At 36.1% G+C, this 72,089-nt stretch overlaps 1 protein-coding gene and 1 long non-coding RNA gene across 5 annotated transcripts; one reads left to right on the top strand and one right to left on the bottom strand.

Moving 5' to 3' along the window:
• Nucleotides 1–32,679: 32,679 nt before the first annotated feature.
• LOC145018447 (uncharacterized) lies at nt 32,680–36,480 on the bottom strand. Of its 4 annotated transcripts, none has more exons than XR_013667021.1 (8): nt 35,755–36,480; nt 35,029–35,335; nt 34,747–34,947; nt 34,101–34,451; nt 33,547–33,988; nt 33,323–33,413; nt 33,121–33,214; nt 32,680–33,006 (listed from the first exon to the last, which is right to left on the bottom strand). It is a non-coding gene; the product is annotated as an uncharacterized LOC145018447 (long non-coding RNA). The 4 variants fall into 4 exon arrangements; XR_013667022.1 differs by having other exon boundaries at nt 33,323–33,650; nt 33,764–33,988; XR_013667020.1 differs by having other exon boundaries at nt 33,323–33,988; nt 35,029–35,401.
• Nucleotides 36,481–49,929: 13,449 nt separating this feature from the next.
• Nucleotides 49,930–56,210, top strand: LOC145014731 (leucine-rich repeat receptor protein kinase HPCA1-like). Its single transcript, XM_078973160.1, has 19 exons — nt 49,930–50,120; nt 50,369–50,489; nt 50,584–50,655; nt 50,771–50,845; nt 51,180–51,251; nt 51,347–51,508; nt 51,719–51,793; nt 51,899–51,970; nt 52,059–52,130; nt 52,229–52,297; nt 52,431–52,505; nt 52,580–52,651; nt 52,739–52,873; nt 53,131–53,612; nt 53,872–54,030; nt 54,304–54,440; nt 54,515–54,734; nt 54,983–55,218; nt 55,503–56,210. Exons 1-19 carry the CDS (start codon nt 50,045–50,047, stop codon nt 55,974–55,976), a joined length of 2,856 nt encoding a protein of 951 aa, XP_078829286.1. The 5' UTR covers nt 49,930–50,044; the 3' UTR covers nt 55,977–56,210.
• The last annotated feature ends 15,879 nt before the right edge of the window (nt 56,211–72,089 follow it).

Raw genomic sequence — 72,089 nt, 5'->3', positions numbered from 1 at the left:
TGGAGAACTAGAAGAAACAATCTACGTTGAGCAACCGCCTGGTTTTGTGAATGAAAAATACCCTGATCATTGCTATATACTAGATAAAGCTGTCTATGGTCTAAAGCAAGCACCAAGGGCCTGGTATGAAATACTAACTCGCTTCTTGAAAATGTCAAAATTTAAACAAGGTTCAGTTGACCCAACCTTCTTTCGTAAGAAGGAAGGAGAACATTTGATGATCGTTCAGATTTATCTTGATGATATCATCTCCGGCTCCACGAATCCTAGCTTAACAATTGAATTCAGGAAGTTGATGGAGACTAAATTTGAAATGAGCGCAATGGGTCTAATTAATTTTTTCCTTGGTTTGAATATTAGACAGGGGCCAGAAGGTATATTTATCAACCAGGAGGCCTGTACAAAGAACTTGCTAACGAAATTCGGTATGAAGGGTGATTCAAAAGTGAAGGTTCCTATGGCATTTGGCACTAAGCTAACCTCATCTTTGGATAAACATACTGTGGACATAACACTATATCGTCAAACGATAGGGTCCCTTATGTATATAACAGCTAGTAGACCAAATATTATGTTTTCTGTCTTTTATTGTGCTAGGTTTCAAGCTAATCCAAGAGAACCTCACATGGTTGCTGTAAAGAACATTTTTCGTTATCTGAGGAGAACCTCATCTCTCGGTCTCTGGTATCCTGAAAGATTTGGATTCTTCATTCAAGCCTTTTCTGATGCTGATCTCGGAGGATGTGGACTGGAAAAAAAGAGTACTACAGGTGGATGCTAATTTTTTGACGGGAAGCTTGTTAGCTGGTAGTCCAAGAAACAAACCTATGTTTCGTTATCCACAGCCGAAGCTGAATATATTGTTGAAGCATCTTGCATTTCTCAAGTGGTATGGATTCAAAGTCAACTAAGAGACTGTGGGCTAAGCATGAAGAAGATTCATCTCTATTGCGACTCTGAAAGTGCAATTAGGATCTGTCACAATCCAGTGCAACACTCAAAAACCAAGCACATTGCACTTCGATATCATTTTATCAAGGATAATGTAGAAGATGGGAACGTGGAAGTACACTTTGTTCGATCTGCTAATCAACTGGCTAACATCTTTACTAAAGCCTTACCAGAAGCTACATTTAACAAAATTTTACAAGGTTTGGGCATGATGGAAGGAGAGTCAGTACCGACTCCTCAAATCTCTCACTAAAAATTAGACAGGTGAAATGTAGTGAACGCTCGGTCCATCTCGGCTCCATAATTTTTGGGAACCGAAATGAACCGAATGCTCGGTCGATTTCAGCTCTGGAATTTTAGGGAACTAAAATGAACCAAACGCTCGGTCTATCTCGACTCCGTAATTTTCTGGAACCGAAGTGAACCGAACGCTCAGTCTATTTCGGCTCTAGAATTTTAAGGAACTGAAATGAACCGAACGCTCGGTCTATTTCGCTTCACTCATTTAAGATAAGGTTTTGGTTGTATATCTTGTACATTCTTTTCTCATGTCTTTTATCTGATTTAAAAAAACTTATTTTATCTTTCTGTTTTTATTCTTTTTCAGAAAATTTCAAAAATCCAAAAATATTTTATCTTTTTATTTTTATTCTTTTTCAGAATATTTCAAAAATCAAAAATATTTTATCTTTATGGTTTTATTCTTTTTCAGAAAATTTTAAAAAATCCAAAATTATTTTATCTTTCTGTTTTTATTCTTTTTCAGAAAAATTCAAAAATTCATAAATAATTTTTTTTGTCTCGTTATTTGTTTGTTTGGTCTGTATGGTGTGTCTCTTGTTCTTCTTAGGTGATATGAGTACCAGTACAACATAAAATGGATCTAAGGCAGATATATTTAATTTCCATAATAACTAGTTAAGGGTCCCTAGAAGCATGGTGTTGCATGTTGACCTAAGCCTCTACGACTTTGAGCAAGCCTTAATGATTCGATCTATACCTATCGTTTCTTCCCAATCAGGCTGATCACAACTACTCCGTCTAGAGCTACCTTACTCTTCTCAAATGAGTTAAGAGCTTTTTTTCTTTGTCATATCTATCTAGCAGAAGGTACTTTCTGTTCTTTACCCACCTCCCTTATATTCTCCATTTACTCTCGGTTCACCAATGTAACCCTTGAGACTCTCGATTCTTACCACTGAGGTTTATGGTTACACAACATCTGTGTTTATGATCTTAGATACGTATACCACGTGCTGAGTGAAACCCAAAATCCAACACCAATAATGAATTGATGGTGAATTAATTATTCAAGCACTTACTGAGTACCTAATGAAATCTCTTTTTATTTTTGCATGGTCTTTTATGAAATTGTCTACTACCAAGGCATTTCTTCCCAAAGAGATCCAGTTTATTTTTATTTTTTTTGAGATTTCTGCTTTCTCTTTTGTCACTAAATAATATATCCAACCCACCTGTTCAACAGATCACATCGGTCTCACATGTATTTCTTCCAACGTTCGGTTTTATGTTGAGACTCAAAGTTCGGTTGAAGATAAGCTACCCTAAGCCTATGATTAAAAGAAGCCTTTCAATGTTTATTAACAAACAGTTGATCGTATTTTTCGGGAAAACACACAAGCAATTCAAGTCTCTCTTGCCTTTGAAGGAAGTGATTCTTTCCTGGAATCCTCTGCTTTCTATCTAAAAATGAGACATCACTCACATCCCATACACATTTGTGTTATTTCTTTATCTTTGTCACACTTATGCACGAAAATTTCTATTTTCCCACATTCTGGTTACTGATTGGTTTGAATTTTGGTTTATCTACTGGAGCCAAACAAGGGGTTATCATGGAATTTCAAACGACTATTAAAGATAAGATTAAGGCGCGTGAATTTGAACGGTCTCTAAACCCATGCGTGCTGACGTATCCCTAGCAGTAACCACACTGTCACATCACACTTTTTCAGGCGACATTTTAGTGATCACGTCATTATCATCATGGTTTTCTCTCTCCTGGCAATGGTATATAAAGGGTTTCTCGTTTTATTTGTCTTTTACCAGCACTAAATTCTCTCAAACTTTCACGACATGTTTACACTGTTCATCTTCCTTCTTCATTCATCAATGGCGACTTCTTCTTCAGTACATGATCAAACAGAATCATCATCCTTGCTCACCATTAAACCTAACCAAAATATGATCATCGAACTTAATCCGTTGTTGTATGATTCATATATGTTGCATGTAGTGGAATGTTTGAAGTATTCCCCCTTGGTTTTAGCCCTAACCCAGGTTGAAGCAGTACCAATGTCGCTATTATCACAGGTTTATTCTACGACGACTTATGACAAAAACAAAGAACGCATCTACTTTGTCATCCACGATAAGAAGACATCGGTTTCGAAGGTGAATTTTGTTCGATTTTGAATCTTGCCATCGATTCATCTATAATCTCACCAGACTTTATCACAACGAATCAGCTATTCCCGAGCATGTACGAGATGGGATATACTGATGTGCTCACTACAATTACCAATGTAAAGAAATCTTGTTTACCGTCTCAGTGGAATGGCCTGCTCACTCTACTGATTAAGGGTTCAACAAAACAAAGTGGTGGTTCAGACGGTACCAGCAAGGGTTTCCTCACCATTGTTTACGGACTTTACAACAGAATCAATCTCGATTATGGTTCAATAATCTGGTCTGAGGTGGTGCAGAGCCTCCATACATCTACAAGGCATTCTGAAGTCTCTTGTGGATGATTTTGGACTCTGATTACAAGGAAAGCTATCAATTCTTTAGAGATTCCAGTTATGAAGGATGCTCTACTTGCTTCTATCGCCACATTCCACACGAAGAAGATCATTCTTTCGGATCCACTAAAGTTTCCTCATAATGGATCCATTCCTCAAACTATGTATCGATGTGTTGCATAACAGAGCAATGTTATGGCTGATTATAGGAAACTTCATCCTAAAGGACCGAGAGTACTGTCTCTAGAGCAGAAGGTCGCCCTAGATGCGTTGGATAAACCTAACAACAGAGGGAAGCGGATTTCCAAGAAAGAACCAAAAAAGGAGTGACAATCTAAATCCTCCAAGTCAACTAAATGCAAATCTGATGAGGGGGATTCTTCTAAGAAAAAGAAAAAGAAGATAAAGAAGATGGCTCGTAGGTCTAAGAGTCCCACTCCTCCAAGCTCAGAACATGATGATGAGGAGAATACGAAAGAAGAGGTTCATCATTGTGACAACCCGAAATTTCCATTTCGTACAAACAATATCACTTCAATAGAAGTTATAACAGTCATAGTCAGTTTTCAGACTTTTTCGTATAAGTTGGAGTAATTCAGGGTTTACACTTCAGTAAATATCAGGAGAGTAGATGCACTATGGTTTTGTGCAACACTGTTATTCCAACACTCTGTTATATTAGAAATCATGTCAAGAATAAAAATATTTTCTGTCGAAAATATCACAGGACTATAAATAGATTTCTGAACCAAATTCATTCATTATTCACATTTCCAACTAGAGAAAAGCCATTTTCTCTCTCACGGATCTTCGGGTTTTCGTCCCAAATCGTGATTACACTTCTCTAGTTGTCTTATAATGCTTATTATGTAGTTATAACATGATTTAGGTGGCTAAATCACTAGATTTATGAGTTTACTCCCCAAGGTGTTCTTGGGCGTTAAACTCCCGAAACGAAGCCTAGTCTTTTCCCGATGATAAGTGATGGACTTAGTCTTAATTTTATGTGTATTTAGGCTAGAAATCAATCCAAAAACACCAAGATTAGGGTGTTCACGGCCCAAGAAGTTTTTGGACCGTGAACTCCAAAATCAAGGGCCAAAATGTGTTTTTAACACTCCTAAAGCCTTGGACATTTAACCCTATTTGATCCTAGCTAATTTGTGGACTTTAAAACATCAAAGACACTTCCCCAAAGAGAGTTTACAGCCCTGGTAATGTTCTTGGGCCGTGAACATGAAACAAGGGCACCAAAGTGTGCCTAGGACCTTCATTAGCTTAAAACAAATGCCTAGAACCTATCCTACTTGTGCATGAGACTTGAAAACATCAAAAACACACAACCTTAAGAGTTTACGGCCGTAAACTCGAAGGGAATTGGCCTTTGGGCCGTAAAATCCTCAAAAGAGTGTTTCTAGGTCTTAAAGGCTCCCAAGAACTTAACGACCAAGTTGGAATAATTCTAGGAATTATTTGGAACTTAAAAACACACAATACCCCCATGTTTGGGAGTTTACGGCCGTAAACTCAAGATTTTACAATCGTAAACTCCATGTGTGTTGGTATTTGAAGAGTAAACACTCATACAAGGTCCTTTGGAACTTTAAACCCCTTTAGCCTTGTCCCACAACAACTTAGATGCAACCATTAGGACTTATAACACTTATACAAAGTGTTTACATGTTATAGAGTGTCCCAACTTATTTCATTAGTTATTATTTGGCTAATTAGTGATATATATGCTCATTATATGATAACTAGGCTCGTGCATGTGAACAAGTCTCCGTTTGCCACCTAGCACAGTATCCGACACTTCAATCCAATCCACCCACCACAAGTGAGTTCATACCCCCGTTAATTAACCTTTGAAATACTTTTAAATGTTTTAAATACTTTTATGGGCGGGAATACAAGTTAAATACTTATAGTTGTTACATTAATCACATGTGATTAATAACTATAAAACCAATGATTTGATCATTGTTCAAACTGTTTATCAAACTGCTTTACTTCAAAATGTTTAACAAACTCTTTTCTTACCAAATACTTTTATTTAAACTTGGTTATACTTCTTATAAATTACATGCCCATATATGTATAGATATATAAGAAATTTTTAAAGGGCTTAGGAAGGCCATCCACCCTATTTCCTTTTCGCGCTTGAGATGTGGTCTGGTGGGATTTCGGGTAGCCGTCTGAAGGTCGTTTCAATATTAATTATATATCAAGTGTACATATATAGACATAAAATTACTTCCATATTCATGCGTACTAGTTACATCATTAGTAAGTTACCATCGGGGTAACAAAGTATCATACTACTACAATTTCCTGATCAATGAGTCAGTTCATTCATGAGTCAATACTTAATACTATGAGAACATATACATTACATTACTATGAGCACATATACAACTATACTAGAAAGAGAACATATACAACTATACTAGAAAGAGAACATATACAACGATACTAGAACAAGTAACATTACATTACATATACATGAATACGTTAACAATTGTGAACCACTGTATCGGAGCATGCCTTAAATGTCATGGCTCGAGTTATAGCCAGAATTCTCTTGGCGGGAGAGCATGAGTTTGCGTATAGATCTATACTGGATTGACTATCCTACACCTTGCTGCTAGCTACAGCCGGACCTGCAGGTCTGCGGGTGCCAAACGTCATTCCGTTTTTACGACCATTCGTATGTCGTTGTTACCAGTCAATAGTATGGTGCAATTAATCACAAGATACCTTAATATAAATCCGGTTTAAGGTAGTTAGTACAGCAGTAGTTCCCATAATACAACACTACAATACTACAATAATTTACCCATTACATATACTTAGTGATTATTTCACTTCAACATTAATGTACAAACTATATTTTGTTAATGATAGTTACACTTGGGGAAATTACACACTTTCACAACAAACGATCATACAAAATAGTTAAGCCTTGGTAGAAGGCTACTTTAATAGAAAATATAGGTTTTTCTGAGAGATTCAAACTTTTACAAACACTTACAAACATTTACATACATTTTACAAACTTACACTTGAGACATGTTCAAACGTTTTGATAACAAACACCAACACTAAAATACTTATGAACTCACCAGCTTAATGCTGATAAACTCTTTCAAAATAACTTGTATTCTCAGGTCATCAGTAGACAGGTACCGAGGCCAACTTTTAAGAAGATGGAGCGCATCCAAGACTCATCTTATTATTTTGATTTATGTTATTTTTGGTGTCTATAACTGTACAAAACATGCTTGTATTAAAATTATATATTTAATGCAATGGATGATGTTGTTTGCTTGTTTACTTTTATTGTGTTGTGATACTTTACATGACGTCCTCCGCCCCAGAACGTTTCCGCCATTCTCGGTTTTGGGGTGTGACAGATTGGTATCAAAGCATTGTTTATAGTGAATTAAGTATATCAACCCATAAAAGATATACTAACTATAAACCCATTTGGGATTAAAACACTCTGACCAAGAGTCTATACTTTAAATACTAAGATATTTAATTAAATATACTAGTCTGCATTCATACTAAAATCAGTGTCACAATGACAAGAACAAAAGTATTACGACTGTTAAATATCACAGGTAAGCTCGGGGATGTATGGTCAGTCCTGGGAATGGCATAGCCTGATCAACTATGCTGGTCCGAGGAGTGATTAGCATATGCCCTAGAATGATTGTGATATGTTAACAAGTCTAAAAACTTACCAACAATACCACAAGAAGATCAGTAGAATCTAAACTTAAAATACTATAGGTGTATTTTGTACTACTACCTACATGTATACTATATCATTATACCTCTCTTCTCTCTTAGATTTAAATGGTTGGATTCCATCACGGCGACCCGTACTTTCCCAATGAAGGCAATGTCGGGTGGATCGAAGAGGAGCCCGAAGATGAGCATCCAATCCCTTTGGATGATCACCTCGCAAAAGGCTTTTCTGATGGATCCGACTCCGAGCCTGAAGTCAACAACCTACTGCTAGTAGGTCAAGCCCCAAACAACAATCCCCAACCAGATTTTCCAGGTCCTACACCCTTGTGGGCAACCAACTTGAATTGCTGGAGTGACGAACAGGGTCAACCCTTACCTTACTTTGGGGACCGAAGCTTTTACAACGTCAGCGAAGGTGGTTCTGCTGACGGAGCTCTGCTCGTCATTATTCGCAGAATAGCTCGTAATATTGAGCAAGGTCGAGCAGCCATCGACCGGGTCGTGGAGATTGATGCCAACTCTGGTGTCAACACAGTCCGCATCCGCCGTCTCGAAGAAGAAATGGAAAGGACCAGGAGAACCAATGAGACCCTGCAGCAACATCTGGTTGCCTCTCAAGCCGAAGTCATGGAACTTCGAGCTCGTTAAAGGGCTCATGAACGACACCTTCAAGAGGTGATCCGTCAAATGAGAGACCTCAGGGTTCTCCCGAGGAATACTCATCGCCGTTAGAAGATGTCTAGTACATATTTATCTTTTTAGTTAAGGATTAGTCTTTAGTATCTGCGCTCTAAGTAGCACTTGTTTGTAAAATATTCCTAACTTTCAGTACTCTAATTAGGATTCTAAGAACTGTCAAACTTTTCCGTATGGTATGATGTAAGACCTACTGTTAGGTCGATTTTCTCTGAACTTATTACATCAGTAATACCAGTATTATTGACGTCTATCTAATCTGTGGGAGAAATCTTTACACTTGTGTTTTCCTACTAATCTTCCTTGTTATGATCTCAAACACTCATTCAAACTATGGGGCTATGGTTAGTTAGTCCATGTGTCACTCTCACCTTACTTACAAATTGATTCTTACCACTTTGCTTATCTTTATAAACGTATAGCTGAAAGATGCCTCCTCGCAAATCTCCCCGAAATAACCCTGCACCTCCACCGCCTCCTTCGCCTCCGATCATCGATACTGCAGCCCTAAATGCTACCGTAGCTGCAGAAGTGGCAACTATCATGGCACAGTATCACTCTACTGATGCCAGCAGAGGTGGAACCCTTGTTAACTCTATTCCGGTGGAAACTCCTATGCGCTCGAGAGAGTGCTCCTACAAGGATTTCACCAACTGTAAGCCGCCGGCGGAGTCATTGCCCTCTCGCAATGGTTCGAGAAGACTGAATCAGTCTTCGAAATCTGTTCATGCCCTGCTGCGAGCAAAGTCAAATATGCTGCATGCACCTTTGAAGGAAAGGCCCTGGCGTGGTGGAACGGCCACGTTAAAGCTCTAACGCTCATCGTAACCAACGACATGGGCTGGGAAACGATGAAAGACCTCATGATTGAGGAATACTGTCGGAGGAGCGAAATCCAAAAATTGGAGCAAGAACTTTGGTGCCTAACCATGAAGGGCACCAACATTGTCGCTTATACCGCCAGATTCAACGAACTGGTGGCCCTCTCCCCAATATGGTTCCCACTGAGGGGAAAAAGATCGAAAGGTACATATGGGGGCTAGTGCCTCCGTATCAGGGGAATTTCCTATCATCAAACCCCGCTACCTTCGATAGTGCCAAGCGAGTGACACAACGATTCATTGACCATGGAGTCAAAACCCCTGCAACAACAACCACCCTAGTCATCCCGGAACCCTCCAAACCCGCTGACACTAAGCGGAAGTTCTGGGAAGACAAGAAGAAACAGAGAGCTGCTAAAAAGCAGCAAGTTGTGGCTGTTCATGCCGCGATAACCTCTGCTGCTGATACTACTCCGGTAAGGCAGTATGCTGGAAGTTTGCCTAAGTGCAAAAAATGCAACTTCCACCACAACGGACCCGACCGTGAAATGCAGTGCTCTAACTACAACAAGAAAGGACACACTGTTCATTTCTATAAATCCCCGGCGAGGCCGATCACCCAAGTCCCCGGCTCTGGCGCGAGCCCGACCTGCTATGGATGTGGTGAAGCAGGCCACTATAAGAGGGACTGTCCCAAAGTGAAGAATGCTGGTGGAGCAGGGAGGGTACTGGCAATAGGCCATGGGGAAGCAGTTGCTGACCCGACGGTGGTAACTGGTACGTTCCTCCTCGATAACTCCTATGCGTGCCTTATGTTCGATAGTAGAGCGGAGCGAAGCTTCGTGAACCATAAATTTGCTCGCATGCTTAAACAACAACCACACACACTTAAGGAACTATTCACGGTAGAAATGGCTAATGGAAAAACAGAAAGTTCAAATAGCATATACTTAGGATGTACCCTAACTCTAGATAACCATTGATTCCCAATCGACCTTATGCTGGTCTCGATTAAAAGCTTCGACGTTATCATCAGCATGGATTGGTTGAGTCTTCATTGCACCGACATCATGTGCTACGAGAAAGCAGTCCATCTAAACCTCCCGTCTAATGAAACTCTTATCGTCTATGGCGACAACCTGGTGTGAGTCTTCATATTATATCAAGTATTCAAGCACAGAAGTATCTGCATAAAGAATACCATGCATTCATTGCTCACATCGTCCACACGAACCTCGAAATGAAAGAACTAAAGAACATTCCAGTAGTGAGCGACTTCCCCGACATTTTTCCAGAAGAGCTACCAGGATTACCTCCGCAACGACGGGTCGAGTTCAGAATCGACTTAGTTCCAGGAGCTACCCCAGTAGCCAAGTCGCCCTACCGATTAGCACCCGCAGAGATGCAGGAATTATCTGGTCATCTTAACGAACTGCTTAGCAAGGGCTTCATAAGACCAAGCTTCTCACCTTGGGGAGCACCAGTCTTGTTCGTTAAGAAGAAAGACGGATCATTCCGTATGTGTATCGACTACAGAGAACTCAACAAACTGACGGTCAAAAATCGTTACCCTCTGCCGCGTATAAACAATCTATTTGACCAACTGCAAGGGGCGAGTTCCTTCTCTAAAATTGATCTGAGATCCAGATATCACCAGTTACGAGTACTGGAGGAGGATGTTCCTAAGACAGCCTTCCGAACTCGTTACGGACACTACGAGTTCGTGGTGATGCCTTTCGGATTGACCAATGCGCCCGCAGTTTTCATGGATCTGATGAACAGAGTATGCCGACCTTACTTGGATCAATTCGTCATCGTTTTCATTGACGACATCCTGATCTACTCCCGAAGTAAGGAAGAGCATGGCGATCACCTGCGACAAGTTCTAGGAACTTTACGAACGGAGAAACTATATGCGAAGTTCTCGAAATGTGAATTTTGGATCCGAAGACTCGAATTCTTAGGACACGTGGTAAGCGAAGATGGAATCCATGTGGACCCATCCAAAATTAAGGCCATTGAGAACTAGTCAGCACCGACGACAACTACAAAAATTTGTCAATTTCTAGGCCTCGCAGGATACTACCGCAGGTTCATACAGAACTTCTCCCGAATAGCAAAACCTCTTACAACCCTGACCGAGAAAGGCGTGGCCTTTGACTGGGAAGAGAAACAAGAAAGAGCGTTCCAAACACTTAAGCAAGCCTTGTGCACCGCACCAATACTATCTCTCCCCGAAGGGATAAAAGACTTCGTAGTCTATTGCGATGCATGAAATCAAGGGCTCGGGTGTGTTCTAATGCAGTGAGGTAAGGTCATCGCCTACGCCTCCAGACAATTGAAGACACACGAAGTAAACTACACGACCCACGATCTTGAACTAGGAGCAGTGGTGTTTTCTCTAAAGATCTGGAGACATTACTTGTACGGGACGAAAAGCACTATTTTTACCGACCACAAGAGTTTACAACACATATTCGATCAGAAGGAGCTCAACATGAGACAACTGTTGGATTAATGTCTAAGTCCATAACTATAATTGGTAAGACTTGACCCGACCCGGCATGGTCCATTTGGGTTGCATACCATCATGCACTTGGATAGACTAAATGAGAGAAATAAGACACTTATGGTTATTAATATATTATAAGTTCTAGTATATTAATAATAAGAATAATGAGATTATTTAATTAGTATTGGTCAAGAATTAATCTAGCATTAATTGAGTGATCAAAAGAAGACTAATTAAATATATGGGTTGATTGTGTAAATCATCCATACTTGTATAGTGGGCTAATGCTCCATGGATTATCTAGTTGGGCCAAAACCCATATGATGCTCCATGGATGCTCCATGGTGTATTTGAACCCATGGATCCAAGGAAATGGAAAGTCATGACAATTAGGGTTTACCCTAATTGTATAACTATATAAGCATCTTATTCTTGAGGAAAAATCGGCCACTAGTGAGAATAAGAAAGGGCTAGTCGATTTCATGAAGTGTAGAATTCTCTCTAAGTTATTCTAAGTGTTTTGATGATTGTGAACCATTTGAGGTGTCACACTTGGGGCACTAGGCACTCAAGCTTCATGAAGACAATCACAATTAAAGAGGTATGTATTCTATCTTGTTATATTGATATTTTGTATGCTAGATTAGGATAATACCTTGGATGTTCATATTTGCATGTATAATAGAGAAAACATAGATCCAAGGTATTTAGGGTTGCATGTACACTTAGGAGTGTTAGAATCCTCATAATCCAACAGTGGTATCAGAGCCTAGGCTTGTTTTCTTGTTATACTTGCAATAGAAGCTGAAAAAATCGAGTTTTGTTGCTATCTACCCAGCAGACTCGCCGAGTCCATAAAGGGACTCGACGAGTCCAAGGCAAAATGCATCCAACTCGCCGAGTTGTGTTCATGCACTCGACGAGTTGGACCCCAGACAGCATATTTTCGAGTTTTTTGGCTAGAAATGGACTAGGAACATTACCCTAAGTTGTTTTTGAACTTATAAACTTGTTTCTTAATGTGGTAATGTTCATGCTAATCCATCTTCAAAGATAATTGTCAATAGATTCATGTTTTGTATTAGTTTAAAGGTTAAACTAATTACATCAAAAAGTTTTATTTGAATTATCTTGTTCTTATGTGTTGCTTAGATTAATAGAATAGTTAATTGAAATAGTTGTTTTCAATCCATTTTAATCTAAGAGTTGAGTATAAAATGTGTTTGTGTAACTTATCCTCAAGTTACATGAAGAGTCACATTAAAGACTCGTAAAACTCATAAAGTTGGCAAAGGTTACAAAAATGAAGAGTCTAGTTCTAATTAATTGGAGTTATGACTCCATAATTTGTCCTCAAGTTATGGAGGACCAAGAGTCTCTTCATTAAATTAAATAAATAAATAAAATAATGTAACCTTAATTAATTCCATAAGTTATAAAAATAAAGAAAAAGTTAATTCTTTATTAGTTTAAAGTCTTCCATAATTTGTCCTCAAGTTATGGAACTTGAAGAGTTTTTGGATTAAAACTACTTTAAATACATAAGTTATGGAATTAATTAGTTTTGAATAGTTTCAAAACTTGCCCTCAAGTTTTGGAATTTGTAAAGTTTTCACTTATGAATACTTTAATTCCAAGTTAGCCCTTAGAATTTTAAAAGTTAAAATTCAACCCTTATACTATATAATATTATAAGTTAATAATATATATATATGTATAAGAGTAAAGTCAGTCTTACCGCTAGTACGCGTCATTCACGAAGCCGGTCTATAAGGTGGGTATAAGGTTGTTGCCTATAAAATGGCAACTTAATGGGTGTCCACTCTCACCCACCGCTTGCTTGACCGGTGGAGGGTCGTTAGCCGAACGGGTTTGACAGGACTATAATTCTCCCTTCATTAAAAGTATTAATGATAAATACTAAGTAACTAAACTCTTATAAATTCCCAATCTTAGTTACTTAGGAAACTGTGAATAAGGTGCTAATCCATGAAATTACACTTTACACTTTGTCTAAGTCGTTAGTGGAGCGTGTGTGGTTAACCGGCACACTAACTTGGACTTAACAAGGTAGGTAAAGGGTGACTTAATATTTATCAAAGTATCGATGGAGCGTGTGTGGTTAACCGGCACATCGATTGAGGGGTAATTTATTAAGGGTACCAAGTAATTTGCATGGTTACTTCACACCTTGTTTTGTGATCCTCGGCATCCCAGTCACAAAACCTGAAGGGCACACTCGAGATTGAAACATGCCATTGAATAGTTCAATGAATCTCAAAAGATCTAGGAGTTTCAAAACCAATTAAAACCTAATAATACATTTCGTTTATCTTGGTGGAAATTGGTGAATCGTCATTCACCTACCTTCAAAATATTTTATAGCTTGGATTACGGCATCCCTCTTCTAAGTTATAAAATAGTTTGTTGGGTCCTAGCCTTAATATTTCATATTGGGTGTCATATTAAGGACTTTAGATCAACTATCTTGAATATCTCCCAAAAGATGTCTGGTTTAGACATTTATGATCTTCCCAAATCTCTTGAAACAAGCATTCCTAATGAAGATGATGTCCCATGGATATCATACTTCTTTCTCCTCCTCCAATTATTCTCCCTAACCCACAAGTTCTTGAAAAGTTTAAGATCACTCAACCCCTAATGGCAAGGCAAGGTCTAGGTGTGATCACATCTTGGAGATGTAGTCACATATTGACAAGCCGGGAGAGTCGGGTGTCAAAGTCTTGAGAAAGTTAGTGGGTCAACTACTTTCTAAGTCACATAGTGAGTTCTTTTGGAACACCTATGAAACAGACTATGACAAGACCCTTAATGATCTTATCTATTTGCTAAGATCAACTTCCTGAAACTTTATGGACATTGACAATGGTGACACTGGAAATACAGAAAAAACATTCTCTTCCCAAGGAAAGGGATTGACCATAGTCAACTAGGTTGACCAAATGGTAAAGAGAAAAGCTAAGTCTGTAATAGTCCTGTGTACCATTATCAAAGGGTCCATATGTTTATATTGCCAAAGGAAGGGTTATTAGTTGCGAAGTTGCCAAGTTTACCTAAGGATGTTAAAGTCAATAAGGTTGACTCTACTTCAGGTAAAGTCCACTAATCTAACTCTGTTAAGTTTCCATTCTGAGATTCCTGATACATGATGTGACTGGGTCACATGGTGATGTTTTAAGAATCAAAGAAATGTGAAGAAACTTAAAGAAAGAATATGCTGAATCTGATCGCATAGATGGATTTCTATCGCGTAGTTTGAAAAATCGGATTCTTGAGCTAATTCTTAGGAGTTATGAGATATTGCTTAGGAATAGATAACAACAAGTTTTCATATGGATTGTAAGGATAAGTTTTTCCGCAAGTTTTAAAATAAAAGAAATTTTTGATTTTATTTATTTTAAATATCCTTACAATGGCATTTGAGGAAAAATTGTTGCTTATATGATTCCATTAAGAGCAAGAGTGGAAATATGAAATTGATTCTTTCATTTGTGGTAATGTCTAAATTTACCAAATAAGGAAAGATTCTCGTCATCCAAAGTCTCAATTGAACCAAGACTTGGAATCATGCAAGTTGTATAGCATGATGAATGAGAACTTTCAAGTATTGGAAAAATTAAGACTAATTACTTGTTCACATGGATGTGTGAGTCAAGTAATGGACTAAGGGATCAAGTACATAGTCATGTGCACTGATTAAGTCCACCACAAAAGATATAAGGCTATTCGTCATAGTTTACTAAAGCTCAGTAAATATGATTATACTTACAAGCTTAAGTGTAACTCTGAGACATTGGAAAAGGTTCCAATGCATGGCAGAGTGGATAAGAAGAATCAAATTAGGAAGAAGGATAAAAGTTTCTCAAATCTGAAAAGATGGGAGAGTACTTTAGTATCAGTTTTGTGATCATCTTAATGATTAAGAAACCATAGCACAATTAGTTCTCTAAGGAAGTCTTAGTGCATTCTTATGACTAAGAAGAGGGATCTTGAATTGTTGAAATGGTTAAATCAAGAAGATGAGTCATACTTCGTTCCAATACAAGTCTTAGAGTCATACTCCAAGATTGTAATTTGAGTGACATGTCTTAAAGAAGGTTTAAAACACTTGACAAATGTAAGAGTAAAAGTTTTCTACTCTTGTACATTTGAAATTGGTAAGTTGTGAGGTTTTGGATAAAACAAAGACCAACTTAGGCCAATTGTGTGAAGTGTTTGTCTTGATTAGAATCCACACTATCTCTTGGATGTTTGACAAGGAAGTCTTATAGGTCAAGAGGACAGTGGGAGTCTTAAAGGTCTTGAAATTCTCAAGAACTAATCAAGAATGAAACCTGAAGTTCTTCACTAGCACACGACTTGAGGTTTATAACCTATCATGTTGACATATTCTGTGCCCATTCCAATCAAAGTTGGCTTTGCATATGAGTTCTTAGAGTTCTCAATTGGTTGCACAACAACTTGGAAGCAATGGCAGGCCCTTGAGCTGCCAGGTGGCAAGAAATTAAGATTGAGTTCAATCCATATGAGTTTGGATTTGTCATTATCCTTGTCTTGTTACTATGGTTATGACAATTCACATGGATAAGAACACATACACCATTAAATCTAAGTGTCATAAGGTTTCTCTCCGATTCACGAAAATGATGGTGAGGAAACACTTTCACTAAGTAGATTTTAGTTAGATAGCAATTGTGTTATTTGCATTCTCAAAGTCGTTAGTGGAGCGTGTGTGGTTTACCGGCACACTAACTTGGACTTGTGAGAAGTGGCAAAAAGGTCTAACCATTATGATTACGGAATCCCTCTTCATAATTGTTTAGACACACAAGTGTGCTATCTAAGGGAAGGTGTATGATTTTGATAAAGTTCTATCAAAACAATCCAGTATCAGAAATCTGAACTTTGGTAAGAAAGTCAATAAAGTATTGATTTCTAGAAGTCCAACTGATTTCTGAGTACATGTCAAAGCTAGTGGGAGCATAAGCGTTATGCTAATAATCATCATGTTAGTGGGAGCATGATAATTATGATAAGTATTGCAAGTTAGCAATGTTAATTATAGAAAACAAAAGGTTTCAATTGGGAAAAAGTTGTTTTTGCTATAATTAAGGGAGAGGAAATTATACTTCATCTCAAATCTATAAGCTTAGATCGTGAGGTTTTAATCATTTAGTCAAGGATATATATGAATTTCATGTTGGAATTTCTCAACATAAGGAAATTCTGTATATGGGTCCATTATTTGCGTTCTTAAATTCGATTATGATTACGGCATCCCTTTTCATAATCTGAATTATGAGAACTTGGCAAATAGAAATGGAAATGATATAGAAAAAGACTGGTTTAGTCTTTATGTGAGACATCATGAATCGTGTCCCATATGCTTCGAATATAGGACCGATTACATGTGTTATATTCATCCTTTCTAAAATTTTCCAAATGCCTAGGGCATTAAGAAGGGAAAAGGTTTAGAACTGGATATGACTAAAAGGATTAAACAATTATCGAGGAAAATCTGAGGTTTACCAAAGATTGGTTGCTCAAGGACAGTTGGAAATATAGTGATAATTCTGGAAGGACCATATTGACATAATCTGTAAGGAGGCAACTCTTGTTCAGAAGTGATAGTCAAAATGAATCTGGAAATGTTTCAAAGTTAGAATTTTCAATCTGTGTAAGATTAGGAAACTTAATGCAAGAAGGATGTTTCTAAGGAGCTGATCTCCTTTGGAATACTCTGTAATGATTGTTTCCAAGTCTTTCTGACTTTGTGCATAATCATTACAAGAGGATCAATGCATATAAGTTTAGAATCTAACAGATTTCAGTAAATGACATGAATTTGGAATTCTTGCATTTGCAGTAAGGATTTGGGAGTGTGAAAAGAGAATCATTGAAGTTATGTTCAATTGATCTAGTTCACAAAGTAAAGATCATAGACAAACATAGTATGCATACTTGGTGTATGGCATGACTAGTGTTTAGAAAACATAGTGTGCATGCTTGGAGCATGGGACAACTATTGTTTTAAATTCAAGAATAATGTTGATAGCTGAAACAGTATCCAATGAATAATGTGTAATCATATGGTGATAAATAAAATGTGTTTTATTTATGTTCATAGGTTTTGATACCATATGGGATTCAATTATTATTGTGTTTCACTTTGCATGTTTTGACTTCCCGAATAAACTAGGTTATTCTTCCGGAATGACTAAGTTATTCAAACCATCCACAGTCGGTCATATGTTGGAAGTAGATATGAATTAAGACTGTCATGGGTTGGCTTGTAGAGGTCTAAGGTGTTGGACAAATGGCTACAACACTCATGAGTGCTCATAAGTTCTGAGTATTGGATTCAACCCGCGCTCATTGGAATCACTTCATGGATTTTATCACGAGTGATCATGAGACGATAATATCTTATATTCTTCAAACCTAGAGATATGAGTTGTTACTATGAGTTGATAGTACATTGATTACACGAAACGCATTGGTAACTCGATGTTATAAAACGTGTCTTTGTGTATGATTCAACAAGTAGTAGAACAAGCCATATAAGTCGAAGTTTATCCATTCCTTTTACCTTCGGGATAAAAGCGATATCTGTGGGCCCCTCGATGATTTGATGATGACAAATGGAAGTGCTCGGCCGGGCCAGGACTGATTTGATTTGTTCAATTAGTCAGTCGTCATAAATCGGAAATCGGGAAACAACAAATGGACAGAGAGAGTGATTATAATCCATGTCTCAGTCCATATGATATCTAGAATGGAGGAATATATGATCCCTTATCTAATGGACAAGTCATTGACAAGATCAGAGTTCATCTACAAGGTCAGAGTTCGATAGAAGCTTTTGAGAGCTACGATTGCCAGTTGGTTCCTGAAGTCATACGCAAAAATAGTTTTAGACTTAGCCAAGTGGGAGACTGTTGGATTAATGTCTAAGTCCATAACTATAATTGGTAAGACTTGACCCGACCTGGCATGGTCCATTTGGGTTGCATACCATCATGCACTTGGATAGACTAAATGAGAGAAATAAGACACTTATGGTTATTAATATATTATAAGTTCTAGTATATTAATAATAAGAATAATGAGATTATTTAATTAGTATTGGTCAAGATTAATCTAGCATTAATTGAGTGATCAAAAGAAGACTAATTAAATATATGGGTTGATTGTGTAAATCATCCATACTTGTATAGTGGGCTAATGCTCCATGGATTATCTAGTTGGGCCAAAACCCATATGATGCTCCATGGATGCTCCATGGTGTATTTGAACCCATGGATCCAAGGAAATGGAAAGTCATGACAATTAGGGTTTACCCTAATTGTATAACTATATAAGCATAAGAAAGGGCTAGTCGATTTCATGAAGTGTAGAATTCTCTCTAAGTTATTCTAAGTGTTTTGATGATTGTGAACCATTTGAGGTGTCACACTTGGGGCACTAGGCACTCAAGCTTCATGAAGACAATCACAATTAAAGAGGTATGTATTCTATCTTGTTATATTGATATTTTGTATGCTAGATTAGGATAATACCTTGGATGTTCATATTTGCATGTATAATAGAGAAAACATAGATCCAAGGTATTTAGGGTTGCATGTACACTTAGGAGTGTTAGAATCCTCATAATCCAACAACAACGACGGTGGGTCGAGCTACTCAGTGACTACGAATGCGATATTCGTTATCATCCGGGTAAAGCCAACGTAGTAGCAGACGCCCTAAGTCGGAAGGAATATTCTGGTCGCAGGGTCAAGTCATTATTAATAACCATCCATTCACACTTGTCTAAACAAATTCAGGCGGCCCAACTTGAAGCCATGAAACCTGAAAATGTGACGAGTGAATCTCTTAGAGGAATGGACAAGAATTTAGAAGCCAAGGGTGACAGAGCCTTATATTTCATGAACCGGATCTGGACACCAAAATACGGTGGTTTCTGAGACTTGGTCATGACCGAGGCGCACAACACTCGGTATTCCGTCCACCCAGGTTCAGATAAGATCTATCTAGAATTCTGGATCTTAAAAAGCTATACTGGTGGCCTAATATGAAAGCAGAGATTGCTACCTTCGTAAGTAAATGCCTTACTTGCGCAAAGGTTAAGGTCGAGTACTAGAAGCCCTCCGGTCTACTGCAACAACCAAAGATTCCAGAATGGAAGTGGGAGCGGATCACTATGGATTTCATAACCAAGTTGCCTAAGACAATGGGTGGACTTGATACCATATGGGTCATCGTCTATAGATTGACCAAGTCTGCACACTTCCTGCCTATCAAAGAAACTGACAAGATGGAGAAACTTACGAGAACATACATTAGGGAAATCGTACGACTACATGGTGTGCCTATATCCATTATCTCCGATAGAGATAGTAGGTTCACCTCAAGATTTTGGCAATCACTACAACATTCCCTGGGAACAAGGCTGGACATGAGCACAGCCTACCATCCTCAGACCGACGGACAAAGTGAAAGGACCATCCAAACACTGGAGGATATGTTGAGAGCCTGTGTGATTAACTTTGGAAAGGCATGGGATACTCATTTACCCTTTTTCGAGTTTTCTTATAATAACAGTTATCACACGAGCATCAAGGCTGCTCCATTTGAAGCCCTCTACGGCCGAAAGTGCTGACCCCCTTTGTGCTGGGCTGAGGTGGGTGATACCCAATTAGCCAGGGGGCAGGCTTCTGACAGTACTCTCACTGGTCTGGAGATCATTAGGGAAACGACAGAGAAAATCGTTCAGATCCGTGAACGATTAAAAGCCTCTAGAGACCGACAGAAGAGCTAGGCTGATAAGCGAAGAAAACCTTTGGAATTTCAGGTGGGAGACCGAGTCCTTCTCAAAGTCTCACCCTGGAAAGGCTTGATATGTTTCGGTAAGCGTGGGAAGCTTAATCCGAGGTACATAGGGCCTTTCGAGATTCTCGCAAGATTCGGCCCTGTAGCTTACAAACTCGACCTACCTGACACACTTCGTAACGTACATTCTACATTCCACGTATCTAACTTGAAAAAGTGTCTGTCCGACAAGACTCTTGTAATCCCACTCGATGAGATCGAGATCAACGAGAGCCTCAACTTCATGGAAGAAATGGTAGAGATCATGGACCGTGAGGTCAAGCAAGGTTCGCTGGAACGCCAAGCGAGGACCGGAATTCACTTGGGAACGCGAGGATCAGATGAAACTGAAATAACCTCATCTTTTCGCTTAGTTATTTGTAACTTCTTATTTCCTTAAATTCTAATTTCGGGACGAAATTCATTCTAACGGGGGGATGATGTGACAACCCAAAATTTCCATTTCATACAAACAATATCACTTCAATAGAAGTTATAACAGTCATAGTCAGTTTTTAGACTTTTACGTATAAGTTGGAGTAATTCAGGGTTTACACTTCAGTAAATATCAGGAGAGTGGATTCACTATGGTTTTGTACAACACTGTTATTCCAACACTCTCTTATATTAGAAATCATTTCAGGAATAAAAATATTTTCTGTCGAAAATATCTCAGGACTATAAATAGATTTCTGAACCAAATTCATTCATTATTCACATTTCCAACTATAGAAAAGGCATTTTCTCACACTTCTCTAGTTGTCTTATAATGCTTATTATGTAGTTATAACATGATTTAGGTCGCTAAATCACTAGAATTAGGAGTTTACTCCCCAAGGTGTTCTTAGGCGGTAAACTCCCGAAACGAAGCCTAGTCCTTTCCCCATGATAAGTGATGGACTTAGGCTTAATTGTATGTGTATTTAGGGTAGAAAGCAATCCAAAAACACCAAGATTAGGGTGTTCACGGCCCAAGAAGTTCTTGGACCGTGAACTCCAAAATCAAGGGCCAAAATGTGTTTTTAACAATCCTAAAGCCATGGACATTTAACCCTATTTGATCCTAGCTAATTTGTGGACTTTAAAACATCAAAGACACCTCCCCAAAGAGAGTTTACAGCCCTGGTAATGTTCTTGGGCCGTGAACATGAAACAAGGGCACCAAAGTGTGCCTAGGACCTTCATTAGCTTAAAACAAATGCCTTGAAGCTATCCTACTTGTGCATGAGACTTGAAAACATCAAAAACACACATCCTTAAGAGTTTACGGCCGTAAACTCGAAGGGAATTGGCCTTTGGGCCGTAAAATCCTCAAAGTAGTATTTCTAGGTCTTAAACCCTTCCAAGAATTTAACGACCAAGTTGGAATAATTCTAGGAATCATTTGGAACTTCAAAACACACAATACCCCCATGGTTGGGAGTTTACGGCCGTAAACTCAAGAGTTTACAACCGTAAACTCCATGTGTGTTGGTATTTGAAGAGTAAACACTCATACAAGGTCCTTTGGAACTTTAAACCCCTTTAGCCTTGTCCCACAACAACTTAGATGCAACCATTAGGACTTATAACACTTATACAAAGTGTTTACATGTTCTAGAGTGTCCCAACTTATTTCATTAGTTATTATTTGGCTAATTAGTTTTATATATATATATATATATATATATATATATATATATATATATATATATATATGCTCATTATATGATAACTAGGCTCGTGCGTGTGAACAAGTACTTTTAAATGTTTTTAAATACTTACTTCAATCCAATCCACTCACCACAAGTGAGTTCATACCCCCGTTAATGAACCTTTGAAATACTTTTAAATGTTTTAAATACTTTTATGGGCGGGAATACAAGTTAAATACTTATAGTTGTTACATTAATCACATGTGATTAATAACTATAAAACCAATGATTTTATCACTGTTCAAACTGTTTATCAAACTGCTTTACTTCAAAATGTTTTGCAAACTGTTTTCTTACCAAATACTTTTATTTAAACTTTGTTATACTTCTTATAAATTACATGCCCATATATGTATAGATATATAAGAAATGTTTAAAGGGCTTAGGAAGGCCATCCACCCTATTTCCTTTTCACGCTTGAGATGTGGTCTGGTGGGATTTCGGGTTGCCGTCTGAAGGTCGTTTCAATATTAATTATATATCAAGTGTACATATATAGACATAAAAGTACTTCCATATTCATGCGTACTAGTTACATCATTAGTAAGTTACCATGGGGGTAACACAGGATCATACTACTACAATTTCCAGATCAATGAGTCAGTTCATTCACGAGTCAATACTTAATACTATGAGAACATATACATTACATTACTATGAGCACATATACAACTATACTAGAAAGAGAACATATACAACTATACTAGAAAGAGAACATATACAATGATACTAGAACAAGTAACATTATATTACATATACATGAATACTTTAACAATTGTGAACCACTGTATCGGAGCATGCCTTAAATGTCATGGCCCGAGTTGTAGCCAGAGTTCTCTTGGAGGGAGAGCGTGAGTTTGCGTATAGATCTATATTGGATTGACTATCCTACACCTTGCTGCTAGCTACAGCCGGACCTGCAGGTCTGCGGGTGCCAAACGTCATTCCGTTTTTACGACCATTCGTATGTCGTTGTTACCAGTCAATAGTATGGTGCAATTAATCACAGGATACCTTAATATAAATCCGGTTTAAGGTAGTTAGTACAGCAGTAGTTCCCATAATACAACACTACAGTACCACAATAATTTACCCATTACATATACTTAGTGATTATTTCACTTAAACATTAATATACAAACTATATTTTGTTAATGATAGTTACACTTGGGGAAATTACACACTTTTACAACAAACGATCATACAAAACAGTTAAGCCTTGGTAGAAGCCTACTTTAATAGAAAATATAGGTTTTTCTGAGAGATTCAAACTTTTACAAACACTTACAAACATTTACATACATTTTACAAACTTACACTTGAGACATGTTCAAACGTTTTGATAACAAACACCAACACTAAAATACTTATGAACTCACCAGCTTAATGCTGATAAACTCTTTCAAAATAACTTGTATTCTTAGGTCATCAGTAGACAGGTACCGAGGCCAGCTTTTGAGAAGATGGAGCGCATCCAAGACTCATCTTATTATTTTGATTTACGTTATTTTTGGTGTCTATAACTGTACAGAACACGCTTGTATTAAAATTATATATTTAATGCAATGGATGATGTTTTTTGCTTGTTTACTTTTATTGTGTTGTGATACATTACATGATGTCCTCCGCCCCAGAACGTTTCCGCCATTCTCAGTTTTGGGGTGTGACAATCATGACTCACCTAGAGAGAATACTCCTCCCCGTTCTCCTACTCCAACAAAATCTCCCAATCACAACCGAATTCCAACTCCACCTCCATCACCGAAACAGACCATTCCTCTTTCTGTTCCAATTGTTACTCCACCCGTCACAACTCAAGAAACAACATTACCACCCCCACCTCCCATTACTTCTGTTCCTTTTTCCACAATTCCTTTATCATCTCCAATCATTACAGAATCCACAACCACTACCATTCCTGAACCCACAATGGAAGTCGACGTATCTGATACAGGGGCTAATACTGCAATGGCAACTCCTATCATCACCGAACCTCATTCACCAACCAATTCAGCTGATTCTGGTGCTACTCTTGGGGGAGAAGATCAAGAATTTGACTCCATATACTTCAGTCCTTATAGGCTTCCAACTAATAATGATGCTAATGTTCCTATTACAAGTCAACATTTATAGGGCATTAATGACAAGTTAGATCGATTACTCGAAGATAGCAAAGCTTATGGTGGTGTGGTTCTTAAAGTCTTTTTGGAGACTACCATAGAGCAGCACACAAAGTCCATTGAAAAATCTACTAAGGTAGTTGATGAGTCTACCTCTACTTGTAAAAAGGCCACAACATAGTTTACTGAGGTTGTTCACACAACTCAGATTTTCCTTGATTCGTTGAAAGCTCATGCTGAAGCCAATGCAGCTAAGGTACAATCCTCTGTGGACTCCTTTTCTAAGTCCCTTCACGATGAGACCACTAAGTTCGAAGTTGTATGCTCCTCGCTCCAAACCGAGACCACTTCTTTCTTACAATCAGTGGATTCTCGTTTTGATGCTCTTCATGCTAATCTGGCAACCGAAAGTGCCTTGAACGAGGATTTGGCCAAACACAAAGCCACTATTGATGTTCAAAAGGTGCAGCTAGCCCAAGATGAAAAAGAAATATCTTTGTTGAAAACTCAACGGGCCGTGTATAAAAGCTGTGCAGGTGAATTGAAGGATTTGTTGACAAATTTGCTTGAAGCTCATGATCCTATTTTGACTCTTACCATTCGCAATCATCTCACATCCAAACTCCTTCCTGCCCTTGCGATACTGAGTGAAATGAAGGGTGTTTTGGAGTGGGTTGTATCTCCAAAACAAGGGGGAGAGAGTAGTGCTCATGTTGTTCAACCGAGAGTAAGTGTGAAAGCAGAAGGTGTTCAATCGAAAGTCACAACATAATTGAAGGCTAATGTGGCTTCAGGTTCTGGTTCAAAAGTAAAGCCAATGGAGACCATTGATGAAAGTGAAAGTGATACAGAAGAAACCATAGCTGAAGCTCTCAAACGAAAGAAAAGAGACAGAGAGTTGGATGAGACTATGAAAATTGCTATGGAATCTGAAGAGGGGGAAAGGAGAAACAAAGAAGAAGAATATGCCTTGAAATGCAAGAAGGCTTTGTTTCCTGAGTGGACAAGAGAGACACTTATCAATCAGGCGATTTAAGTTTCCTTCTGTCTATTGGTTGGAACCAGTTGGTTCGTTTGATTGTGATAACTCCAAGGACTCGCAGTTCGATATGCCGAATACCAGAAAAGCTTTTACGTTTCATTGCTTTGAGGCAACTGCTGAGGTTCCTTTTCCTCATTCGAAGGTTGACAAAGAATTTATAGACTTCTACTTGAAGTATGGTTAACCGCAGTATTTGACTTGGAGCGCACAGAAGATCATTTCAGTAAAGGTACTTAAACCTTCTCCTGCTGGGAAATTTGTAAACGTGAAATTCAAGATCACTCGTGGTTCAGCAAACACGATGTCAATCATCTCTCTAGCAGATCTTCCCAATCTCAATCCACATGATTGGATTCTGATGTTTAACATTTTGCTCTCTGGTCCTAAGGAATATGAGCCTATATTAGAACATTTGAAAAGAATGTTGGCCTCCTACATCCTTGAAATTGCTACTATGGATCAGGAGATAGCAAAGGTGATGAATAAGAAGCCGACTGTGAAGACTACACCGAAACCTGGTGATGTGAACAAGATGAAATTGGGACAGATAGATTAAACACATCTTACTTTTATGTTCACAAAGGGTGAAGCTCACAGGTTTCTGTTTGCTCTAGTTGATAAACATCTCTTTTCAATAGACTGCTTGGAGCATATCATTAACATCATACATCGATGGAAGCAGAATTCAAAGGCTGATAAGAAAAATTCCACTAACATGCATCGGTGGTACATTACATTTCACCATTATCTGTTAGTTATCATACCGAAGGTGTTCAAGACTGTGAAGAAGACTACTGTTGTTAAAAGAGAATGAAGTTTCGGCTCTGAAAACGCAAAGGGGGAGATTGTTGAATCCATTTGTGTTGCGTCTTGGGCCATAAGTTTTGTATCTGGATTGGGTCTGTCCATCTGTGGTTATCTAGACTAGTTTGATAGTTATCTAGATTAGCTAATAGGGTTTTGATATAAATATGCATGCATGTATGCATGATAGAGTTGTCGTTCATTACGTTTATCATTGTAACCCTAAATACCTCTAAAGTTGAAGTTCTTTGTTGAGCTCATATGAGGTGTTGAAGTTATAATAATTCGACATATTCAGTGCAATTCTCGTGCTCTTTACTACATTATTATTTATTAGCTTACATAGAATCATTCGATCCTGAAAGAACTTAGTTCCAACACTGAGACCAGGGAGGTCCCAGTTGTTCCTCAGGAAGGAAGCTATATGAAATCAAGATGAGCTGGAGTGATTTCAATGATTTGTTGACCTGGTGTGGAGTTGCCTGTCATTCGAGGCATACACTAAGTTGTTTGCAGTTGGATTTAATAATCTCATAGTGCTTAATATGACCCTGTTGCGTAGCTCTTATCTGAGTTTAACCGTTGCACGGGTGGGTCTCCTACTCGAAGGATTATCTGAGCCTACTGACAAGTGTAGTAATCTGTAGGGATAGTTGGTTAGTGATTCTGTTCCTAAGAGGAAATCCATAATATCAAATGTTGGGTAGTCAGTTGGGAAATTTATGGGATGGATTCAGCTTGGGTTCAGTATGGGTTTCTGTCAGGGAGACAGACCATCTCGATACTTTAGGTCTCAAATTGAGTAAACATAATTTTGTTTCAAGGAATTTGTTTCATCATCGGGTTATAGAACCCTGCGGGGTTGGTCTTAGTTGAATTGGAAAGGTTGGGTATGCTTGTAGTTGTAGCCGTGTTGCTCAGGTTATTTGGCTTGTCAGGAGTGGTAAGGAATGATTTCGAGGACAAAATCTAATTTAACTGGGGAGAGTTGTAACATTCCGTCTAAAATTAATTAAATAAATAATAAACCCAGATCCCAAGATGTAAATTTATAATTTATATTATTTTATAATGGCCCAAAATCTAATAATATTTAGCTGAGAGTTGGTTTCGGGGAGCCAAATGATATATTTTAGACTTTCGAGGGTCAAAATGTAATTTCACGATGTATTTTGTAAATATTTTTAGAAGTTAGGGTGTGTTTGGTTAGTATTGGACTTAATTTAAAGAAATTTTGGAGGCTTAGGGGCTGTTTGGTAACTTTCAGACTTAAAATGAAAAGAATTATAGGAACAGGGGTATGAAAAGTAAATTATGGGCCTTGGTTTGCAAAGATGTTTATGGGGAGGGACCATTTATGCCATTATGGCAATATGTTTCATGGTACCGGGTATATATAAACCTTATGAAACCCTAACCCTAGGAAGGATAACAGGTGCCACCCTCTCTACCCTCCTACTCCTCCGACCGCTACCACTACCCCCCTTCATTCCCATTTCTAATTAGCAGGCGACGACAGCGACACCGGACTTTCACGATGTTTTCTACCAGCAAGGGAGAGTTCAATGAGTCGGAGATTTTGGCGAGGAGGCTGTGAGGAGTTGAAAGAGCAAAGCTGCTTCCGTCGCTGCTAGTCGAGTCCGAGCACTACCGCTACAACTTCGCTACCGGAGAAGCCGTGAACAGCCAAGGAAGGACCGTCACTCATTAAGGATGAGCTGTTCTTCTCGGATCTTTGGTGCTTCACGCAGTCACGACGGCTTCCTGTTACTCCTGTCAACATCTACCACCCCGAGGGTGGTTGTAGCGTGCTTTCCAGCTTCCATATCGCAAGTTTGTGTGTATTCTAGTATGGTTGCTTGTTGTGTGGGTGCATCTCAGCCGGGAAAATCAAGACAAGGCATCACCACCGCCGTGAGCCAGCGGTTGCCACCTCCTACCACTGCCAACCACCACGTTAGGTGGTTGTGTATAAATGTGTGTGAGTTTTACGTAAGTATTCCACTGTGTGCGTGTTTTGATGTGTCTATGAGTGTTTTTGATGAGTGTGATCTTGTATGTAATTGTTTTTGGCTGGAAATCGGGAAGAGCCACCATCACGACCGTGAGGTAGTGGCTGCTGTTGGATTAGTGTCTAAGTCCATAACTATGTTTAGTATGTACTTGACCCGGTTGTAGCATTGTCCTTTTGGGCTGCCTTCACCAAAGCAAGTTAACTGGATAAATAATAAAGAAAGAGGTTATTATAGTTTATTAATATATTATATGAATAATATACTAAAGGAGAAATCATATTTGTTTAATTAATATTGGTTTGGAATTAATTGAGAATTAATTTTTTGAACAAAAAAGATTAATTAAACTAATGGGAATAAAATTGCAATTATAAGATAATTGCATTGTGAGCTAAGGAAGCCCTAGAGTTAGGGTGGACGAATTCTTGGGGATGAGGCCTTAAGAATTCGTCCAAGGTAGGGATTCTAGAAGATTCTTACGGGGTGCTTAGAACCTAAGCAACCAGATAAGTGTTTCATTGAAACCCTAATTCATCACCTATAAGAGGGACCCCTAGGCATGCAATTTTTGGCTACCATAACCCTAAGAAGAGTTCAAGAGCCAAAAATTACCTCTCCCCTATCTCTCTTGCCTTCTCCAAATGTTTTGGTGTTTGTGATCTATTAGAGACACAACATTTGAGGTGCTAAGGTTCTCAAAGGTTCAAGATCTTCAAGAAATAATCAAAGGTAATGTTCTAACTAGTTTATTAGACATGATTTCGGTTTTTGTGATATGCTAGATTAGGGTTTTGCAAGTCATGGACAATTATGCATGTACACTTAGAAAAACTAGATCCAAGCATTAGGGTTTGCATGAACACCATAGGAATATTGTTTATTGCTCAAAAACCATTAGTGGTATCAGAGCCTAGGATGTTTATTCTATTGTATTTGATGCAAAGTTTATTGTTCAAAGCTGTAAAATCTGTTTTTCTATTTTTTGACCAAACCCACGACGTGACCAGAGATGGTCACGGCGTGAGCACAACTGTTTGCTGGATTCCAGAGTTTCTGCCTTGATTTGCTTTGGATAATTACCATAAATCGTTTTTTCAAATTTAAATTCAGATTTTTTTTATGGTAATTGATATCCAAATCAAATTAATGGATAATTGTCAATTTAAGATCATTACTTGTTTTATAACATAAAGATTGAATTATCTTGTATGGAAAAGATTAAGTCAAATTATGTGATCAATACTAATAATATGATTAATTAATAATTTTCAAATTTGATCTAAAAGAAGTTTTAAAAAGTTTCAAAACTTGCCCTCAAGTTTTGGAATTTAAATTTTGATTAAAAAGTTTAATTTTGAAATATTTAAATTCTAAACCCTAGAATTTTACAAGTTTAAAATCCAACCTTATACTATTATTATATTATAAGATTAATATATATATATATATATATATATATATATATATATATATATGTATACATACATATATACATACATATATATATATACATACATATATATATATACATACATATATATATATATATATATATATATATATACATACATACATATATATATATAAATATATATATATATATATATAAATATATATATATATATATTTATATATATATATATATATATATATGTATGTATGTATATATATATGTATGTATGTATATATATATATAAATATATATATATATATATATATATATATATATATATATATATATAAATATATATATATATATATATATATATATATTTATATATATATATATATATATATATATATATATATAGGCTTAGGTTATTTTGTTTTACTAACTATTGTGTGCCAGAATGCACAGATCTAGACCACCGGATGAAAAGAATCAACAATCATGATCTGAGGTTCTACGATATTATAATAGGGTAGCATGTATCATATAATCACAAAATTTTTAGCAAAAGGGTAATTTGGTCAATTAACCTATTTTAAAAAAGGAAATATTCGGATTTTAAGGGATCATTAATTCCCTTATTTTTAAAAATCTGAATTTTTTAAATTAATTATAATTAAATTTTAATATTATTTTTAATAATAACCGATTTTATTCTGCCAGAATAACAAAAAGTCAACAATAAACTAGTAAATATATTTGTGGTTTTATTCTTCCAGAATATGGTTTCATTCAAGATACTTTTTATATTAAACATGCTTAAAGAATTATACAACATATTATCAAGAATAACATTTTCCAAGGAATACAAATTTTATTATTTTAGAATCACTATTTACAGTCATCTGTAAAGAATAAGACTATAAATAATTATTACATTCATTCGAAAAAAATTATGACAAACAATGGTTTAAGGATTACATTATTCTTAAAGATTAAAACTAAAAATGGTTAAAAAAGAAAAAAACATCAAAATCTAACAAAAACAATAATCCATTCCGAAAGAATATTATTGTTAAGAAACAATTTATAAATTCTGACAGAATACATTCTGTTAGAATGCGCTATTGTTCTCCATGTTTCCTTCATTTTCCTCATTAATGGCAACTTCTTCAAAACCTAAATCCACAAAGAAAACATAATCAACTTTCAGATATTAAAATTTTTAGTGCATTTTATAGAATAAAACAATAAATTCCGATAAATTCTAACAGAATGCATTTATATAAAGAAATTTTAACAGGATACATTACAGAAATGCACTTAAATCATAGTCTTTTCTTCTTTATTCATAAACATTCTAAAAAATGTATAATTGTATTCTGTTAGAATTATTAGCAACACATGATTTATGTAATATTTATATTCTAATAGAATGAACATGTGTTTGCATTCTGATATGAAAAAAAAAATCTCCAGCTTAACCCTTTTCATGCAAATTCTGACAGAATGTCAGCTTAACCCTTTTCATCAAAGACAAATTTAGAACAATCAACTATCAAAGAACATATGGAAAATCAAGAACAATCAATCATAATTTAAGTCAGATTCTAAATTACAAAATCAACTTGAATGATGGATATTTAAAATTAAAGAAGAATGAGAGCATAATGGGCATACTAGTGAAATCAGTAATCAAAAGGAAGGATAATCGAAAATCAAAGAATTGAAAATCAGTGAATAAATCTAATGGAAGATCCATGTGAAGAAACGTAAATCGAAACATTCAGAGGAAGAATTGCAAGCAATCAAGATGTAGAAGAATAGGAAATCAAATACTACAGGGAAAAAATCACAAAACCTTTCATGGGAACGGGAAAGATCGAGACTCGCAGAATCGCATCATCGTTGGTGCAGATTGCATCTCTGCCCTTCTTCTCTTCAAGAATCACAAGTTAGATTAGTTTACTCTCCTCAACAACATATGAAGATGATGATGTTGGTGATCGACGATGGTATTAGGCGGCAATGGTTGTCGGACTTGGTGAGGAGAAACATGGAATACGATAATGTTGATGGTGATGAATGGCCATCGTTTTTGTAGGGTTACCAAACAAATCACCCTAATTTAAAGGATATTAAATGTTTTAAATATTTACCATAATTAAGTGTGACAAAATTACTATTACACCCTTTTATTATTTATTATTGAATTTTATTTTTCTTAATTTTGATTGGTTGTTAAAGTCACACAATACTTATTGAAAACATTTGAACCTAATTCTATATATATACATACATATATATATATATATATATATATATATATATATATATATATATATTAATCTTATAATATAATAATAGTATAAGGTTGGATTTTAAACTTGTAAAATTCTAAGGTTTAGAATTTAAATATTTCAAAATTAAACTTTTTAATCAAAATTTAAATTCCAAAACTTGAGGGCAAGTTTTGAAACTTTTCAAAACTTCTTTTAGATCAAATTTGAAAATTATTAATTAATCATACATACATGCGCATTTATGACACGCAATGCGTATCATTAAAATCACTGTCAAGAAAGGCTATGTCATAAATGAAGATGACACACATTTTTGCGTATCGTAATTTTAAGCTTAAAAAAAATCATTTATAGATTTACTAATTTTCAAATTAAATTTGCATTTCATGTCTCATAATAGAAAATAAAATACCATATACAAAAAATACAATACATTGCACAAAAGTTAATGTCATAAAAAATACAATCCATTGTAATACATTGGTATTAAGAGGATCTAATTATACATTGCTATTAAGAGATTTTCCCTAACTATATAACCTATTTATATAACCTATTTGCATACGTACGTGTAGTTCCAAGTAGGGGTGTGCACCAAACCGCCCACACCGCACCAAACCGCACCGCCTAATGCGGTTTAGAACTAGCGTGGTGCGGTTTGAAATTTTGTTAAACCGCATTATGCGGTGCGGTTTGTGGTTTCCAATTATAACAATGCGGTTCAAACCGCACCGCATATATATATATATATATATATATATATATATATATATATATATATATAATACAAACACATAAAAATTACACAGAAGATACGAATTTGGTTTTATTACTAATGAATTTTGATATCACCAATTTCAATTTTTGTAAACAAATTTGTGATAGATTATTTATCTGATTGTCTAATGTAACAATGACTAGTATTGTTAAAATATTGGCAAAACCAACTTATCTTGATTCTATAACTAATATATTTATGTATAAATTTTATGTACATAATATTAAAAATACATATCCTTTTTCAAACCGCATAAACCGCAAAAAACCGCACAAATCACCCGCACCAAACCGCACCACATAACGAGGTTTAGAACCTTTGCGGTGCGGTTTGCGGTTTTCTAAAATTTCAAACCGCACATGCGGTGTGGTTTGCGGTTTCGACTCGAAACCGCACCAAACCGCACCGCGAACACCCCTAGTTCCAAGCAAAGTTCCTCAGGCTATCTTCTCTTCTTTTTCCTCTAGCATCTTTACCAAATCAAACAACATAAATGATATATATATATATATATATATATATATATATATATATATATATATATATATATATATATAAATGTAAGCATGAAAAGAAAAAGCTACCTGGTATAGAGGTTTCTCGGGTTCCTTCCTTTGCTGTTGCTGTTTGCGGAGGCCAATAACATCTGGAGTTTCAACACCAGTTGGGGTTAGGGTACTGAGGAGAAATAAAAAAGAAAAAATGAATCAGTTTTTTAAACACATTTTATTATTACAATAATAATGATAATAAAAACATGGTTAAAAAAGAAATAGAAAATAAGACCTTGAAAGGATGAATAACTAATTCTTGGCTACATTTTAGTATTGGACGTTGCCATATATTAAATTCTCAAAGATCTGTTTTAATTTGCTTTCTGAATTGCATGAAACATTGAAACCCATGTTAAGCCTTTATATCATATAAAAAGTAAATAACATATTGTAGTTGAAACCCATGAAAAATGCTAATTCTTGAAAATTCATTACTGCAAACTTGTTTAGACTGACCATTACAACCACCTAGAATGCTCCATACAACTCCAAAAGGTGGCAGCAAGCTCCACACAGCTCCAAAAGCATGGGAAAAAATTTCATACCAACAAACACAACAACTAAGCAAAACATAGAGCAGGGGTAAAATGGTCAAAAAGGAAAAAACACTTCAAAGTTCAAATAGCAACCATAGCAGGTTAATGATGTAGCTATAAAATTAGCAAATAGATACCTAAGAATGAAATGACAAGTTTCCCCTGTTGCAACAATTAATAAAATCAATAATTCACAAATTAGGTTAATGATGTAGCTAATTTTTTATACTAACAAGAGAATAGAATAAGTGATGCAATCGATTTCTGCATGACAAAGTCAGAAAGAAGACTGGGTGTGTTGTTGTTCTTATAACATGCCTTGCTTCAGAACCCACACCATGTACTATCTTTGGTTCACTTTCCTGCAATATAAATCCAACATGAACAGATTATTAATAACAACTGATGATATATAAGAATTTTATGAATGATATATAAGAAAAGTTATGATAAGGGAAAAGGATTTGCACTCACTCTTTCATCATCATGTTCTACCTTGTCGCATCTCAAGCATCTCTCTCCCGAGCCAGTCAACTGAACTAGATGAATAATTTAAGCTGGTAACAACTCTGGAACTGCCAACTCTGACATATCCAAGGTTGGTAGAAGCCATTTAACACCTGATGAATAGCACAAAGGTGGCAACGACTGTTTCTTTAGTAACTTCCAGCAAGTTTTTTATGAATGTCAACCAAGGGTATAATGGACCAAACTCAAAATAAGTTTATATTTATCCCTGACATGACGTTGAAATTTTTAACCTCGAGTGTCAATACCAAGCATATCCCTGGAACGTTGTGATGTTGGATCGATGTATATCAGGAGCTGTAAAATCAAAAATCAAAAACATTAAATATGAGTAAATGCAAATTGTAACTTACCAATAGACATTAAATATGAGTAAATCAAAAATCAAGAACATCATCAACCAACAGTTTGACATAAATAAATTCATCACGATTAGCAAGGCTTCTAGCAAGGTTAATTGCTCATTCACTATAATCTATTCCAGTGAGATCAGAGAACCTATTTATACTAACATCAAAAGTAATAAAGAATGATTTATCAATTATCATCATACCAAAAGGAGAAATAAGTGTTATTATGTATAATACTATACCCCTGTTTAGCAAGCTCTTGAAAAAGTAGCCCATTGCCTGTTCCAACATCAAGAACCCTCCATCCTGCTAACTCTTTATCCTCTTGATTAACAGACTCAGAGTCATCATTTTTATGTTGAATTTGTAAATGTCTTTGTGAAATGTTAACACATAGTCCTTTTGTCCATGAAGCAACCATTTCCATGACATCTGCCCCAAACCTTTAGAAAGAATTTAAAAATTCATACAAAAAAGCATCTTGTCAAAGTAGGTATATGTCATAGTCAATTAGATATGCATACCAAACTTCACCAAGATCCCCATGCTCACGAAAATTTGTCAATTCATCTGCATATGTTGCATCCCAGTAACTTTGATACCCCAGATGATTACCTCGGTTAAAGCTGTAATTTACTAAACCTTCAATTGGAACTGAAGAAGCTTAGGGCACTACCCTTGCTGCTGTAATTGATGATTGGGACCCATTTTGCCTAGCAGTAAGAGATCACAGATGTGACCATTATTGCAACTAAATAAGCTTCGGTTCCATTCCATATCTTCAATTCCAACTCTCAAACGCTAAATGGTAATTTTCTCCAGCACTAGCAACTTCAGGGTAAGATTGACAAGTTGATTTAGTTGATGAAGAATTTTGATCTTGAAACTGAATTTGAACTAAACAACACATGGGTGTCTTCAAAGTCAAGATCAAGAACTAAAGACGATGGAATTTTCTAAAAAAGAAAAACATTAAGAACAAGAACGAAGGAAAAAGGATTGGATGTTTAAGAATCATAGCCCTAATTTTTTTTTACTAATAATAGATAAAAATGCGCAGATTGGGAAGGAAAATAAACATGCAGGTTCCAAAAATCAAGAAACCCGAACAGTTTATGAAGATCTTATAAAATCAAAGAGCTAAATCCACATAAATTCTAACACTGAAAGAAGAACAAGAAAGGGGTTTGAAAGATTAAAGATGAAAACACATGAAATAAGAAATTATACTCTATCGAGGAGAGACTTACCTAAATTTGCAGGAGAAGAAGTGTTTGCGCAATCAGAGTAGTTTTAGGGTTTCCTTCAGTTACTCCCTTTACGTCTCCAACAATTTCCATCTATGGAGGAGAGATGAGAAAAAACCCGGTGGAGGGGGAGAGACAAGAAAGTGGATGCATCGATTACGGAGAAAACAAACTCAGAGAGTGGAGTGAAGTTGGATTTAGGAGAAGTTCACATGGACGATGGATACTGGAGACCAAAAAAGGTAGAGCAGTAGTTACAACATTTGCAGCTCGGAATGCTACTTGATTCTGTTCTGCTTTCTTCAGTAAATAGAACAAACAACTTCAAGAAGCTGAGATTGTGCCTTCTGCTTCAAAAAGAGAGAGCTTTCCAGAACCAGAATCCAATGATGGAGAAGATGCAGTAGATGCAGGCGCTGTTGTGATGCGATGTTGGAATGGTGGAGTCCGAGAGAAAACATAAATGGTGATGGGTAGCTATCGTTGTTGGTGATGTTCGATTCATCAGAAGCCCTAGTTCTTCGCTCAATCGTCTATTTTGTGAAAGAAGACATTACCATTGCAATTGCGTTATGTTTGATTAGGGTTTACACAGAGAAGGAAGTGAAAGTCGATCGTAGAGGAAGGGCTTTGCAGATAGAAGGAAGGGAGAGAATGAAGTCGATCTGGCGGGTGTAGAGAGTATAGAGGAAGAGGATGGCGGGTGTTCAAAATTTTGGGGGATTTCATTTCCCCCCTTACCTATCAAGGAGTCCCGCCCAAAAACACGCGTTTAGTAAAAATTATAAAGTGAAATTTCTAGAGGACACGCCCTCCCTGTTTTTTTATTGGACATTAATTTTAGAGCGCGCTAAAATGCGTGTTCACTATCCTTCAAATTTTGGAAGGCTAACATTATTTTTAAGGGAACACAAAAATGCATATCGTAAATCAGCGAGTGTCATTGTTTGCGCGTCATTAAAGGGTATTTTTCTTGTAGTGATCGTTAGTAGGCCTCATTCACGAAGCCGATCTATAGGGGGGGTATAAGGTTGCTGCCTATAAAATGACTGTTTAATGGGTGTCCACTCTTACCCACCGCTTCCTTGATTAGTGGAGGGTCGTTAGTCGATCGGGTAGGATAGGGAAACTAATTCCTCATTAAAAGTATAATGAATATATAAAGTAACTAAATGTTTTTATAAAATTCTCAATCTTAGTTACTTTAGGAAAAATGTGAAATGATGCTATTGCATGAAATTACACTTTGTACCTTTGCCAAGTCGTTAGTGAAGCATGCATGGATAACGACACACTAATATGAACCAACAACGGTGGCAAAGGGTTACTTGATGTTTACCATAGATCAATGGATTGTGTGTGGTTAACTGACACATTGATTAGGTGGTAAATGACATCGAGAGTACCAAGTACATTTGCATGGTTATTCACACCTTGTTTGTGATCTTTGGTATCCCAGTCACAAACTTGAAGGGCATATCTAGATTTAAACATGCCATTGAAAAGTTCAATGAATCTAAAAAGATCTAGGAGTTTCAATACATTTAAAACTTAATTTCCTTTTCGTATCTTCATTCACGTACCTTCAAATTATTTGCATTTTGGATTACGACATCCCTCTTCTAAATTGTGAATAATTGTGTGGGGTCCTAGCCCTAATTTCTCATTTAGGTGTTTAATTAGGGATTCTTACCTAATAAAACTTTGTTTCCTTTCTTTTTCAGATGTCTAATTCAAAAACCAACGCTTCAGGCTCAACCCCTGCTGGCTCATTCTCACTCATGAATCTATGTGGATGGGTGATATTTGACGGGACCAACTTCAACGATTGGACCTGCAACATCCATATGGTCACCTTCTTCGAGGACAAGGAGTATCTTCTCGACAAGGAGCTGAAGGAGGTTGATACCAACACTGCTACTCCCGAGGAAATTGTTGCATTCGAGGCTCACGAGTGAGATGCTAAGAAAGTTCGTTGCATCATGCTTGTGACTACGACTGTCGAACTCCAAAAGTCATACGAGGACTACTACCCTTACGAGATGCATCAAGATTTGATGGATAGGTACCATTAAAGTGCAAGGCAAGAAAGGTATGAGATCATCGCTTCGATGATCACTACCAAAATGAGAGATGGAGAGTCCATCATGACCCACCTATAGAAAATGCAGAGGTATGTGGACCTCTTGCAGAAGTTAAATGCTAACTTCGATGAGGAGTTGGCCATATAAATTATTCTACACTCCTTACCTCCTTGCTATGACCAGTTTCATATGACCTACCACATGAAGAAGGAGGAGGTCACTCTAAGCAAGCTCCAAGGCCTGCTAAGGACTGCTGAGAATAGTCTAAAAGGAAAATTTGTTGCATCTACTCTTGCTGCTGCCCCCGTCTTGGCTATTGGGAAAGGAAAGGGTAAGAATAGAAAGGCTCCCTCTAAGAGACACCATAAGGGAATGTCCCACGATGGTACTTCTTCTAGTGGAACCAAGGCTGGTCCCACTGCTCCCTCTTCAAACCCAAAGGATGTCGATTGCTTCTACTGCCACGACAAAGGGCATTGGAAACGAAGTTGCCTGAAGTACTTGCAAAAGATCAAGGATGGGAAGATAAAGTCGTCCTTCATAGGTATTTATACTATTCATTCTAACAACTCATCACATGCTATGTATGGCCGAAGAAGAAGTAGGGATGTGGAGCATGGAAAGATAAACTTGATCATGGGGAATAGGAAAGAATCGTCTGTCACCAAGATAGGAGCTTACTCTTTAGTGCTTAGTAGTGGGTTAGGTCTATATTTGAATAATTGTTGTTACTCGTCAGAAATGATACAAAACATTATTTGTTTTCATGGTTTATATAAAAAAGGTTTTAGATTTTTGTTTGATAATGAAAAAGGTTCTATTAATGTTTTCTTTAATGGTACTTTCTATTTTGAATCATTGCCTTGTAATGTAATATATGAAACTGTGATGGTTGTAGATAACTTAGGAAATAATGTGTTGCATATCGATTCTTCCAATAGTTTGAACAAAGCATGGTTGTGGCATTGTCTTCTTAGACATGTCAACAAGAAGCACATGGCCCAAATCCAAAAGGATGGAGTGTTGGAGTCATTCAACCTTAGGGATGATGACGTGTACGATTCTTTATTACTTGGAAAGATGAACAAGTCACCCTTCACTGGAACTTGTGAAATGGGTGAGGGTTTTCTCATACATACCGATGTATGTGGGCCCTTTAGATCAACCCCAAGGGATGCGAACCGCTTCTATGTGACCTTCACCGACGATTACAACAGATATGAGTATATCTACTTAACCAAGCACAAGTCAGAAACCTTTGAAAAGTTCAAAGAGTTTAAGCAAGAAGTGGAGAATCAGATTGGCAGGAAAATCAAGATGCTTCGATCCGATCAAGGTGGTGAATACCTTAGTCTTGAATTCCACGACCACCTCAATGAATGCTGAATTGTTTCGCACAATACTAGAAAAATAGCCTTGTACGACGCACAATTAATGACACACACTGATAGAGGACGCGTATTTTTGCGTGCCCTAAAAATTAATGTCAGTTTCCAAAATTTGAAGGATAGAGGACATACATTTTTGCGTGCCCTAAATTTGTGTCACAAAAAAGAAAAAAAAAAGAAATACGAAGGGCACCTATCAAAAAATGTGTGTCGTGTAACTGTGTCGCTTTATACTTTTTTAAGGAAACAGACGTTTTTAGGGGGAAAATGAAATCCAAAAAGTTAACCCCCGCCTATTCATCCCAAAAATTCCATGCCACTTTGAATTAGGGCCTTCGTCTTCATCCACAGCTTCCTCAATTCCTCGATCCATCACCTCCACCAAAAACCTTATTCTCGGTTCCAACAAGTTCTTACACTCTTAATTCGACCCTAATGAGCTGAGGATTTAGGGTTCTTACCTCCCATTTATCAATTTTAGCCGATGATTTACGGTTCCTAAATCCGACCCTAATTTTTTTCTATCTTACTCTCATATTTCCAACATATCCTTCTCACTTGTTTCAAAACACGTAAGGGGTGATGAACACACTATTTCATTGCAAATTTTGGTCTTTACCAAGATCTGGTTTCCATGTAAGCTTTATGTTCGAGCCAAACCATCCTCACATGATGTCACCAACTTCTCTTACTTACACATATGCACTCGGTGGTTCTTTGTCCAGAAGCACCACTCCTGAACCTCAAATTGTGGCTAGGTTAACTAACCCTCGCATACCAACAAAGGTTTGTATCAATTTTAATGCCATGGTAGATCTATCCTATCATTTTCTCATATATCTTCTCATCTTTTACGTATCAAATTTAAGCCTAATACTTTTAGTTTCTAGATTACATATGCAGAGGAACTGGAGGCGGAAACCTAGTATCATGTTGTAACGCCTAATTATGAGTCTTAGTGATAAATCAATGATGCGAGATAGTCATGCATACACCAATGGATCTGAGTTTCAAATGATTGGGTAAGGTGTAAATTAGACAAAAAAAATAAGGTGATTCACCTTTCTCAAAAATCTTCTCTTAAATATCTATGTAACTGAATTACATGCCACTATCTTAGAATCATGAATAAGGTGTTTGCCTGAAACTTTGGATGAGATGGTATCAAGTGGGATTCTTAGTCCTGAGCTTGCTATTCAAGTTCTTGTTCAGTTTGATAAGGTCTCTTAACTCTTCAAATCTTCTTCTTATTCTTCTTCTTTTTTAACTATGTGTTAATATAATGTGAAGAGAAAATGACCATTATACCCTTTACATTCTAGTTAACAAGTTTCATAATATCATCAATTTGAACATGAGATAAGTTACATAAGGTAAAGAGTTAATGTCTTGATACATTCAGTCTTAGGCTTTGGCTTAAGCATGTAAGAGTTAAGTGACGATTATACCCTTGGTGTATGCATGCTGATGATTTGGTTTATATAAGCAGACACTATTTTACTTAGCCACTTTCCGTCAATTTTATCGGGTTTATAGATGAATTTGTTTTGATTATTCAAATATTGGGTTTATTTTCATAACGTTTTAGCCTCCATGATCTTGTAGGAATCATTAAACTCAAATGTCAACAAAACGAAATTTGAAAATCCATGGTTTTTGTTTGGCGTTTCTTATGTTGGAGCTCTTAGTGCATGTTTTTTTTTTTTTTTTTTACAGATTCATCCAAGTGTTCTAAAGCACGGAGGAAACACTTTGGTGGCATGATGCATCTTTGCTGCTGAAAAAGAAACTGGAAGTTGTCGAGTTGGAAAGTCTGCCTCTTAAATTTTATTTTTGGAAAAGGACAATTTTTTTATTCAATTCATGCACTATATTGTGATATTTACAACTTTATGTTTATTTATTTAATTTCTGAATTTATACACAGGGAGTTGACTCGGTCATGGTAGATGGTTCACACCTACCCTTCAAGAAAAATATCTCGTACACAAAATACATTTCATCAGTAGCACATGCAGAAGGAATAATAGTGTAAGTTGGATTCGACAGATTATCTGGAACTGAAGATGATTTGACTGTAGAAGACTATGATGCAATGTTAACTTATGTAAATCAGGTTAACATTTATTATTTAATTATTATAAATTTGTTAATAATAAAAAAACATGGGTTTAATCATGGTCCATATAAATTATAGGCTCAAGAGTTCATTGATGAGACTGGTATTCATGCTCTAGTAGTGTGTATTGGTAATGTTCATGGGAAGTACCCTACAAGTGGGCCAAAGCTTCGGCTTTAGTTGCTTAAGGTAGTGGAGGGTATTGAAGAAGTAGTTTCCTGCAATAAAATCGAATCATTGTCATCTGTGAAATTAAATTTGTTAAAGTCTATTATCATTATATTTGTGTTCCTGGCTGATTGTTATCTTTCAATGTTCGACAAATTAATTTTTTGATTAAAATGATTGAAAACGATTGATGGATCAACCTCTTTTAAAGTTGCATCTACATCTAGTTTTATTCTTCTAACATGCTTTTTGTATTTGGTTTAACTCTTGAGGTTCATAATCAAACCTAATCCTTGTGTTGGTGTAGGGCCTTTATGTAATGCACAACAGGTTTCCATGATGGCATGAAAGTGGTATTAAGTATTTATGTAAGGCACTCTAATCTTTTTTTTTTTTGTGTATTTTGTGCATCAGGTAAAGTTAATGGAAAAAAGGAATATGAAACCACTTGATTCAAATCTTGGAACATTATCAGCAAGATGCAGTAAAGACTTGGAGTTGAATTTGGATGAGTCATTCTTGAGTGAGATGGGCCAATGTATAACTGCTTATCCTTATAATTAGTTGCTTGGATCATGTGACACACTGGTTAGTAACCATATATCACACAATTTATATTCTTATTAATTATACTATCATTAATTATCTTGAGAAATTTTTGTTTGTTTACTTTAATCATGCAAGATGAACCTTAACGTGTGATTCAGGTTTTTGGTAAAATGGAGAAGCTCAAAGTGGCTCCAAATATTACAACATATGAGTTACTATTTTCATTGTTTACATTTATATCAACTGATTCGGTGATTCGGTTGGGTTGACTTGCAATACTTTTTTATTTTTAATTTGAGTTTCATAAATGTTATATATGATCAAAAAAAGCTATTAAAAAGTAAAACAACAATCCACTTGTTCAGTTAAATAAATTAAGATGGTTATAAATACTTAAAAATATAGTTTTATTTGATTTTCAAATTACAAGTGAAAGCACTTGGATTAGAAGGGATGATAAGTGAGATTGAACATTACTTGCATGTGGAAGAAAACCAATTAACTACTCCAGGAGCTCCTATTTACAACATAGTCTTGCATTCACTTGTCGAGGCTAAAGAGGTAAATTCTACTTTCAAAAGTTTATCCGATTATACAAACCATTTCACTTGTCTTTCCCATTGAGTAGATTTTCAAGGATTGTCATTGTTGATAGCTTTACAGGTAATATTTACTAATTATATGGGGGTATTGTTGTCATTATGATTATCATTGTTGATATCAGGTAATTCATATTGTAGTGTATTTATTCAAAATCCCACATTCTTTGGATGGAGAAAAGGGTAATTTCGTCTTTCACAACCAACATACCATGTTTGATTCTTCAAATAATTATATTAGCATAATAATTTTTTGACTTTTATTAGATCAAGTCACAAGAATTTTCGGAATAGGGGTTTATTAGTCTTAAGGAATTATGAAAGGCAAGATGCAACTTTACTTAATTGGAATTTGATGTACAGAGTAGATTATATGCAAATTTATATATTGTAAGAAATATAATTGTATGACATTAAATTTTATGCAATGGATTGTATTTTTTGTATATGGAATTTTATTTCTATTATGAGACATTAAATGCAAATTTAATTTAAAAATTAATAAATATATAAATATTTTTTTAAACATTTAAATTTACGATACAAAAAAATGTGTGACATCTTCATTTATGACATGACATTTCTTGACAGGTACGGGTGCAAACGAGGTGAGCCGAGCCCGAGCCTGGTCAGTCTCGGCTCGGGCTCATTTAAGTTATATGAGGCTCGAGCTTGAGCTCAATTCAAGCTTTCTTTTACTGAGCTCGGTTCGACCTCATTAAGAATTATATAAGCTCGACTTGACTCATTTTTCGTTTGATGTGCCTAAATAAGCTTAAGCTCGGCTCAAGCTCGTTAAGAAGCTCGTTTACTAATACCCGAAATCCATAATTTCCCAAATATGTTTTTATTTAAATTTATGAAAATAATAATAAATTATATTATATAAAGGCTCGTTTAGGCTTGCGAGCCTAATCGATCTTAGTGAGATAGGCTCAAGCTCAAGCTCGTTTAATAAACGAGGTTAATATTAACCTCGAGCTCGGCGTGGGCTCGTTTAAAAATGGTTTCGATTCGAGCTTTTAACGATATCCCGAGTAGCTTGCGAGCAGTTTGGCCCGTTTTCACCCCTATTGACAGGGGTTTTAATGATACACATTGCATGCCATAAATACGCGTTGTCTATAGACGATGCTCAAAAGCATGCCGTTTCTCGTTATGACAAGGCCTTCCTTGACGCGCATTTGTGCATCGTCTAAGCGTTTTACGACACGTATTGCACGTCGTAAAAGGCTGTTTTTTCTAGTAGTGGCAATTGACGCCACCTAGAACACCAGAGTTGAATGGTGTGGCTAAGATGCGTAATCAATCCTTGTTGGACATGGTTTATTCGATGATGATTCATGCTTCGTTACCTATCACATTTTGGGGATATGCCTTAGAGATTGCCGCCCATATCCTTAATCTAGTCCCTACTAAGCAGGTTGCCAAAGCACCTCACAAGATGTGGACAGAGAAAGCCACCTTGTTAGCACATATCAAGGTTTGGGGTTACAAGGCCTTCGTAAGATGAGAGACTCACGATAAACTTGAACCTCGTAGTGAGTGCTATATTTTCATCGGCTATCCACAGAAGTGCTTTGGCTATTTCTTTTATAGACCGAGTGATAATGTTGTCTTCGTTGCAACGAGAGGAGTTTTTCGAGAGTGAGAACTCATAAGCCAAGAGGATAGTGGGAGGCAAATTGATCTTGAAGTGCTTCAAGTGTCAAGCGATGAAGGAACCTCTAATGATGGTGTTCAACCCGAGGAGGAAACTCCTATTGAACCTATTGACAAGTCCTTATCTCTTAGACGTTCAAGTAGAGTTAGTGCTCCACCCGCATTTTATGGTTTTCATATTACTATGGAGGGTGACACGTTTATTAGTGATAGTACACTAGTAAATTTGGATAAACCTAATAGCTACAAGGAAACCATGGCATGCTCGGAGTCAGGAAAGTGGAAAAATCCTACGGACAGTGAGATTCAGTCCATGTATGACGATCAAGACTGGAACTTGGCTGACAATGTACCAGGTCGTAAGATGGTCGGGTACAAATGGATCTTCAAGAAGAAGACCGAAATGGATGGGAAAGTACAGACTTATAAGGTGCGATTGGTTGAGAAGGGCTTTACTCAAACTCCTGGAGTTGACTATGATGAGACCTTCTTGCCGGTTGTGAAGATAAATTCTATTAGGGTTATGCTAGCCATAGCTGCGTTTCAGGATTATGAAATATGGGAGATGGATGTATAAACTTATTTCCTTAATGGGAGGTTGGCTAAAGATGTTTACATGAGTCATCCAGAGGGTGTTGTCGATGCAAAGCACCCTAATAGAGTGTGTAATCTTGAGAAGTCCATTTATGGATTGAAACAAGTGTCTCGCAGATGGAATCTTTGTTTTGATTAGAAAGTCAAACAAACAGTTCGGGAAGTGTAACGAGGAGACGACCTGCTACAAATGTGGGAAGACAGGGAATTTCTCCAACAAATGCGCAGCTAACAAAAAGGTGTGCTACGGATGTAATGAAGAAGGGCATGTTTCTAGAGACTGCCCAAAGAAAAACGCACCGCCACAGCCAAGGGCATTCCACATGTTCCTCGACGAAGCAAGAAATGATGGGAGGATTAAAAGATGAAGACTTCATATTAATATATATATATATATATATATATATATATATATATAAAGTCTGTATCAGGAAGCATAGCCTGCTAGAGGCATAGTATAGGGTGAACTTGAACTTTTGTGTAATAGTTTCAAGAATTAATATAAACCCTGGTTTTGTTATCGGATGTGTTGAATGATTATATGATTTATGTATGGTGACTTGGTTAACTGCGAGACAATACTTGGGACGAGTATGAGTAGGTGTGAATGATAGTAGATATCTATACTACTGGAAACACAGGACTCATGCTTGGATCATGGGAAGTCGCAAGGTTACCAAGAATCTAGTAATTGATTCCGTTTTATTCAAGTATGTCATTACCATTGTTTCGGTAATGACTAGTAAGATAGTTGTTATTTCGTTTTATTCAAGTATGTCTATACTACTGGAAACACTATCATTTAAGATATATCTTCTATGCATCTGGGATGTTAATATCTTGACTGAATCTAACCACCATTCCGGACTGAAGGTATTTTTTCAGATGTGTTTCTCTGATTGTTATTTAGGTTTGAATGTCTGATAGTTCGATTTCAAAAATTTTGTTAACTGAACTTATTGCTCTGATTTCTAACAAAGACCATGAGCTCTTACTGGTCACGGTGTCTCTCCCCTGGAGTTCTTCTCAACCAGTGATTAAGATTCCTTTTGTGATTTTCAGATCGTGGTGTTCTTCTCAACCTATCATCTTCATATGCTTTCTTACATCCACTTCCACGTTGACGTTACATTGAGTACAGGTATGTTTCACAATTTGAATTTAAGATTTTTTCCTTATATACATTACATTTCAATTTTGGTTTATGGAGGTTTTGATTTCGTACGTGTATAGATAATCGAATCCATAAAAACTAAATTTATTCATGTAGTGGTTTTGATAGTTTGGCGTTGCTTTTAGGGTTTGAATTATATTTGTGTTTTTGTCTACTTTGTTTCGTTTTCCATGTGATAAGGTTTAGTATTTTAGAGACTCTTGAAGGTATGAATTTGAGATGGAGTTTGCATAAAGTTGTGGAATGATTGTTTGTAGGCTAAATGTAGCATTTTTTCTTAAACAAATTAGAGAGTTGTTGAAACTGGTTGGTATTCCCCCTGTTGTGAACCAGGTGGAGTTCCATCCTTCATGGCATGATGACTTACTGAGAGATGAACTCATTTAAATTTCTTACTAAGATACTAGCTATGATGTTAACAAGAGAGATTTAAGTGATATAGCTTCATCAAATGAAAGTAGGTATTGCATAGATGGTGTGGTTTTTAATGAAGTTTTTTTTAGCAAAGAGCCAACGTGTTCAATATGATTGCATATTATATTATTAGGCAGTTGTGAAAGGGAAAAATGGTAATTTAAAACCACTACTTATAGAAATCAAATTCACTGCCGCCTTGCTTGCAGACGGTATTAATGCACAAAGATTTACACTAATAAAATAGAAACGAATCTTAATGTTTTTATTAAAACTGTGATTCTATCAATTAGGCTTTATTTTTTGAAACAAGATTAGTGTTTTTGTTAAGTCTCAGATGACATTAAAGCTTGGCAAACTGTCCTCTTTGGAAGGTAAGCTCGGTATTTTACTTTTTTGTTCATTTTTTGCTAAAAAATTATAGCTTTTTTGATAAAACTGTAGTTTTTTTTGGAAAAATTGCAGCTTTTTGGAAAAAAATACAGTTTATTTGAAAAAAAATATAGTTTTTTTTTTTAAATTTCATTTTTTTAAAATAATGCATTTTTTTGAAAAAAAAAATATTTTTTTCAATTTTTTTTTTCATAAATTCATGTTTTCTATAAAAAATATTAAAAATTTTGCACTTTTTTTTAAAAAGAAAAATACATTTTTTAAAAAAATCCGAAAATTTTATTTATTATGTAGCTTTTTAAACATTTATATTAATATGATCAATAACACAAAAAATCAAACATTAAATGAAATTGGTAAGATGACGATCATGTCCTTAATGAATTAATTTTGATCCCTTGACTTTTTGGTACCTATTCACTGGGCAGTAGTAAAAAAACATCTTTTATAGCATTCTATTTTTTAGAAATTAGGTCCAGTTGCATAAAATTTATATAGGTTGATGATTGTTATTACTTGATGTGGGTTTTGTCAATAAAAGTCATGCTTCTTCTATTGGAACTTTAAGTCATGTTTGTAGGTTCCTGCTGTACTTGTGCTTTGTTGAACATGCTTTAGTTGTTTTTATGAATTTTTCTACTTTCGTTTTTATTGTTTTCTAATTTTGTTTTCAGCTAAGTGGGTTACATGGTTGGCTTCTACATGTATCCTGCATTGGCTATGTCACTAAGAAATATCAACTATCAAATTTTGGCAGTCCCGACAGTAGTAAGCTCTCTGTTTTCAAAATCTTTATTTATAGTTATGTTTTAATCATATTGTTTTTTAGAATAACAACTGATTAAACCGTTTTTTTAGTGTTGTAAATTTGTAGGTTATTTGATTTTATTAAGCTGAATGGCTAAATTTTGAGTATCTGATTCTAAGTTGGTAGTTTATATGCCAATCTTTGCCCTTTGGCTTGGGAAATCAAATGGACAAATTTGCCCATGTATTTTGTTTTTTAGCTTTTTTCCATAGACTACAAATCAAAATCTTTTGAGGTAAATTCTAAATTTTGTTTTTTAGTGATTATTTCTTACTTTTCCAATAAGAGGGAATTTGATCAATAAGTTTTCGTATATTATTTTTCTAATCGATTTGTATGTTGTTGAATCACAGATACATATAAAAAGAGATTCAATGAATTTTTCATAAGAAGATTGGTTAAAACCTTTACAACAAACATAACAGGATGATGATATGCGGGGAGTTTCATTGGATTATTGTTTGTATCAACTTTATAATTCCGTCCAATTTTATCATTCTAATTAACTTTTACAAGATTCATGTGTTATAAATTTTTAGGAATAGTCTTTATACATGTTTTACTTCTTACATTTGCAGCAATAAAACAATGGCTTTTTGTGATCCAGGGATTACAAGATGCCTGGTTAAGATGTTGAGTAATTCCATTCCATTCGTTTCAATTCCATTCCATTCTTTACTTTCATTTTGTGAAACCAATTGACATTCATTTTTGTACCTTCTACAATTACCAACATTAACATTACTTTTTCTTATAGGAACATTGGAAAAATTAGAGCCACTATATGTAAATCATTGTATAGTTTGTTGCTATTTCCTGTTTTTTAATAAGAGGCTAAAAAATATCTTCCAACACCCGCAACGCGAGATTCTTTCCTAGTTATGTTCTAAATATAAATAAAAAGAATAACCAATTAAAATTTTATATTCCCAAATTCAAGCATTTACTTCATTTATATATAAATATAATATTTTGGTTTGTTATAGAACGGCATATGTTAGTTATATTAATGACCATTGGGACAAGATGACAAGCAGAAGACAACATGACTAAAGATGTTAGTTCTCTTCATTAATAAATATTATAAATATTTGCTTCTTAAATAAAATATATATATTTGCAACCTTTTTATTTTGTGAATTATAACTAAAACATATAACCTTCAAAAAAATATAAGATCACATTAATGTTAAAATTTTCTGTTATTGATAGTTTAGTTTTCTGAATTTTTATACCTAAAATCTTTATTTATTGTATCTTCGGCAAAACACTTTTGAAAACTTTTACATTTTACCTTTTAAGAAAAATCTGAAATTATAAAAAAATATATGTTTTTGGCATATGTGTCTTTAAGTATTGTTTTAATTCAAAAGCTTATAATTCAGTAGATTTTAGCTTTTGATAGCTTTTGGTTATATATGATATATAAGTTAGATTATTTTTTAAAGTTATTATAATTTAATGTTTGGTGAGATCAAAGAAGCTTATGGAAACTTATAAACTAGTTTTTTTATAAGCTTATTTGAGATAACTTATTGAGAAGCTAGCTTATAGCACAAACCTAATATTGAGCTTGTATGTCATACAAAACGTTTAGTTTTTAATTTTTACGTAATCGCGTACATTTAAAAACTAACAATTAATTTTACTACCTTCAAGAAAAACAGGGCCGGTTAGTTTTACAAAAGACAAAAACGAACAGTGTCGTCAAACTTAAAACCAATATAAATAAGAAAATGAAAGTTGAACAGATCAAAAGATCTAATAATATAATAATATCAAGTTGATATGTGTAAACAAGAATTAAGAACCTTAACCAACTTATATTAAGATATCCAAAATAATACTAACTTTTTCTCTAAACAAGACCGGTAACATGTTATATATAACTATATATTATTTATAATTTACAAGTTCTATGTTATTCATAACTATCGATAAAAAAATATATAAATATATTACATGATCTAAAAACAATATACTTATTATCCATATAACTATATTAATAAAACATAATTACACTATTATTATTACTCGTAATTCAACAACCAAATGTGATCTTCGCGAAAGAAAGAAGAAATCGATAAAAGTGGTCTTACGTTAATTCCGACTCTTGAACATGCAAAATTCAAAGAAAGAATCAGTAAACGGTAAAACCTATACACCTCCACGCTCAAACATTTTTAATTAAATAATAATAACTCCCATTTTGATGGTGAACAGGTGAAGTCAATGATGCCAACCTGCTGTCATCAAGAAACTTTCTTATTTCGAGTTCTAGTAATCTCTTTTTCTATCTCCACAACTTCATGTTTCTCATTCATTGACATTCAATTCACAAATGGGTACAACAATAGGGCAACCACTTCTGATCCTCTTCATCCTATTTTCGTTTACATCAGCACAAAACAATGATTGTAAGTTCTTCACCATCATATCATTTCATTTTATCGAAATTTCCATTTCCCTAATTTTCCTACTTCTTGTCAAACTAATCTGTATTTGAACTTCACCCTGTGTATTTTGTTCCAAAACTACTTTTATTCGTGAGTTTCTGTTTAACTGATGAATGAACGAAGTCAACTGTTTCATATAACTTAAAAAATTTGTTAGAAACTTGGTGGATTACTTAGAAAAAATTGTTTTGATTTCGGTGAATATGAAGATACATATCTGCGAGCTTTGAAAGATGCTTGGCAGAACACACCACCCAGTTGGGAAGATAACTCCGACCCATGTAGTGGTTGGGACGGAATCAGGTGCACAAACGGACGTGTCACCTCCATGTGAGTCCTTCCTTCATTAACAATCTTCAAAACAATAAGTTCCCGACAAGCCTAATAACTTGGTTTTTTTTTTTTTATTAATTTATATTTTCAGAACTTTGGCTAGCATGGGTTTGACTGGTTCGCTTACGGGAGATATAGGGCAGTTATCTGAATTGCAGATTCTGTAAGTTTTTCTTTCAATTCATAGTTTCGTGTGATTGCAGGATCGTTTGGATTTTGGATTACTTTTTAGTTTGAATATGTTGGTGTCTTATGAGGAAATTCCTTTCTGTATGTAGAGATTTGTCTTACAATACGGGTTTGACCGGGCCTCTAGTTCCAGCAATTGGGAATTTGAGAAAGTTAACAAATTTGTACGTATTTTCTTTTTTATTTTATAAGTTACATGCTTTTTATTTTATAAGTTATATCCTAAAGAGACGTCAAAGGTTTGAGTCTTCTTGAAGACTCAATTCCAACGCGGATTGAGCTCCTTGTGGGTTCGTCATCTAGCACAGGACACACGGATGAGTGGGGATCTGCTTTTGGGTTGCTGTTAAAATAACCCTTTTGTAGAAATGTCGGGTTTGTCATCTAGCATAGGACACAGGACAGTGTGGAGTGTGGACCTGCTTATGGGTTGTTGTTAGAATAAACCTTTTGTAGAAATGTTTTTTCGTATATTAACATAATTTTTGTTTTTATCAGAATCCTGGTTAATTGCGGTTTCAGCGGGCCACTTCCCGACACCCTCGGGAATCTAGAAAATCTTATCTATATGTGAGTATGACAACTTGTTTTTTTTCCAAAATATATGTTGAAATCCTAATTATAAAGATTAATTTACCCATTCTTCAACAATTTGGATTGTGTAGGTCTCTGAATTCTAATCGTTTCACGGGATCGATTCCACCTTCCATTGGTAATATCGAAAATCTTTACTGGTTGGATTTAGCTGATAACAGGCTATCTGGAAGTATACCTGTTTCTAGTGGGACAACTCCTGGTCTTGATATGCTAATTCATGCAAAACATTTGTAAGTCTCCTCATTACTAGAAAAATAGGAATTAGCGACGGAAAAACTGTTGCTAAGTTTGTAGAATATTCATCATTATATTAGTGACAGAAAATCTGTCGCTAACTTGTGAAAAACGTAGTTTTGTGACAAAATAACCTCATTTATGTTTTTTTTTTCTATATCAGCTCAATGAATGATTTAGCGTTATACTGACTTATGTATTTTCAGCCATTTTGGAAGGAACATGCTCACAGGCCCTCTCCCAGCTCGGCTCTTTAGCTCAAATATGACTTTAATTCATCTGTATGTTTTGATACAACAATCAATCTTCTTTGAAATATGTAAATAATCAGATCAAATGAAGTTAACTTAGTTTCTGCCTTGTTTTTTTTTTTTTTTTCTGAGCAGACTATTTGAAAACAACCAGCTTACAGGCCCCATTCCTTCCACCCTTGGGCTTGTGAAATCACTAGAAGTCGTGTGAGTACAACTAACGTTCATTTGCAAGACATTTTGTAAATCTAAATGGGTAAATTTGTGTTTTAATGGCGTTTTTATGTGATATCAGGCGTCTTGATAGGAATCGTTTAACTGGTGATATCCCATCAAACATCAACAACCTTACTGGTGTTTTTGAGATGTAAGTTTCAGAAACTTCAAGTCTATTTTAATGTCTGATGTACTTGAAAAAGTAGAATACAAGAAGATTATGTTAATGTCTGATAAATTTGTTTATAGGTTTCTGTCAAACAATCGATTGACTGGCCCTGTGCCTAATTTAACCGGTCTGGGCGTCCTCAATTATCTGTAAGTAATAAGACTTTATCCAACTAATTCTATTTATAAATGATAATCTTGATTACAAACAATGATCAAGAAAAAGACCTTTTGTATAATCAGTAATAATCAATAAAATTCTAATTTCTCAATGTGATTCCAGGGATTTGAGCAACAATACTTTTGATGAATCCAGCGTTCCTTCTTGGTTTTCGACATTACAGGCTTTGACAACACTGTAAGGCCATCTAATTATCTTCATTATCTCTCTACTAAAAATTCCAATGGGTAATTATTTACATGTTTTTGCAGGAAGATGTTCAATAATAATCTTGTAGGAGTTCTCCCTGTTACCCTTTTCAGCATCCCTCAATTACAGAATGTGTGAGTTATGATTCAGTCGGTTTTTGTCTTCTGTTTCCAAGTTTTCACATGCGGAAATCTCACTATTTGCAATCGGCTTTTTGTCAGTGATTTAGGTGGCAACCAACTAAATGGCACCTTGAATATCGGCTCTACCCATAGCAACCAACTACAGCAGGTCGATTTGCGGAATAATCAAATAGATGACTTCACTCAAAGAAGCGAATATAATATCGAATTAATGTAAGTTTTGTAATTATTGTGCTTCTGAAAAAGGAAAGAGAGTTTATTAAGCTTTTTTGGTAAAGCACATTTACTTTTCAATTCATAACCCTTTTTAGTTTAATTCATTAATACAAATAGCACAGTTGGTTCGGAGTAGGTATTAGTTGGCCGTTGTGTGCCTCACTGAGATGCTTTTGGGCAGTGTGGGTTAACTCAGGGGTTGCTGGAAGAAAAACATTTTTTGTAAAAAACTAAAAGTAACAATTTATTTGCAGACTTGCTGGTAATCCAATTTGTATGGAATCGGGTGTGACAGACGAATTTTGTAATCTTCCCACAGTTACAACATCTACATATTCTACACCACCGAGCAACTGTGTACCTACATCATGTCCTTCGGGTCAAGCTTCGAGTCCAAATTGTCAATGTTCATTTCCATACACAGGCAACCTTTTCTTCCGGGCTCCTTCCTTCTCTGATCTTGGAAATACAAGTGTTTATGAATCTCTCCGGAATGCAATGATGATATCTTTCCAGAGATCTCAACTCCCGGTGGACTCGATTTCAGTTAGGAATCCTATGAAAAATTTGGATGATTACCTTGTAATCAACCTTCAGGTTTTTCCATCTGGAAACGATAGGTTTGATAGGTCCGGGATTCTTGGACTCGGTTTCTCACTTAGCAACCAAACTTTCAAGCCTCCTGCAGCATTCGGTACCTACTTTTTCATCGGTGAAAACTATGACTTCTTGCTAGGTAATAGATTCTTCTCCAAGTCTATATGATTCCACTTAATGCGGGCTTTAAATTTTTCAAAAACATGCAAGAGTTTGAGTCTCAATAGCCGCACTAAGGGAGTTTCAGTTCCAATGTGGATTGGGCTCCTTGTGGGTGTCTGTGTACCTGAGAGCAGGCAGTGTGGGTCAGCTCAGAGGTTGCTAGAATGATAACCATTTTGTAGATACTTGTGCATAGTTTGTCAATCATGAAAGCTTATTTTTGTGTCGTATCACAGGATCATCAGGGAGCGGAAAGAAGTCATCTAACACTGGAATTGTTGTGGGGGCAGCTGTTGGTGGTTGTGTGCTTGTGGTGTTATTGATAGTTGCAGGAATGTATGCTTTTCGACAAAAAGGCAGAGCTGAAAGAGCCACACATGAGAGCAGGCCTTTTGGTATGATTTACCATTATCCACTAACGCTTTCATTTGTTACACGGACATAACCATATAGAGTGGACAAGCTTTGTAGGGCTATTTTCTACAATGAGGAGGAGTGTGTTAATGTCTTTAGCACATGAGAGAGATCAAGAGTGAGTCCCGGTCCCACCCTGTTCGACCTTTTTCGGGTGGGACAAAAGAAAATGCAATTTTTGTGCCATTGACAACATCCTCAGTACCTTGGAGTATATAATTTGGCTTCTAATAGTTTTTGCTTGAAACTTGTAGCATTATGGGATACAACCACTGGAAGTGGTGGTGTCCCTCAACTGAAAGGAGCAAAAGCATTCTCTTTTGAGGAACTTAGCAAATGCACAAACAACTTCTCAGAAACGAACAACATAGGAACTGGAGGATATGGAATGGTGAGCATATTTGTGATTGTTTCCTTACATATATAAAGATCAAAGAAGATTAAGAATGAAATTATTTTGTGTAGGTATACCGAGGAAGCCTACCGAATGGGCAACTGATTGCAATCAAAAGGGCTAAGCAGGGATCAACACAGGGTGGGCTTGAGTTTAAAACTGAGATTGAACTTCTTTCAAGAGTTCATCACAAGAATCTTGTGAGTCTGGTAGGTTTCTGTTTCGATCAAGGTGAACAGATGTTGGTATATGAGTATATCGTGAATGGCACAGTCAAAGATAGTCTTTCAGGTACTTTTTTTTCCAAAAAAAATATGATTAGCATTATTATAGCTATTGTTGTATATTTGTATTTATATATAGTCTAGGGACCATTATTGTCATTACAGCTTTTATGTTGGGTATACATTGTTTTTTTTTTTCCCTTTTCAACTTCCAGTAATGCAAATACACTATTGATATAATAATGGTTATAATGATACTAAATTATTAATAGTCTGAATTACAAAAGTGATGATCATTGAACATGACATGTGCAGGGAGATCTGGAATCAGGTTAGATTGGACAAGAAGACTTCGAATAGCACTAGGAGCAGCAAAAGGGTTGCAATACTTGCATGATCTTGCTGATCCTCCAATCATACATAGAGATGTCAAAACAAACAATATCTTATTAGATGAACGCTTAGTCGCAAAAGTTGCTGATTTTGGCCTTTCCAAGTCACTTGGTGATGCTAACAGAACTCATGTTACCACTCAAGTTAAAGGCACAATGGTAAGTAATTCCTTCATTGCCAACTTTTCTTTATGTCCACAAATAAAAGGAGGCCTCGAAATGTAGCACAGTTGGTTCTAGGGTTATATCTTTTCCGAACCCTAAACCCCAATGTACCCTTATGCCAATCACCTAGTGGGCTCCATGTATCTGATTTACATCTCACACAAAGCAGTATGGGCCAATTGAGGGGTTGCTAGAAAAAAAACCCTTTTGCATATCAGATAGAGAGTGGTCAATGTAATTAACTCACATGGCTAAATCTTTATTTTTATTCGATGTAGGGCTACATGGATCCCGAGTATTACATGACACAACAATTGACAGAAAAGAGTGACGTTTATAGCTTTGGAGTCGTGTTGTTGGAGCTAATAACTGCAAGAAGTCCAATCGAGAAAGGGAAGTACATTGTGAGAGAAGTGAGAAATGCCATGGACAAAAGCAAAGAGTTATACAATCTTCACGAAGTACTTGACCCAACCATTGGTTTGAGCACTCAACTCAAAGGTTTAGAAAGATTTGTGGATGTGTCATTGAGGTGTGTGGAAGAAACCGGAAGTAAAAGACCAACAATGAGTGATGTTGTTAAAGAAATTGAGGGCATTATGGAACTCGCGGGTCTTAACCCGAATGCTGAGTCAGCAGCAAATTCAGCAGGATATGATGATGGGAGTCGGGGAAGTGAACATCCTTATACTAATGATAGTCTTTTCGCCTACAGTGGTGACCATTTCCCAACAAAGTTTGAACCCAAGTAGAAACAAATTGCGGGTATTAGTGACGGGACCCGTTGCTAATACCTCTCAACTGTTTGATGTTAAAATGTTTTTTTTTTTATACTTTGTTTTGTACAAATGAGACCTACAAAATTAGGATTTTGGAAGGAAACGTGTGAGTGTTTATCCATTTATTTAAATTTGTTTATATGGTTGTACTTATGGAAATTTAAGCTATTGATTTATTCTTATTGCCGAATGTGTTACAAATTACAACTGCTATGTTATGTAATGATCTGGTTAGATGTGGGTTGACTTGTTCATATTTTTTTAATCTATAAATAATCAATACTTTATATGATGATAAAAACTATTATTAATATAATGAATGGTTTATAAAAGTGCAAGTAAATTACATGGAGAACACCCGGAGGACCAAGAAAGAATACTCGGGGAACATTTGGTTTATAAATGTGCAAGTAAATTACACGAATGGTTTATAAAAGTTTGAGTAAATTACACGAATGGCCATGGTTTGGTTCATAATTTTTTTCTTTTAACCCAAACAATATCTACTTTTGTTGCCCATTTGGTCTCACCTAAAATCACTATATCACCTTTTTTATTTCATTTTCAATTTTGTATGGTTTACTTATTTGTTTATTAAAAAGGGAAAATGACATAAATCTCCTATGAACTTTTTAGGGTTTACCTGTTGAGTCCTTAAAGTTTTTTTTTCAGGCTTTATGGATCCCTAAACTAGGATATGACCTGCTTTTTTAGTCTATGTTAACCTGTAATAGTCGGTTCAGTGGCCTTTTAGACAAAAAAAAAAAAAAAAAAAAAAAACTCACATTGTGCCCCTATAAAGCCAAAAAAATAAGTACGGGGATCAATTCTTACAAAAAAAACTCTCATTATCTTCTAAAGTCGGTTCATTCTCAATTCGTAATGATCCTCGAACTTTTTTTTTTTTTTTGACTTTATAAGGGAACAATGTGAGTTTTTTTGGTCTAAAATATCACTGAACCAATTATTACAAGTTGACAGGGACTAAAAGAGCAGATCATATCCTAGTTTAAGAACCCATAAAGCCCAACAATAACTTTAGGGATTCAACGGGTAAACCCTAGAAAGTTCGTAGGGCATTTGTGTCATTTTCCCTATTAAAAAAGGGTTTTCTAATATGTGCACATATAACAAGTATTGATTGAAGTATTAATTATCAAGAGTATTACCATAATTAAATGTGATAAACATTAGTTATAAATAATACTCCCTCCGTCCCAAATTGATAGTCCACTTTTGACTTTTAAAGTCTTTTTTCTTCAACTTTGACCTTAAATATTTTTATTTGTGTTATATATTACTTGATAAAACTTAGAAAAATGAATAGGCATTTAAAATACAATCCATTCATATATTTTGCATCAAATGTTATCTATAAAAAGCAAAATTATTTAAGGTCAAAGTTGAAGAAAAAAGACTTCAAAAGTCAAAAGTGGACTATCAATTTGAGACGGAGATAGTATTCTTTATAACTAATGTATTTTACATTTAATTATAGTAATATTCTACCTAATTAATGCTTATCATTTTTAATTAGAGTAATATTTGTTATAATTAATACTTCAATTAATGTTCATATATTAGAAAATCCTTTAATGTTTGGGGCACATATTATAAAATCTCTATTAAAAAATTATTTAATGATTAAAGTAGCTGATTTTCATTGCTTTCACATTTACCCAACATACCTTATTACATTATCTACCACACTTTCCCTCTCTCGCCGCAATACAATGATTAAGCAAATAGAATGTAGCGACCAAATCTGACACCTCCTTTTCATTTTTCATTTGAAACTTTCAAACTCTTCATCTTATGATATATAATTGAAATATTTTGCTTATATAAGAAACACTTAGCTTCTCTTTTCTTTTCATTTTGGTTCGTTTTTTCATTTTTGTTATCTAAAGTGAATAAGAATGAAGAAGTTTCAAATAGTTTTGCTTTGGTTTTTCCACATCTTTTTTTCTTTATACTTTCTTAAAGTTTCATAAGAAATTTTTTGTCTACAACATACAATCCAAAAGTTTTTAGTATTTAAAGATGATGAAAAATTGTCTCAAGGTTGTACATTTAGAGCCAAAAAATAGATGTTGTCAATTTTAATGTATAATATGTTGAAGGTATATTTGTGAAAGAAAAAAAAAGATAGAAATGACAATTTTTTATGTGAAGGTTATATATTTAGAGAACTAAAAGAAAAGTGTTGTAAATTTTCAATGATAATAAAGTGTATTTAAAAAAATAATTATATTTTAATGAGTTCTCTTCCCATTGAAAAATAAATACATAAATAAATACATAAAGAAACTATGAAGTAATGTATTTAAAGTGTGTTTTCAAAACAAAACTAATGAGACCATGAATTGAATTTTAATGGGTTCTTTTGACATTAATGAAAATATAAATATTTTAATTCATTTTTATCGTTCAATTTCTGTCTATGAATATTGAACAAAAAGGTACGAGGGTTCTACGAATGTTATTGTTTTTTTTTTTTTTTTTTTTGTTACTTTATAAATATCTTTAGAAAGTCGTAATATTTTGGGAAAATTTTTATTAAAATCCTATTTTTTATATAAAAGTTCCAAGCATTTAACTTTTTGAATAGAATATCCCAAGAAAACAGATAATATATTCATTTTAGCTGTTTTGACATATACGTTCAGCAGATCATGAGACCAAATTGTTAATTTTTTCAAAATAATGATATTTTTCTATAGATTTCGTCAATATTTGTATATAATGTGTAAACATATTTTTTACGTATTTATACCTATTTTTACATATTTATATATTTTTCCAAGTTTTCATATGTATATGTTTATGTGTTATTTTGCATTTTAAACGTATAAACATATTTTTTACGTATTTATATGTATTTTTAAGTATTTTTGATATTTTTTTTGTAAATTTATGTATTACGTAGTTATATGTATTTTTTTTAGTATTTATGTATTTTTTTAAAGTTTTTTTTATATAAATGTTTATGTATTTTAAATATATAAACATATTTTTTACGTATTTATATATACTTTTAAGTATTTTACATATCTTTTTATGTATTTTTATAGGTTATTTTTATTTAATAAGTATTTATATGTATTTGTACGTTATTATGTATTTTAAAGTTTTTTACATAGATGTTTATTTATTTTAAATGTATAAACATAGTATTTTTATGTATTTATGCATTTTTTTAATAATTTACATATTTTTTTATGTACTTGTAAGTGTTTTTTGTAACAACCCAAAAATCATGACTAAAAATTTTGTTTGAAAAACATTACTTAAACCACGATTGTTAATCCATAACATGAATCATAACATAAAATCAGAGTATTAATTCAAAACATATTCTTATCATCAGAGTAAAACATCCCAGACTGAAGCTGTGGTGTGTGTCATCTCATCATCCCGAGCTCTTCCCCTTACTAGCGGAAGTAACTGAAACGAAAACTGAAAATTATAAGCATGAAGCTTAGTGAGCTCCCCCAAACTACCACATACCATATAATAACATATAAAGCACATACTAGGCCTTACCCACTACATCGGACCGAAGTCCGGACTAACTGGGCCTTGCCCCCTGCATCGAACCGAAGTCCGGACTAACTAGGGCCTTGCCCCCTGCATTAGACCTAAATTCGGACTAACTTGGGCCTTGCCCACTGCATCGGACCGAAGTTCAGGCTAACTGAACATAGCATAACATGATCATAGCATATAACATAAGCACATATACTACATAATGCATCGGACCAAGGCCCGGACTAACTAACACATAAACATGCCTGAATCACAAAGACATCAAGCATATTGAACTACTGCATCGAACCAAAGTCCGGAACTACTGCTATTGAAACGGGCTGGCATTGTGGTCGTAGACCCGTTCCTACTGGAAGGAAAAACTCACCTGAACTGCTAAACTCGGCCAATAACCCTCTGGCTGCTAACCAATAACTCTTTGAAATGTTGCTCATCTAGCTTTCTAAGCTACCAATACCAATAATAACACTTAGACTAAACTGTCCTCCCGATGTTAACTAAGTCAACTCTGGTCAAAGTCAACCTTCCAGTTGACCCGACTCGCCGAGTTGTTATACCAACTCGCCGAGTCCATGCTGCTCAAATCCCAAACAATCCCGACTCCACTCATCTAGTCTAGTGAGAACTCGACGAATTCTCCTTCGTCTAACACTTCGGGACTATCTTCAACCGACTCTCCAAGTTGTTCTACAACTCGCTGAGTCCATCTTCATCGGCTAAGGAGATTTTCTTGGACTCGTCGAGTTCCTCCTTGAACTCGTCGGGTACCATGATCTTCATGTCCATCACGGGCACAAACTAGCTGAGTCCTTTTCTAACCCTACTCATTGATCCGACTCATAAACAGAAGGGTTTGGGTTTTGCGAATCGACTCGCCGAGTCCTCCTTGTGACAACTCTATTCTGTCGATTTCAGTCTATTCCAACACTTCCAGCTCATATATCTGGACTCCTTATGCTAGCATTGCATGTAGAGTTGCTAACTTTATGTGCATGCAAGGTGTTATGAGGCTAAAATACCCTAATCTAAACTACAATTGAGGTCTAAGTCATGAAAGGAAACCATAGTTGAGTAAAGCTTCTCACTCAGAGCTTTTAGAGCTCAGAAATGCTCAGATCTAATATTCATTCGTCCTTAAGGGCTCAATACTCGGGTTGGCCTACGAAATGGTCCCAAAAGTGACAAGATACTAGCAAAGAAGGGGATCTAGATGATTAATAGCCAAGGTATCAGCTTCATACCTTCAAATGATCTGAGATAACACCCAAACTCTGTATCTATACTCCATTCCTTGCTCCTTTCTCATTCAACCTTCAAGACGCACTCAAAAGAGACCTTAATCTTATCACCTAAGCTCAAGAATGAAGTTGGGTGGCTAGGGTTTCGTCTCTGGACAATGGGGACTGTAAATGAAACCCTAGAAATGAGAATGAGATGCTTAAATAGGGTGCCAAGTCCCGAAACTAGGGTTTCCCAACCTAGACCAGACTTGCCGAGTCGGTCACTTAATTCGCGACATGGGTCACACTCCGACTCGTCGAGTTCGTCCTTGGACTCGACGAGTTGACTCCTTTGATTTAAGGCTTTTCTTTCCTTTCCTGGTCTTCCTGATTATGGGTGTTACAACTCTCCCCCACTTAAATTATACTTCGTCCTCGAAGTTTGCTACAGCCAACTATCCTTCAATCTGTTCGTATCACCCTTTCCAGATGAATATAACTTCGGCCGGCCACTTCCATGGGCCTTCCACCCAGCTACTCAGAATAAAATTAGTTCTTGTAGCTAATCACCTTGAGTGCACTCTAATTCTCAACAATCCTGAAAATACATCTTAGCCAACTGACCATCCATCTGGTACTCCATAGGTACTTATGATGAACATCCTAGGGGCTCACCTTCTTTTCCTTGCATGTTTTCTGGCTTTCCCAAGGTAACTTTCCATGACTAACCATCTCCCTTGCCACTTTGAAGAACATTCCTTTCAAGCTATCCTTTACTCCAACCATCTAATTTAGATTTCATCCTCGAAATCATTCCTTACCATTGCTTACATACTAACTATTCCAGGTTCCCACTAGAACAATAGAATTCACAGATCCACTTATCCCTATGATCCACTTATACTTGGCCATAACCCATATAATCGTGCTATGAGTGACTTGCCACTCCCCAAGCTATCCATGAAAATCCCAAATACCATTATCGCTAGAGACCCAACACTGTCTGAAACACTGATCTGCCTGGAGACACTGAACTGCCTGAACACTGAACTGTCTGAAACATTGAACTGCCTAAACACTGAACTGCCTGGAACACTGAAGTGCCTAAACACTATGCTGCCACATAGCTACTTTCCAACTTCTATCGAGACCTTCGTGGTCTCAATTCATTTGCCAACCATCTGAAATATTGGGTTCCAACCCGATTGCGGAGTCAAAGGACTCCCTATTTTAGTCGCCTCACACGACCTCTGAACAAAAACCTTCCCTGGACCTAGTTGCCACTAGTTATCATGTCACTGAGACTCTAACAAGCTCCTAATCCAACCGATCGGGTCCGAGCATCGAATCCTGATGTTACCAACCCGTGGCTAAACGTGATTGCTACATGATCAATTGTAGCCTTATATAACAAGTAACCTGAAGCAATCCATTGCTTCCTCGATCTCAAAACTGCAGAGAAATTCCTACAATCTTATCACTGGCTCAACTAGGTCTAATCCATCCAGATAATTCCGAAATCCACTTCGTGAATTTCCACATCCTTACTGCTACACCCGAACTCGGGGGGCTAATGTTCCTTCCGCATCCTAAACAATGTGCTCATGTTGTCTACCAGCCAAGTGTATTCCACGGCTACGCCCACAGTCTCACAACACTCTAGCACTACCTAACTGCTAGTGAATGCTACGGCTACACCCGCAGACTTATAACATTCTGACATTATCTAGTTGCTAGTGAATGCTACGGCTACACCCGTAGACTTACAACACTCTGACACTATTTGGTTGCTAGTGAATGCTACGGCTACACCCACAGACCTACAACACTCTGACACTATCTCACTCCCTAGTTACTGATCCAAACACATCCATCAATGAGTATACACACGACTTATCATTCAAGACTGAACCCATTTCCTGACTGGAATCCCTAACCTGATTCCCTAAGGCCTGCTGGCAAACATTACGAGAACACGATCTCCTTACTGGTAAGTTTTTCTAAACTTCCATCTCACACTATCCTCAAACCACACAGCTACCTGGGTTGTCTTCCTTTCTGATAAGGATGTGAAACTTATACCAATTTCAAAACTACTCCTACTTCTAAATCCTTGGATGATTCTCCCCCCACTTTGATTCAACTAACATCTTACAACACACAATGCTGGAAGGATTCTCAATCCTTCTTACCATTCTATGCGCAATCTGCTGAAAACCACGCTTACCATTGCTAGTGTGTCAATACTAACTAGTCCAAAAGATCACACACTTCCAAGAATCCGAATACATCTCCGGTAATAACCTGCTAGACCCAAGAAGCTCCGAATCTCAATTGGAGACCTCGAAAACTCCCACTGTATCACGGCCTCTATCATAGCCGGGACGACTAGAATACCCTTCTGATTGACAAGGTACCCAAGAAATTGCACCTTGCACAACCAGTACCCATATTTGGAGTACCTTGCAAAAAGTCTCTCCCTCCTCAAAGTCTCTAGCACCTCCCTCAGGTGCTCCTCGTGCTGGAATATAACCGATATATACCCGAACGATACCTTCCTGAAGGTAGTAAGATACTGCCGAGTCTCACTCATACTTGCTATAGTTACTGCATCCGTAAGAACCTACTCTGCAGGGGACAACCTCTAGCTATCACTCCAAATCCAAGATATGCAAGTGGCATATGACTCACTCGCAAGTAGGTAATATATTATTCCTATATATGTACCTACTAAATCGGTGCAGTAACATAACATCAACATAAATAATAATAATTGACAATAAGGTAAAAGATACGTACCTCCAACATCTCGTGTGTCACACCCCAAAACCAGGAACGGCGGAAACGTTCTGGGGCGGAGGACGTCATGTATAATATCAACAACAATGTAAAGTAGTAAACAAGCAACAACATCATCCATTGCATTAATAATATAATTATTATACAAATGTGTTCTGTCAAATTTTGATAAACACTAAAGCATAAATCAAAATGAAAGATAAGTATTGAACAAGCTCCATCTTCCTTTCTCCTTGCATCGGTACCTATCTATGATGACCTGAGGATACAAGTAATTTTGAAAGCGAGTATCAGCTTTAAAGCTGGTGAGATCATAAGTATTTAGTGTCTTAATTTGTATGTAAGAATATGTAAGTATATGTATTGTAAGTATTGAAAGTGTATATGAACTGTAAGTGTTTGAAAAACCCTAGAATCCCTATGATTCCTACTAGTATATGAAGGTGTCTTCTACCAAGACCTAACTGTTCTGAATGTAGTCTTCTACCAAGACCTAACTGTTCTGAATGTATGTTTCTTGTAAGAGTGTGTATTTTCCCAAGTATAACTATCATTATCCAAAAATATAGTTTCTACATTAATGTGCGTCGTGTGAATGTTCACGAAGTGAATGTAATGGGAAAATGAAATAGTACTATGGTGTAGTGCTGTAAGAACTATTGCCGTACTAATTACCTTAAACCGGATTTTATATTAAGGCATTATGTGATAAATTGCACCATACTATCGACTAGTAACAACGACATAATGAATGGTCGTAATAACGGAATGACGTTTGGCACCCGCAGACCTGCAGGTTCGGCTGTAGCTAGCAGCAAGGTATAGGATTGTCAATCCAGTATAGATCTATACGCAAACTCACGCTCTCCCTCCAAGAGAATTCTGGCTACAACTCGAGCCATGACATTTAAGTCATGCTCCGATTTAAATCACAATAATTAACGTATTCTTGTATATGTACTTTAATGAACTGTTCTAGCTGTAACGTACGTGCTCTCTACCTAGCAAGTATAGTAATGTAATCGTTCTAGTATAGTTGTATATGTTCTCGTCCTAGTATAGTTGTATATGTTCTCGTCCTAGTATAGTTGTATATGTACTGTACTGAAATGTTCTAGAAAGTATTGACTCATGAATGAACTGACTCATTGTATGACATCGCGTTCTAGTAATGGTTCTAGTATCTTCCTGAGCTACCCATATGGTAGCTTTCTAGTAATCTAAGTGGTACGTGTGGACATGGATGTATACCCTTGCTACCCAAGGGCATATGTTGAACTGGAAAGACCTTTTATGACTATATATGTACACATGATATATAACTAATATTTAAACGACTTTCGGACGAATACCCAATATCCCACCAGACCACATCTCAAGGCGCGAAAAGGAAATAGGGTGGATAGCATTCCTAAGTCTTTTAAACATTTCTTATATAACTATACATACAGAGGCATGCAATTTATAATATAAAAGCATAAATAAGTTTTGTAAGACATTTGAAATATAAGTATTATTTTAAGAAAAGATCGACTTGATGTCAATCTATAAAACAATTTGAAGGCATAAGTTTAATAAAACAGTTTAAGTATAAGGAAACATTTGTTTGAAACACAGATGTAAATAAGTTTGAAAGGAAATGTACGGAGTAAGTTGTACAGTGTAAAAAGTAGTTTAAAACATATAAAATGTTTATAAAAAGTCATTTGAAGGAAACTGTTTGGTAAAACGGCTAATGAGTAGCCAAATCATTTGAATGTTGTATATTAATCACATGTGATTGATGTAATAAGTAATATAATACTACTTACTAATCACATGTGATTGACATAATAAGTAGCATGATTCTACTTGTATCCCCCCATAAAACATTTAAAAAGAGTTTAAAACATTAGTTAAGGGGTATGAACTCACCTGCAGTAAGTGACTGGAATTGAACGGACTGTTATCGTACGGAAGGATCGGACAAGTGCTTGGTGTCAAGTGGAGACTTAGACACACACAATGATCCTAATTACATATGAAAACATATGTATATAAATAATTAGTGATTATAACACTAATTATACAAGTAATAACATTTAAGCGCAAGGATAACACTTTTGGTCAAGTGCTAGGAGGCTAAAGGGTTGCAACAAAGGAGTGCAATGCCCCTAATGTGAGTTTAAGGTCTAAAGACCATATGTCTTGGAGTTTACGGCCCAGGGGAGTAAGCTCCTGGCCGTAAACTCACAATAAGCCCCTAAATGAAGTCTATCAATTATACAACTCATGTGGTGAATTGTTTCAAGGCTAAATCAAGTGTTTGGGCACCATATTGACTCCTTTGGGGAGTTTACGGCCCAAAGACCCTTTTCCCTTGGAGTTTACGGCCTTAAACTCCCTTGGGAGGGTGATTATGGCGCTTTCAAGTCTCAAACATTTCTAGTAACAAGTCTAGGCTTTAGTACTTGGCTTTAGGAGGATTTATGGCACCATTTGGTACCATTTCTTGGAGTTTACGGCCATAGAACATCTTAGGACGTAAACTCCCTCAAACATGGGGTTCTAAATGTTTTAGCTAGTCCATAACTCATCTAGGTACTTGTCCAAATTGTCCCTTGGCCTTAGGAAGTGTTTAGGGTGTCCTTTGACCTCTTTATGGGAGTTTACGGCCCAAGAGTTACTCTTGGCCGTAAACTCTTCAACACTTGTGTTTTCCTTATGTTTTCTAAGTCCTAAATAGTTTAGGGTATTTGTCTAACATAAAGTCCAAGCTTTAGGTGCCTTAAAAAGACCATTTGAGCATGTTTTAAGGGAGTTTACGGCTATAGAACATTTTGGGCCGTAAACTCCTAACTTTAAGTGTTTCTTGGCTGATTTCTTGTACCTAAGACACTCCTATACATGTCCAAGGTAGTTACTAAGCACGGGGGACAATCTAGGCTCGGTTTCGGGAGTTTACCGCTCAAGAACACCTTGGGAAGTAAACTCCTAAATCGGATGATTTAGCTATGTAATCTATGTTATGAACACATTTAAAGCTTTCTAACACTACTAGAAAGAGTTACTCACAATTTGGGATAAAAGCCCGAAGATCCGTCAGAGAGAAAATGGCTTTTCTCTAGTTGGAAATGTGAATAATGAATAAATTTGGTTCAGAAAACTATTTATAGTCCTGAAATATTTTGACAGAAAATATTTTTATTCCTGGAATGAACTCTAATGTCCTAGAGTAATGGAATAACAGTGTTGCACAAAACCCTAGTGCAACCACTCTCCTAATATCTTCTTAAGTGTAAAATCCTGAAAACTGTCCAACTTATACTCGAAGTCTGAATTTTCACTGCAACTGATCTACATCTATTGGCTTGATATGGTTTGTTCAGAATGGAAATTTTCGGGTTGTCACATCGTGTTACTTGAATCCTTGCTGAAAGCAACCGGAATGCTCTGCTCCGAGCCGTGGGCGCCCTTGCCCGACCCTGACGTCTATTGATGGTTCTCGAAGTTACAGGGGCAGGAGCTGTCACCTGCCCTGCTGAACACAAACTCGGACAGTGGGCCTTCTTGTAGCCCCTCCGACTGCAATGGAAACATATTAGGTCAAGTCCCTGGGTGATGGTAGCAGTACAATCTCTGCTAAAATGCCTAGTCCATACGCACTTTAAACAGCTAGGATCGCCACCTCTACTGCTCCTATACGCACCCCCGTGCGTCCTACCACACTTACCGCATCGGTTGCGGCCTTGGAAGTCTCTCAATCTCGAACTCGGCCCTTTGGTTATTTTACCCAAACTTGTGGGCCACTGAACCTCATCTGCTTTCCTCTTCCTTTCTGACTCCCGGTTAATCTCTCGCTCCTGCGTTACCCTGTCGTCCCCATCAATCGTCTGAACAACCGCTGTCTGATCCTAGAGTTTCTCGATCAGTCTATCAGTGACCCTCTCGACGATGTCGGGTAGCTCCTCGCGAACGACTCGTGAAACCTCCGCAACAACCCAATCATGCAGAGAACTCTCCTAGGGACAGGTTTCCCCACTCACTCCCGACCCTTGATGGCAAGAGCTAAAAAATGGGATCCCCCTCAGTGATGGATCCCTGGGATCTATAAGAATCGGGCTCTAGATGATCTCCAAACTTCCCTAAAATTATCCCGGCCCTACGGGCCTCAAGATGACTATCCAAAAGCTCCACGATGGCGTCCTTAACTGAACCGAATATCACAGGAGTCTGATCAATGATGTTGCACATAATATCTGCGGAAATGACATCCCTCATCTGATCATCAAGCTGTCCGGCTCTAGAGCTTGAGCCAGATCCCTCCCCGACACCTGAACTGCCAACTGGTATCTCGCGCAACGTCACCATGCTGAATACATATCACATTAACGGTCATTATACTCATCGCTACCGAGGGATCTCACACATACTCTACAAATTCCCTGGTTTCGTCTCAGCCTTCCTTGATTATTCAAGTATGGATCCTATGCTTTTAGTAGTATGGGCCCATACTACCTCTCCCATCTATCTGTACTTTCCTCAAGAACTTCCTTGACTCCACCAAGTCACTTCTACTGCTATTGATCTCTGCTACTCTCATCCTAGGGTTGCCCTAGGCAAATCTCTGACTCAATCAAATCCAGTCCTCACCTGCTGAAGGCCTCCTTGTAATGCCAATTAGCCATCACCTGAATACCATCACATGTGACAAGGCTCAGATAATCCTTCGAGTAAAAGACTCGTCCCTACAATGGTTAGACTCAGATGAGAGCTGCAACAGGACCAAATCCAACACTCTGAGATTATTCAACCCTGATCACATGTGACGTGATGTATTCTCCTAATGGCTAACTCCCATCACTCATAGTCCCACAAAGCACAAAGCAAGCAGCCTTCAGACACAGGAACTACTCAGGCAAATCTATCCTCACAACAAGAAATTGTACTAGCATACAATGTTAAGCTCATATTATCAGGCATAACCTAAACATGCTATCCTAGTACTGTCTACTCAATACTAGCATGCAATTCTCATAAACCTGGAACACATATAGCATGCACATAAGGCATCTTCCTATATCCTTAGTCCTATTCTAGCATACTGTTCTACTGAAATTGAAAACTGATAATCATAACATAAACTTATATGGGTAATTTGGAAGTACTTACTTGAGCTCGACTGATTGCATGCACCACACCCTTTTTCTCTTTTCAAAGTTCTTTTCTTTCCAAAAATTCTTTTTACTTTTGCTAAAACTCTTTTCGTTTAAAGTTCCTTTTTCAAAAATTTCCTTCAAAAGTGTTTTTCTTTTGAAAACCTCATACCATTTCCTTAGTTTCAGTTCAGACACACCTGAAAGTGTGCCCGAATCCCTCAAACCAAGGCTCTGATACCAACTTGTAACGACCCAAAAATCATGACTAAAAGTTTCGTTTGAAAAACATTACTTGAACCACGATTGTCAATCCATAACATAAATCATAACATAAAATCAAAGTATTAGTTCAAAACATATTCTTATCATCAGAGTAAAATATCCAAGACTGAAGCTGTGTTGTGTGCCATGCCATCATCCAGAGCTCTTCCCCTTGCTAGCGGAAGTACCTAAAACCAAAACTGAAAACAATAAGCACGAAGCTTAGTGACCTCCCCACAACTACCACATACCATACAATGACATATAAAGCACATATTGGGCCTTGCCCACTACATCGGACGAAGTCTGGACAAACTGGGGCCTTGCCCCCTGTATCAGACCGAAATCCAGACTAACTGGGGCCTTGCCCCCTACATCGGACCAAAGTCCGGACTAACTGGGGCGTTGCCCACTGCATCGGACCAAATTTCGGACTAACTGGAGCCTTAACCCCTACATTAGACTGAAATCCAGACTAACCTGGGCCTTGCCCACTGCATCGGACCGAAGTCTGCTCTAAATGAACATAGCATAACATAATCATAGCATATAACATAAACACATATACTGCATACTACATCGGACCAAGGCCCAGACTAACTAACACATAAACGTGCCTGAATCACAAAGACATCAAGCATATTGAACTATTGCATTGGACCAAAGTCCGAAACTACTGCTATCTAAACGGGCCGGCATTATGGTCGTAGATCCGTTCCTACTGGAAGGAAAAACTCACCTTAATTGCTAAACTCGGTCGATACCCTCTGGCTAATAACTGACAACTCTCCGAAATGCTGCTCCTCTAGCTCCCCGAGCTACCAATACTAATAATAACACTTACACTAAACTGTCCTCCCAAGGTCAACTAAGTCAACTCATGTCAAAGTCCTGGTCAAAGTCAACCTTCCAGTTGACCCGACTCGCCAAGTTGTTGTACCAACTCGCCGAGTCCATGCTGCTCAAATCCCAAACAATCCCGACTCCACTCGTCTAGTCTAGTGAGAACTCGATGAATTCTCCTTCGTCTAACACTTGGGGACTATCTTCAACCGACTCTCCAAGTTGTTCTACAACTCGCTGAGTCCATCTTCATCGGCTAAGGAGATTTTCTTGGACTCGTCGAGTTCCTCCTTGAACTCGTCGAGTACCATGTCTTCATTGTCCATCATGGGCACAGACTAGCTGAGTCCCTTTCTAACCCCACTCACTGATCCGACTCATAAACAGAAGGGTTTGGGTTTTGCTACCCGATTCGCCGAGTCCATGAGCGGACTTGCCAAGTCCTCCTTATGACAACTCTATTCTGTCGATTTCAGTCTATTCCAACACTTCCAGGTCATAGATCTGGACTTCTTATGCTAGCATTGCACATAAAGTTGCTAACTTTACGTGCATGAAAGGTGTTATGAGGCTAGAACACCCTAATCTAAACTATAATGGAGGTCTAAGTCATGAAAGGAAACCATAGCTAAGTAAAGCTTCTCACTCAGATCTTTTAGAGCTCAGAAATGCTCAAATCTAATCTCCATTCGTCCTCAAAGGCTCAATACTCGGGTTGGCCTAGGAAATGGTCCCAAAAGTGACAAGATACTAGCAAATAAGGGGATCTAGATGATTAATAGCCAAGGTATGAGCTTCATACGTTCAAATGATTTGAGATAACACCCAAACTCTGGATCTATACTTATTTCCTTGCTCCTTTCACCTTTAACCTTCAAGATGCACTCAAAAGGGACCTTAATCTTCTCACCTAAGCTCAAGAATGAAGTTGGGTGGCTAGCGTCTCATCTCTGGACAATGGAGGTTGTAAATGAAACCCTAGAAATGAGAATGAGACGCTTAAATAGGGTGTTAAGTCCCGAAACTAAGGTTTCCCAACCCATACCAGACTCATCGAGTCAGTCTCCCAGACTCGCCGAGTCGGTCACTTAATTCGCGACACGGGTCACGCTCCGACTCGTCGAGTTCCCCCTTGGACTCGACGAGTTGACTCCTTTGACTTAGGGCTTTTTCTTTCCTTTCCTGGTCTTCCTGATCCTGGGTGTTACGATTTTTATGTATTACATATATATATATATATATATATATATATATATATATATATATATATATATATATATATATATATATATACACACACATATATATGTTTTACATACTTATGTAGTTTTCTTTAAGTTTTTTATATAGATGTTTATGTAATTTTATGAATTGAAATATATAACCATATTATTTTTATGTATGTATATGCATTTTAAAGTATTTTATATATTTTTATGTGTTTTTTAATGTAATATGCATTTATATGTGTTTTTACATATTTATGTAATTTTTTTAAAGTTTTTATATAGATGTTTATGTATTTTTATGTATTTTAAATGTATAACCCTATTATTTTTATGAATTTATGTATTATTTTTACTTCAAGTCGTTTTCACAAAAACCATCTAGACATATTTGAACAAGTTGTGAAAATTGGATAAAATGGTGAAAATACATAAGTATATAAAAATTAATACGATTATACATTTAAAATACATAAATATGTAATCAAAAACTTTAAAAAATACTTAAATACGTAAAAATACATATAAATACGTAATACATAAAAATATATATAAACACATATAAATATGATTATATATTAAAAATATATAGACATCTATATAAACAACTTAAAGATAAATAAATACGTAAAAATGCATATGAATACGTAGAAAATAAATTTATACATTCAAAATATATAAACATCTATATAAAAAACTGTAAAAACACATAAATATGTAAAAATACAAATTAATAAGTAATATATAAAAAGTAACATATAAAAATATATAAAATACCTAAAAATACATATAAGTACACAAAAAATATATTTATACATTTAAAATACACATATACATCTATATAAAGAATTTAAAAAATTACAAAAATACATAAAAATGCATACAAATATGTAATACATAAAAAAATAACACATAAAAGTACATAAAAACACGTAAACTTATATATATATATATATATATATATATATATATATATATATATATATATATATATATATATATATATATATATATATATATATATATATATATAACGTAAAAAATACCTAA

The sequence above is a fragment of the Lactuca saligna genome, chromosome 9, assembly GCF_052625555.1.
Source record: "Lactuca saligna cultivar CGN05327 chromosome 9, ASM5262555v1, whole genome shotgun sequence".
In the NCBI taxonomy this organism is placed as follows: domain Eukaryota; kingdom Viridiplantae; phylum Streptophyta; class Magnoliopsida; order Asterales; family Asteraceae; genus Lactuca; species Lactuca saligna.
The sequence above is the reverse complement of the archived record's forward strand: the minus strand, read 5'-3'. Positions and strand labels throughout refer to the sequence as shown.

What these genes read in the sequence shown, in the direction of transcription:
- LOC145014731 (XM_078973160.1), top strand. Translation starts at nt 50,045, where the DNA reads ATGGGTACAACAATAGGGCAACCACTTCTGATCCTCTTCATCCTATTT. An exon ending in GAATATAATATCGAATTAAT is followed by an intron (nt 52,874 to 53,130) that starts GTAAGTTTTGTA and finishes ATTTATTTGCAG; the next exon opens with ACTTGCTGGTAATCCAATTT. An exon ending in AAACTATGACTTCTTGCTAG is followed by an intron (nt 53,613 to 53,871) that starts GTAATAGATTCT and finishes GTCGTATCACAG; the next exon opens with GATCATCAGGGAGCGGAAAG.